Raw genomic sequence first — 72089 nt, 5'->3', positions numbered from 1 at the left:
GTTCTTGCAAGCAGTGACTTTTAAGCTCAAAATATTCATGTATAGTGGCTATAAAATCAGCAAGGCACTTCAAAGTTAGTCCTCGACAGAGGAGACTACTTGTTGTTAGGAATTATGTTTATTTGTTGGATTACTTGTTCTGTGGTAGTGCTGCAGCATTGGCTCAGCAGCCGTGCAAGCAGCTGGACATTGTTCTGAAAAGAAACAGGAGTTGCCTCTCCCAGAGCTACAGCCTTGTGTCCGTAAGGCAGCAGCATGTGCTTTGCAACCTATGTGCCTCAATGGTGTTGTGCAAATTGCATGCAAACTATGCTCAGTGAACCATTTGTCACCAGTGAGCAAGCTAAGGTCTTTTTTGCTGTTGCAAGCATTTCTGCACCAGCAACTGCAACCACCACCTCTGGTAGTGTTATGGTTTAACCCAAGCCAGCAATACAACCACAACAGCTGCTCACTCACCTCCTCCCCACCCTCCCCTTAGCCAGGGGTGAGAATCGATAGGGAAGGGGGAAACTTTTAATAAAATAACAAAATACTAATACACTACTAGTAAACATATATATAAATATATGTATCTGTAATAGAAATAGAATATAAATTAAAAGATACTCAATGCAATTCCTCATGAACTCTGTCCACACCGAGCACCCAGTCCCAAGAAGCAGCACCCTGGTCCCAAACAGCTGATCCCAAAGAGAGAAAAGAGGAAAAAAGGCAGAAAGGGCCAGAGGCTTCTGAAAAATGGCATAAGGCTGAACTAAATGTCTTGAACCGAACTCTCCCCAAAGAAGAATGCAAGAGAGAGAGCCCAAGAGCAGGAGAGAGCAGAAGATTCTGACTCCCCTTAAATATGAAGCATGGTGCTAATGGGATGGAATACTCTCATTGATCAGTCTGGATGTCAGTCAAGGTCTGCCCCATCTACGCCCCCCGTCCTCAATGCCTCACACCTGTGGGCAGAAGGCTCAGAATGTCCTTGATTCTCAGACCAGAGCAATTAAAAACATTAACTCTGTGCTGAGATGTTATCTCTTCTTCTCAAACAAAGTCCAAATAATGACTGTGCTAGCCATGAAAAATAAAGGTTTCTAACTGCATGGAGAAAATTAACTCATTTTCAGTCAAACCAGCACAGGTAGTCAGGGGGCTTGGGGGAGCTTTTTTTTTAACCACTATACTATAATGCTTTGCTTTCTGTGTCGCTTGTAGGAATAAAATCCTCTTGAAGGAATTAATTAACCCCAGCAGACTGTTGCACAGGGTACAACACCACCTGTCTTCAAGGTGATACAACAGGCTCCTGCCTTTAGTGCATAGCAAAGTGTCCCAGCACGTTAGGATTGGGTGGCTTGTGGCTGGAACTTGGAAGTGAAGGGATCTTCCTTGTCAGGCTTTAGCTCCAAAGAGGCTCTCTCCAGCCCAGAAACTCAAATTGGCTTTGTAGTCGCTAAATATGCCACTATATGGGATGGAAGAAAGAATTCAGGGGGGGATTTCAGGCTTTTTTCCCTGTGTGGCTCCCCATTGCACTCCCAAACATGGGAAAGAGAAATGCTATGGCAAGACCCTTTCTAAAAGCAAATCTGGTTCGTTTTGTTCTACTCTCACTTTTCCTGGGGTAAGGTAAAATACATTTGTTTGGCTCAGTTTGGTCTAAAATAGGCATCTAATACTATTAGAGGTGCCCTGGGGCATCACTCCTGGCTGTCTGGAAAAGCAAAGTTCTCCCATGGCCCCTTTGTTGCCTCTGTTGGCCCCACATGAGAGTCTTGCCTCCTCTACAGTGTCTTGAATAACACTGGGTGCCCAGGCAGTGGCACTGAATCTAACTCTGTGTCTCCCTCCAGCCTCAGCTGCTCAGAAGAATCCTGGCAGTGAATAAAAGCCTGTAGATAAAATTTCAGAGTGAATAACTCCTTCTCAGGGCCATTAGTGAGATTGAAAAATCAGACTTTTTAATACAAAGCAATCTTCTACCTGAACTGTGGGACAGTTACTTTAGCTCCATAATATGTTATTTAAAGCCTGTTTTACAATAGAAATTGGTGTTGCAGTATGTATAATTTATAATATATTAAAACTCATTTCATAATATATTTTGATCTCCAGTGATGACTAACTGGGACAGTTTTGCAGGTTCTGCAATATCACTATGGAAACATCCTTAAAAAAAAAAAAAAAAGACAATTGAGAGATACCAAGGACTGGTCAAGAGAAGAATAATAACACCTGTCAATTTACATTCTTTCCAATAGTTTATTTTCTTCTTGGAATTGGCACCTATTCTAATCTTTTTGCATGTGTTTTCAAGAAATTGCTTGTGACATCACTGCAATACCGTACCTCCTTTAACCTTTGAGGGCTCAGCTTTGAAAATATTTGTTTTCTGTTGCTGTGCTAAATGACTTAGTCCATCTATGAAGATGATTAGAACTCAGCAGCTATTGATGGACAGGAAATATAGCTTCCATCAGATTTCTAATGTTTCTCAGAAATCAAAATATTGCTTTATGAGTCCCACCTAACATGCTTATCTATAAAAATGGGGCTTGTCTGTTCTACTACATGGTTGACTGTTTTTAAAAATCAGGCTGCTTGTTTTGAAGACTACATTTTGACTAAGCCTCTAAATGGCAATTATTCTTTTCCTGAGTGGTGGTCAGCAGAGTATATTCATAATTCATTAACAAAGAAAGAAAGAAGAAATCTCCCTCCTTTCCAAGTGTTAATGTAGGGTCTTTAAAATGTCACTACAGTATGTTAAAGAATTATTATCAAAAAGCCTGAAGATCACCATTTGCATATCAGGGAATATAAAGCTCATGCATGGGAGACTGTGATTTTTGGCATATTCCCAAACACAGCCGATGTCCTGAAGAGCAGATTTTTGAAGGCCCCAGGTCTGAGGACCAAACACCAACAGTGCACCAGGTAGCCTGTTGAAATGTATTTCTCTTGCTGTGTGGTATTCCTGGTCTCATGCTTTCGGGTCTTGGAAGAATACTTTTTGAGAATAAAAGTTTATGGCCAAAATGGTTTGTTTTCTCATTTATATTGTCTAGCCACTGAGGGGCTCTTCTGTCAAATACCTAGGAACTCCAAGCATGAGTTCCTGGTTAATGAGGAAGACAGTGCTGGAAACTGACCAATGTAGGAACTCCTGCCCTCTATGCTTCCTGCTTGGTTTTCTTAAACACCTCGGGCCTCTGCTAGTCTGATTAATTAATACTTCTCCTTCCTTTGCACAACTTATGTTTTGTGATCCTCAGCACAACCAATTTCATTCAGCATCCAAATTCTTCCTTTCCAGCTGGGCCTACCCCTTGCCATCACAGGTTTAAAACTCATTGCGCTTCTCCACTTTTTACAGAGCAGACTCTCTGACATGAGCTGAAGTTTCTTCCCTGCTTCTTGGCACCCAGTCGTGCTTTGGTTGGTGACAGGTCACAGAAACCCAGAGCAGGTACTTGCTAGCCCTACTCATGGCAGCTGATAATGAGACTGAAGGTAAAGAATATACCTAAAGTATCTGGGGATCTCCAGGCATTCATTTTTTCACCTATTTGTCCCAAAGCAGAAAACAGATGTTGACCTTTACCTTACTAATCCATCTGCTTACTCAGGCTTTTGCTTGAGGCGTGATGGCATGTGAATTTATGCCTGTAGGGTAAGTTCCAGGATGTCTCCATTACCGTGCCATTGACATTTGCCACCTGATTCTTGCATTTTCAAAGCAGTTTTGTTCATGTGCCCAGGGAAATTAGCAATGAACAGTTACCAGTGTTTAAAAATAATTTCTGGAATAAAATTTATTTTAATTCTTCCTATTTAAGTCATTGCTTGCATAAAGCTACTGATTACAGAAAAGCAGGAATCCTCCCGAGAAACAGGAGTAGTGAGCCTGTTGAATTCCTATTGTGACTTTTAAAATGTTTTCCAGTTACAGAAAGGCTTGTGCTGTGGGCACCTCATCCATGACCTAGGATCACAGTCTACTAATAACATGAGGATTTAATTATTCCAGTTACACTGCTTTTAAATGGGGGGTTCAAATCTCATAACTAGAGAGGAAAACAGCAAGGAGACAGACTTTGTAATTTTCCAGTGAAGGAAAACTTCCACAGCAATGGCAGTGGTATTAAATACTCAGCTTTGGATTGGGTCTGGTGCTCATACTGTAGCTATAGCTGTTATCTGTAAGAAAAGACAACTTTATTGTGAAAGTGTATGGAAATGGATACATTTGGTCTCTTGGCAGGCAAGCTGATACAGGCAGGCATCTCTCCTCTTTGGATGGCAGTGCTGGGGCTGATGGGCTTCCTTAAATGGGTTTCCTCTCTTCTCACACATGCCTATTGAGAACCAAAACCAGCTGAGAGCAGCATCACGTAAGACTATTTTCTTATTCTTTATGTATGATGACTACTTTCTTATCCCAGGACCACGGGACCCATTCATAACTGCAACCTTTAAAGTTTATGAACTTTGATATTAGGCGACTAATAGGTGAATCATTAAGGGGAATGCCACAAAGGCTGTGTTCAAAGGCTTCCTTGTTCCTGTTTCTTGCATCTTTGTAGACAAACATATTTACTTCAGCACAGAGTAAGAAAAATAGCATTAAAAACTCTGTATATCACTGATATCCCAGCTACCTGCAGGGGAGTGGGATTTTCCCTGGGATATGTTGGATGCCTACTGTGTCTATCCATTTACATTCTCAATGTTTCATGCCTTGTGTCACACCAAGGCTCATCCACGGGCACATAGGAGTGTCTTAATTTTTTTTCTTTTTTTTAATGTGGGAGAAAGCTTTTGCAGCCTCTGTCTCTATCTGCTGGAGATCTTTTCCAGACTACATCCTGTGCAAAGGGGTCAAAGCAAGCAGGGAGCAAGGAACTGATTTGTTTCAGACCCTTCTGCCACAGGGTTATTCTGATAATAAAATCCTCCCAGCTGTTCTGAAAAGCTTAATCATTCCCTTTGAGGAGGAAAAGTCAAACACAGTCCCAGGAACAAGACCAAACTCACACGCATTGTCACGTCAAGATTTTACACCAGGTACATGACTCGGAAGCATTGAAGAGATCCTCATCTGTATGAGAACTCTTCTCCAACTTACAATTTCACCAGTTATTTATTGTTACATGTGGAACGGGAGCTATGACCAGGCTGCAAATCTTAGTTAATTAAAAGGAACATCTGCTTAATGTAATGCATAGTATAAATGGTATTTCCTGGTGTTTCCTTTGTATACCAGGCTGAATGAAATAATGTAGCATCTATTGACCTAAGTTCCTGTGTGCCTATCGAATAACCATCAAAGAGGAGACTTCTTGACATCATGCATGTCCCCTTGAGGCAACATAAAAAATAAATATAGAAGCAGGTGAGTCCAAACCAGCAGAATGGGATCTATAGATTTCCAAAGTACAAATTTTAAGTGGTAACAGATGAATCCAGGCAGTGATTATAAAGCCCAGAGCTGGTTCATAAACTGCAATCTGTAGAGTCTGAGTGCAATACTGTCTATAATAGGCTTGTTTTCCTGTCTTTACAACAATAATAACTTCTGCCTGTACTTATGGAGGATAGATCAACAGATACATTGTCATGCCTGATAAGAGTGAAATATTTTTATTTTTAACATACTCGAATGGTGAAACCATAAGTGAATCAGGTAAATTGTTACAGATTCATGCAGCCAGAGCATTCTCCTCAGACTATAATATGTTCTGTTAATCTTGTTTGCATAAGAAGTATTTTATTACTTGTTGGGTTTTGGTTTTGTGTTTTTTTTTCTTTACAAAGCCTAAATTTCATGTGGGACTTTACGGGGGGGAAGATTTGGATCCACAGTGGCTTATTAGCTGTTAACTGGCCTGCTCCTTGCTGGGAGTTACTGCTGGAGATGATGTATCATTGGATAGACCCCACTGGCAGGAGGGCTGTTGGATGCTTTCTTCTGTACTCCGATACCTTGCTGTGTAGCTCACAAGCTGAGAAAAGGTCAGTCTGCAATACTCTGGCACTTCGATACCTGACTCCTCTCAGTTAGGAATGGAAACAAGGGAAGATCCCACTGTGCTGATTCCTAATCCAGCCTCACCATGGCCCTTCCCTGTCTTTTCCCTGTGCTTTGGCTGCCAAAACAGAGCAGTGATAGGCCTAGGCATGGGTAGGGACAGGGCCTTGAGTAAGCCGTGCTGGCACAGTGAAAGCTTTTGGAGTGAATAAGAGAGGTCGGGACTACAGAGGAGTTGATTTGCAAGTCTATTTGTCTAAATAGTTCATATGATTATTTTCTGTGCTTATCCCACTTCACTCAATGAACATCTGAGAAGATGTGGAGCTATTCTAGATGACTGGCTGCCTCAAACATAGGAGTGCAGGGTGCTACCTGAGTATGCTATGCTGTATTTGCTCTTTTGATGCTGGAAGCTATCATCTTTGCTCTCAAAACAAAATATTTCCAACTGCCTGGTTATGGGTTCCACTTCAATCCCGTGTGCTAATGTGCTGGTTTACCATGTTAATACGGATTAGCTGAAAATAACTTGGCACATCAGGATTTTCCACTCTTCTGGATATTGTAATCTCTTTGCTTTGGATGATGTTTATTACATAACGAGATAATAATTTTAATGCTTTTATGAACCTCAGTAACATGTTCATTTTGTGCTGCCACTCAAAACTACCCTTGCTTTGCTAACCTTCCAGCCACTAATTAGCCAGCACAATTACCCTGGGGACACTTGGTAGCCATTTCAAGGACTCTTCGGTTGGACTCCTACTGCAAATCTGCTGCAAACAGAACAAGCATTTGAGCTTAGTAATTTTGGCTCATGAATTTCTTTCATTGCAGCTGCAAACAACTTGAGAGCCTACTTCAGCCCTTGCCCCTGGGCTCCCTCCCACCTACTTTGTTTAGGATGCAACATATGACACCTAGGGGCTCACTAGGCAGGTTGACAGAGACCCTTCTTGGCTATTAAAGCATTTAAGCCCAACTTAGAGAGCTGTTGAAGGGACTCTACCAGCACATGCTGTGTGGGGAGAATGCTCTGTATTTATTTTGGTTGCTAGCAGATTAGTTCTACTGCATCTGTATGTGTTGCTGCTAAGTTTTACATAGCTCAATCATCTCTAATCCTCTGGCCAGATGTCTGGTGGTATTTGGAGGCCAAGGACGGTAAACTTCAGAGGTCCACATGGAATCTGCTTATTTAAATGCTGCATGTTTGCAGATTCCCAGGGCCTTTCTTCTGGTCACCATGTATAGCCTTTCCAGCTCTTTGAGTCTGTTAATGCTGCTGTTTGCTTCAGTCATTGTTTTTCCTCTCTCCTTTCTTTATCTTCCCAAGGATATTACTCCCAGCCTTCCTTATCTCCTCCTTTTCTGTGTAGGGGATCTGATGTCATGCAGTCACAGCAACCACTTTGGTTATGTTTTGGCACAGCTTTGCCTGCCCTGTGTTTTGGGTGGCAGATGCTCATCAGGAGCCCTGCTAGACAGCTGGGGATGGTGAGCTGTGCTGCTGCGCTCTGTATTGTGCCTGGCTGTGGCTGAAGACCTGCCACGTGTGCTGGCCTAGCCAAGAGCAATTCCCTCATCTCTTCACAAAAGTGTTTTGGAGGGGAAAGCTTGACATGTGTCTTCAATACAGAGCAGGAGCGAAGAGGAGGCAGTCAGTCTTACTAAGAGCTATTAATTCTTCTGCTGACAGTGAGCCTATGTTCTCCTTGTTCTAACTTTCTCTCTTCTGAAGATGACTTTTACAAATGGATGGAGATTGTCAAAACCTGTAGCTCCAGATGCTATGACACCTTTAACATTGCAGTGAGAGGAGTTTCCACCATCTGTCATTGCTGGGAAAATGGCAGCATTACCATTGCCTCTGTCTTCATGGGATTAAAACATGACATCAGAGGCATTTTCTCTCTGTTTCTTTTGCATAGGGTTTTTGTTTTTCCCCTGCCTTTGCAGTTTGCTTCTGTTTGGGAGATAATGAAGGCTACTGTCTTCCATGTGCCTTTTATCAGGGAAGCGTGGTCTTCAGCAAACTCATTAAAAGAACTGATGACCTCAGCTGGGTAATTATGTCTAAAACTTTCTTGCTGTCCAGCAGCAGGAAAGCTTTCCCACATGAGACGTGGATAGAGGTCTAGTCTTACAATGACAGTCTTTCTACCGTGTACTTTAAGACATCAGATGGAAAAATGGTGTATTGATGCCACCAAACTCAGATAAACTATCTGCTTTGTTTAGGTGGGTGGCACAGTTCGTCTCTTGAGAGCAGATGGATTTTGGACTGGGAGGACAAGAGCAATTCACTGGGTGTGGAGGAGTCACCATGGACATTGGGTGGATGAGGGAAGAGAAAAGAAATCTCTCACAGAGGCAGGCATGATTGAGGGGAAAAGAACTTGGGCTCACTAAGCCCTTCAAGCTATGCTGTCAAAGAAATGCATGTTCTGATTAATCCATCACTTCTGATGACAGGTTGCATATGGTGAGCTGCTTGAAATGTGCCTCCTTTGTCCAGATTCTCATTCCTTAAAAACTGTCTTTGAAAACTGTATTAATAATAGGAGGGGCTTTTTCTGCTGTTGAAAAAAAAATGTATAAAGCACAAGTCAATGAAATACATGTGTCTAGCCTAATGGAGTTCAGCTTTCATTGTACAATCCAGGTCAGAATACAAGATAAATTTCGTGGTCCTGACAGAATTGGGCCATTTGGGAGCTCAGTTCTCATTTAAACACAGACCAGCTATTAGGAGCTGCTGCACCCTCAGCCCTTTGGACATCCCTGTGCTGGCAATAATGCTGAGCAGTGGCAGAAAATCAGCTATGTTGTTATCTTTCCAAATAAGTACTTGTTCAGTCATGAAGTATACAGTGGCTGGCACCCAGATATGTTATGTGAGATCCAGTTCGATTAAAATCTGGACTCGTTTTCAAATAGGCATTAGGAATAGAGAACCACAGCCAGATGATACAGTGGGATGTATGTGAACCAGGTGCTTTAGGAAATCATACGCAGGGACTTGAAGGTGTTTTGAAGGCCTTTTAGTTTACTTCAAATAGCACTGGAGGTGAGGTCCTCTGAACTTTTTTTTTTTAAGACAGGTGAGCCTGTGATATATGAGACAAAGTCCATTTTGCTATGGGAACTGAAGAGAAAATACCTATAGTTTACACCTCTTAGAGGTCAGTCCATTTTCCTGTGTGTATGCAGGTACCTCATACATTTGTACAGCTAAGCCAGAACCCTACCTATAATCTGTATGTTCTGCTCTAATGCAAATAACAGGTGCCTATTTATAGGCTTTATTATAAGGAACTGAAATTATTCACATAGGTGACAGTAGAGATCAAAGTTGTAAGCAAGTTTGTGTATGACCAGGGACTTAGTGTTTGATGGAGTGCTTATAAGCTGTAGGGAACATCTGCTCTTGCTGGGTAGCAATTTCTTTTTTTATACTGAATTGGGTTATCATACCGTGGAATGGGTTTCCTTTTTCCTTTCATCTCCATGGCATTTTTTCCTTCCTGTTCTGATTTCATACAGATTGAACAGTCATGATGAAAGACTAGTAGGCAAATGCATACAGAAACAATTTAGCTTTGTATGGTGTCAGACACCATTATAAGAAACAAAGTTTTGCAGGTTCCTACTTAAAATCGTAACTAAAGAGCTCTGACATGCCAAGTCTGGGCAGCTGCATAAAGTGCTCTGTCAGAAATGTCAATCAGCTGTCCTCCCAGACATACATGCTGAGGTGGCCGGCATGAAAAATTCAGATTTTTCAGAAATTAGCTTTTAAATTTTGTTTGTTCTCAAGAAGAATAAGTTCCTGGGCCTCATGGTTGCGAGGAGTGCCTTTCAGACATGAACCAAGAGTAAAGGATGTCTTTCAAAGCAAGTCCCCTCCTCTGCTCCTCGGAGGGCCCAAAGCTGATGATTATACTTTAAAATGAATTTTAAAAACTAGCAAGATTTCATTGCAGCCATAGTGTTTATTCTGTATTTGTTGGTTAAAGAACTTAGGAAAGTTACATATGCTGGGGGTTTGCAGCCATGAATGTGTGGTAGAGAGAGTTGATTGTACCCTTTTCTCCTCTTTGTCTTGCATTTCTATGTAGCTTCTTTGATTCAGTTGGTGTTATTCACCATGTGCCACCATGGGGTGGTGAGTGGGGTCTGACTCCACATTCAGCCATGCATTTGGTAACTGAAGGCAGCAATCCTTCTTGAGACTTCTTGGCCTCAAGCTGCATGAAACCTACCTCCAGGTCCCTAATGGCCAAGATGGCCCTGGGGCCATGCTTGTGCTGTCACCCCTGTGTAACAGCCCCAGGGAAGTCAGGCCCTCTCCTCCCCTCTCCCTCAGAACTCTGTGCACAGGGGATGCAACCTCTGCAGGCTCCAGGGCTGGGGAGGAGGACAATGCAGGATGGGGAAGAAGGGCTCAAACACTTGAAACTCCACAGTTCTTTTATTGACGGCTGGGAGACAAGTGCAGGCCTGCTGCACTAACACCACCATCATGTGCCCTGTCACCTTTGTTGGAGGGTCCATCTCCATTGGCTCCTCATCATCTTGCCTGTAACAACCACCACATCATTTAGCCCATTCTTCAGGCTTTGTGGTGTACCACCTGATACTTGAGTGCACCTGATGCACCACCCCTGCTTGATGCTACCCTGCACCAGGCCCGCCCCAGGTCTTCTTGGCTCTCCAGGAGCAAAAGACTTGGTGAGTTGCAGGCCAGACTACAAAAAACTTGCAAGGGAGTGAGGCAGAAAAGATTGCCATGCATCAGTAAATGACATGCTCCTGTGTTTTGTGCAGCTAATTATTTCAGTGTCAAGTAAATAAGAATGGAGTATAGGCAAAGCCTGACTCTGTTGCCCTCAAGCTCTCCCCAGCAAAAGTGACACAAGGCAGGAAGTGATCTAGGTAGTTGCCAAAAGGATTTGGTGGGAAATAGCCTACTGTTCTTCCAGAAGAGAGAGTACATGAGTGACTGAGTAAAGCAAGGAGAGCAAAGCACTTACCCTGACAACTGCTTTTAGTTCCCATCCTGCACGGTCCCGAGCACAAAGATAAGAAACTCCTGTTTTCCAAGACATTGCTGACAGCTCTTGCCAGGAAGGGCTGGATTGACTTTTTACTGGCACCTTAGCTTTTTTGATCAATAGCTTCACAAATGGGAAGGAGTTAATACTCTGCCATCTCAATTTTTTTTTCTTAAGTGGTTTATTTTGATCAATTATTTTTGTCTTATTAAAAAAAATAATAAATAGGAAAAATGCTTGAGGATTAAAGTAACTTTGTCAGCCCAACAATTTGGATTTATGTCACTTCAAAAGTGGTTTCCTTTGAGGAACATGAATACTGGATTAAAGCTTTATTCCAAACTGGTAATTAAAAGCCTAAATCCCATATACAGCATTACAGCTCTAAAGTGACTAGAAGAAGATTGCTCATTAGAGCCCATAAGCCTTGGGGACTGATAGCCACCCATCTCGGTGTGAATCCTATTACAGCAGACACTGAACCACACAGCATCATGTTACGGCTCTCCATTGATGTGATTTTGAGCAGCCACCACCTTGCACAGAGGAACTGCAGGTTTGCGTTTTATCCCTGGCAGACAAATGCTCATGTGGATGCACCTGCATAAGCCCAAAAGACATCCCCATCTGCTTCAGAGCCATTATTTCTGCCTGCAGATCAGGTTCATTACATGAATTTAGTGGAGGAAAACCACACCACAGTTCATTATGGTCCCCAGAGCAGGGTTGAATTACCTGACTCCTCATTTCCCATCACAAGCCACCAAGCAAAGATAACTAACACTGGGCCTTTGCTGGTGGCTAGTGTCCAGGAGGCAAGGAAAAGCCACTCCTTTTCCATTTGCTTGCTTAAAGATCTCAGGCATTCACCGGGTGTGATTTGTTAGGCTAGGTTTCTTGTGGTTTACAGAATATGGTGCCAGCATCCTATTCATCTTTAGTTTGTAATATTTAGATTAAAGCAACAGATATAAGTACATATTTTGCTTGCCTAGATATTGATAAGAATATACAAGCAACCACTCATATCATACAAGGTCCAGTTTTGGAGTACAAATTAATCTTGGGACCAGCTGGGATGTTTACTGCACCTTTACCTCACGTGAAGGCACCTCTGTATGAAAAACAAACAAACAAAAAGACCCACACACTAGAAAAAACCCAACCAAACAAACAAAAACCCAAACAAACCCAAGAGAAACAAAGCAAAAACCAACCAACCAAAAAAACCCAAAAAACCCCAGCAAAAAAGAAAAATCAGTCAACAAAAACATTGCAAGCCCCAGGTAAATGCCTTCTGCCACCACATCACCATCCTTTTTACCCGTTTCCTTCTAAGTGGATGCAGAGCCCAACCCTTCCTACTTTTTCCTACCACAATAATTACAGCTATTCCCTGTCTGCCTCCCTGGGCTAATTGTCAGTAAAGACCAGCTGAAATCCCCCACAAGGGCAACAGAGGCAGGCTTTGCCTAAGCTCGATTCCTATGCTTACTAGACACTGAAATAATTAGTTGCACAAAACAGAGGAGCATGTCATCTACTGATCCAAAGCAATTTTAAAAAATCAAGATGAGTGTTTTGACCTGTGATGTTGATGTCACACATCAGTGTAGTATGCAAGTATGGATGTTCTTAAAAGAATTTTTCTGTTTTAAGTCTGGTTTTGTTAGCTCCAGTGTTGAGTTTTATGGTTTTGGTGTGTCTGTAGGCAATACATTTTCAAGGCAGCTTGACTTCAGTGATTATAGTTGACCGTGTTTTTGAAGACTGTAAATAATCTTTTTACAGAAAGAACAATCACCTTGCTGGAAAAGTTTATTTGGATGCAATAAAAATGGCCATATGAGAAAATTTCACAAGTTTCCTTATTTTCCACATTGCTTAGAGCAATTAGGCACCCAGGCATTTGCTAAAAGAGCTTTAGACCCTCTCAGGCCAGGGTTTATCTACATGAGACCTGCTCTGCATCAACTTGAACTGATTCAGATCAGACTGCCTTGCCAAAGGAGTTATTCTGTTTGAATGTATCTGCACATTTGGGGTGACATGGGGATGCAACTGTTTGGGGCTATTACTGCCCTTTGCTTTCTGTGGTTTTAGGGTGTCTAGTCATTGAGCTTGTAATAAAAACTGAAACTGAGCACTCTCAAGCTCTGTTCTCAAATACAGAAATCCATCATATAACAAAAAGGCACAGCCCCCTATTTCTGTGTTATTTATTGTTCCTTGTGCCCTCAGTTCCCTGAAATACCAACCATATCTCATACACAAAATGACAGAACTCTGTGAACTTCCAGAAAAGGAAACGTGTTGCGTAGCAAGCAAGTACATTGATGTGGTAGGTGAAGTGAAAGCTTAAGGAATGGCATTTTGGGACACAATTGCATTAATGTACTGGGCTTTTTGCTATTTTGAGATTTTTTTTATGGTGTAAATTGCTGAAATGTCGTAAGTCATAATGTTATAAAGAGTGTGAAATGTTTGGAACTGTCAGAACTGCTTCTGTCCTGAACAATTGCAGCAGAAAGCTCTAGTTATTGTGTCTGGCATCTGTTGTGCAACACAGGTGTCATAGGCACCAGGTCTGTATTTTAGCACCCGTGTTACAAGGCAGAGAAACTGCCTTTGAAGCTACCCTGTGTTGCCCACTCTCAAGCAGTGTTTGTCAGGAGGAGCCCTGTGTTCTGCTTGGCTGTTGAACATGGAAAGTGACTTTTCAGTGCTGGTCATCTCAGATCTAAAAAAGTCCTTGGGAACTTGCTGTGGGAAATGACCGTAGGAAAAGGTCATATAAGGCTGACCAAGTGACTCTTTCTCTTTCTTTCATATTCCATGTCATTTGAAGCCATCTACTTCGTTGCCACTGCATTGACTCTTTGCTATTAAGGACCATTAATACTGTAAGACCCATACATGGTGTAGCCCAGATAAGTTTTAAAGACAAAACAGGTACCTCACAAGTCAAACACTTTTGGGGCAATAAGCTCAGAAGGCCTCTGTCAATGCTAAGGTCAAGCAGTGAAAGCTGCAATAGCACAGCACTTGCATTACTGTTGTGGGCACAATCTGCTAAATCACCCCCCAAAAGGGCTATTCATTCAAAAACGTAACTCCTGCACAGGCAGATTCTACTCTGATTTCCTTAAAACCTCTTTGTACTCTTCTGGAACTATAGATGGTCCTGAAAATGAGATCTGATTGCATTCTTATATTCTTTTTCCTGTTCCCTAAGAATGAGGAAATGCTTGGGCCTGTCGAGTCTGGTGGGACTCTTTGCATGCCAGCTACTGCATGTTCCTGCTGTATATATATCCTGAGCCCAAGGACATGCTTTGATGCTCTCAGAGATGAAGAAATTCTGCACTGTCCCAAAGATGGGTGACAGAAATCACCATCATCCATCTGGCTTTGAGGAGGCCAGCTCTGCCCTTCAGGCAGGAATTCAAGGACTGTGGAAAGTGTTGAATGTTTGGTCTATAATTAAAAGAAAGGTAGTTACGAGAACCTATTAATACCCTTTATGATCTCCCCCAGGATCATTTAACTGACTAATTTGGACAGCCCAGAAAGCAAATGAGCACTCGGTCTCCTCTCTTTCTATAACTCTGTAAACATAATCCTCGATTGATTGGCCTCTAATACATGAGACCTAAATGAAAAATTAATTAGATTGGCTACAACCCTGAAGTGAGCACTTTACCACTTTGTTGTTTTGCCCATTTGATCCTTTCTTCTTTGATTTATGGGCAAAGGAGGAAGGGGAGAGAAAAAAGAGGTTTGAACTGGATGTTACATGAAGTCCGACGTGTTTGTTGAAAGCTGAGCTCTGCTCAGCCAAAGAGCAAAATGAGCAACAGCAGCAGAGATGTCCCACCAGCACATGCCATAGAGGTGAAAAGGTTCCGAGGGAGCGAATACTCTCCCCAAAAACTCTACCCTAAGTAAAGCTCCCATTTTCATTCTGGCAAGCTGGTTTTCCAGCTTCACCCTGGTAATGTCAACAGCTCTGCTCTCCTGATTTGCACGCCTCTTCCCTTTGATTAATTTTTCTCCCTGAAAATATAGGGCTGCTGCTACTGGTAGGCCTTTGAAAAGGCTGATAAAAATATGTTTTTAGGAGGTCCAAAGTATCGCCATTGGTGATTTTCACAAGAAGTGCTGGAGGCTGTGAGAGCTGGCCAATATGATTTCAGTTTGTCTTGGAAAAATCTGAATTTGTTGAAGACTGCATCATACAAACACTAGCTAAATACGCAATAGCCATCATACTTAATCTCAAAGGGTGAAGTGTACCTCAAGGTAAAAAATAAACAAACTGCTTCTAGATTTGTAAAGTATTGCAGCATTCAGAGCAGAGTAAGATGATTTGCTAAATTTTAAAAAGAAAACCCCACAGCAAAGAGTATAAGCAAAAAATTTGAGCTTGACACATCCAAGGGTGGAGGGCAAGTGAGCAGCATATTGTTAATCACAGCCAAATTTTGCCAAAGCCCGAGGCCTAGAATGGCAGGTGAAAAGCAGCAGTATATTAAAATCAAACCAATCTTATGGCCAGGAGGAATTAATGTGACTCTAAAGTGAAGGCACAGTTGAAATGAGAAAAAACTTCTGCTCCCTAAAGAGTTATTAAAAGTGAAGGCAGCAATTAAACTGAATTCCAGAGAGCAGTTATATGAGCAGATATATATAAATGAATGCATTAGTGTGGCTTTACCTGAAAGAGAAAATGTTCAAGCCAGATTTGAAAAATACCTCTTTTTTTTTTTTTTTTTCTTTTAATAAATAGTGTAGGAGATCCAGAAGAAAATCCACATTTGGAAGAAATTACTTTGAAATAAACAATTATGGCCTCTTTCAGGAAAAGTTTTAAATGCAAAATTAAAGTTTTGCATACATATGATATTTCAAGTCTCTGCCATTTCCAGAAAGCACTTCATCAGCTGCCTGGACACAGGAGATCAATAGACAACGAACCCAGGCTGAGGTCCTCATTTCCTGCTCAGAAAATGCTTTCTTTATAAGCCATCCACCCCACTTTCTTCCCCTCTCTCTTTCCTTGCTTGATTTTACAGGATTCAGCCCCAAAGAACTATCCCGAAAACTGCTTCATATGGTTTTCAGAGAGAAACTATAGTGTCTGTGTGAGTGTGTGTCCATGGTTTGTTTGCAACGTTTTAAAATAGACTTTTTAAAAGACTTGGTTATTCTGAGTTCACCTGTTTTGGTGGAGCGAAGCAACACAACTCAGATTTTTTGCATTTCCGGATCAAAACCTCCAGGAGTAAGTCAGGCAGAGCACTTCTGCCAGGATTTCCACAATCCTTACACTGATTAATTAAGATGCTGCTACCAGCTTAGGGGGATCTATCTCACATCTTGTAATGAAAGCTTTCAAAAAGGCTCCTTTTTTCCTGCCACAAGAGCAAATTTCAAAACCGGTATTTTTTTACTAAATGAAAGTGGAGGTTTTTTCCATCTGGAGTGCAGTGCAAGCCAGCCTCACTCACAAGACAAGATGGAAAATACCCAACAAACGTGAAGCAGTGGTTACATGTCTGGGGCAGGTCTGTGCCTGCGGGAAGCGGGGAGCTGCTTTAATGTGCACAGGCTAAGCATGTATGTATCTAGCAGTTTACTTCAGAAGTTTTCCTCTGATTTCCCAGTTTGATGTTTGGGTTTGAATGGGAATGGCTCATGGTGTGGTTTGGAAGGTAAAGCCTGACATTTCCAGTCCTGAAAGGAAATTTCCTGACTTTGGTGCATCTGTGCAGTGCCATATTTCATGACTAATGTATAGCCTTACCTATATTTCAGCCAGTGTGGTTATCTTTAAGAAGGATTGTTTCTGTTCCTGTTGCCCTAGTGAGATTCTTCCTTCCACTTCTGGCGAAAATAATGTGGCACAGTCAGGCTCTTGGTCCCATTTATAGTGCAGCTTCTCACCTGGGAATTTTCTGCCTTAGGACACTGTGGTGAATTTTACTGGGACTGTTGCACATTTCCTGTAGGGTCCCCACTTTATTATCCTAATGGTGATCTTTGAGAGTTATAAATGAGACTGGAGTGGGAAAAAGAGGCGTGTTTTGCCAGCAGCCATTTTTATGTTTGACAAAGATGATACCTTACCTAAAATTATACAGTATGAACATAGTTCAGCTGATAACAAAACCATAAGGAGAATAGGCATGGGCGTTACCGTGTATTTTCTCATTACAGTTTTTAGATTCATATATCCTTGATTTTCTCAAAATACTGCTGTCTCCAGGGAAGCAGTATCTGAACACCTTCTGTGAATTAAGGGAGAGCAGCCCCTTCTTTGGCCAGGAAAGGCCTTCCTGTGGTAAGGATAACAAAGCTGTACTGCAGCTGGTGCAGGGAGGCCAAATCTAAACAGGAGATTTGGCACCAGGGATTCAGGTGCTGTGTGCACACCACTGTCTGGGATTTTCCAAGTAGCTTATGAGTCTTGTGTCTATGACAGCTGCCTCCTAAGTGTCATTAAATTATAACAAAGAGCACTTCATCCTCTCTATGGTGGCAGCAAAGCTGCTGAAATTTAGCTGTGTCACAAGCAAGCAGAGGCAGTAGCATTCCTTTCTGCTTGAGAGTGTACATAAACCATTATGGTTTCCTCCCTTTGCAGCTCATCAGCTTTCCTCCTAAAACCCTCATCAGTTACTTGCCCAGCCATTCAGACTTCATTTTATGTTTGATTCAGTATTTTTTAGTCCTTCTCCTGTCTCAGAGGCCTTGTCCCAAATTCAGGCTGGGTAGCTGGGCTCTTCTGCCTGCCTGGAGCCTGCCTGAATTCAATGCAGCTGCTGGAAAGTGGGGCTTTCAGCTCAAATTGTAAAAAAAAAGCAGAATTGCAGTTAATCATTTGCAATTGAAAACTGATGACAGTTATGACAACAGAGCAAATAATAAGTGCTGTAACTTATTAATAGCTCATTGCACGAGTTTCAGGTCACTTTGTGTGACGACACTAAGGTCTGGCTTTGGCAAACCATATTTCTGGTCAGTGACCTATGTACTGCTTAAAATGGATTATGGTTTTCTGTCCTGACTTTCCTCACCCTGTTAGCAGAGTGTGGCAGGTTTGGGCCTTATTGTTGAGGATAATTCCTTGAAATCTCAAGGAAAGGTAGAGTTGAATTAGCAGCCTGACCTGCCAGTCAGATACCCTCTTGCCTCTTGCAGGCTAGTCGTGCATATCCACCCTTAACTTTCTTTGCCTTTACTTGAAAATAAGAAGTTGGGGCTGCTCATTTTGTGAAATGAAGTAATTTTGCCTTCTAAAGAAACTAGTAATGAGGGGAGGGAAAGTCATCACTGAGAGTCTGCAAAGGTTTAATCTACAAGATCTTCTACTTCATTTTTATATCTTACCTGTTTTTAAAATGGTTAAATAATATCCCGATTCATTTTCAGACAGGACTTTTTAAGTTGTAAAGAAGTTAGTTGCCTTGACCTGCTATTGCTGTTGTTCCTTGCCTACAATTCTTACAGGAATCTCACCTGAATAATTTTTTAAACTGTTGCTGAGATGACAAAAAATGAATACATTGCTGAGTTACTTAATACCCTGATTGCTTGCCCTGTTCTGATAAATTATGTTCCTGATTCAGAGCAACTATCTTATGTTACATTTGAAGAAATTTGATTTTTATTTCTAGGCAGGAAGCAGTTTGGGGGCGTAAAAGCTGTCATCTAGGATTTGCATTGGGAGAGCGGTGGAAATGAGTAGCGCTTCTTTTGAGGGACGGCTAGCGAATGGTTTCTGTCCAGCCAGCTGTGCTGTGACCTGTATGCAGGAAAATGTGCCTTGACCCTGACAGTGATGTGATGCCATCGCTAATATCAGTCTCATCCTATCACCTGTTTTGACTACAATACATCACAGGCTGCTATCAGATAATGCTCAGTAACCCCCATTATTGATCCTGGTTTTTTGAGCTTGGACTGAAGCAGTGTAGCTGCTTTGTTTGATTTGGTCCCAGATCCTTGTCCCATATGACAGCCAGAGATGAGCTGATGTGTCTGGGAGTGGGGAGGAAAGCACTGGGCTTGCCCCATGACCTGTTTGCTGAGTGTGCTGGCATTGCAGCAAAGCTGCGGCTGCTTTTCTGTGGGTCTCTGCCAAAACCTGCTCTTTGCTGTGTTCAGCCCACATGTGGAAGAAGACAAGGGTGGGAGTGCACAGCACCTGCATGGCTGCCAGCCCGCTCAGGTTAAGGCAGGAGAAGTGCCAGCAGGTCAGGGTGCCCAAAATATGCGTGAGAGAAAAGCAGCCAGGGCAAGCTGGGTGCCAGCTTACTGACTTACCTAGAAGAACTAACAGATCAAAATAAATCCTAATCCTAAATCTAATCACTAACCTGATATGCCATACTTATTTAGTGAATGGGAAGAAGAAAATATGTAACTAGCAACAACTGTGATACAGTCATTGAGTACTTCAGCTTGAGAGGTTTTTTAGTGGTAATTAACATATTTAACTCATTTCTAAAGATTTACAAACATTAAATACCACTAAGCATTCCATGCCATGAATATCAAAGAAGCCAATAGAACCTTGGAAGCATATATTTCATCCATCATAACACTCTTGTCACTTACATGGCACTCAATCCACTTAAAATTGCAGCCATTATGGAAGGAACATCAAGTTTCATCAGCAGTGATTACACTGTGATTATCACATGCGCACTTTTCTGGGCTCCTTTCACTCTTCTGCAACTGCCAATTTGCAAATACATGTTGGGGAAGAGCATTTGGGGCTCAGTAGATAAACCTGGTGTTTCCTTCCCATCAGAGTTGGTCTTTTCAGCATGTTAATTTGTATTTTGGACAGAGAAATTTAACTCTTAAGAGTCATTGGGACCAGGAAGAAATTTAAAGTTTCAGTGAAGAAATTCTACTCCATCTGCAGAGGACCACACTGGCTTAACTAAGTGTAAGGAGATTTTGGTGACCTATTTTTGGGTCTTTTCCTGACTTTCCCTACTCAATCCACTGAGACCTGTTAGAGGTAGTGAATCACCTTTTCCAGGCAAAGGGATGGAGATCAACATAATCTTTTGGTAGAAAAGTAAGGGACAATCTGTTCATTCCCTTGTTTACATCCTCACTTGTGTGCATGGCTTAATTGAAAATATAAGGCTCTATATTTCCCCAGGAAGAGAGGGATGCAGAGGTGGATGAAAATGGAAAGCCCAAGCCAGACCCAAGTTGCTGTCAATGCAGAAATTCCTGCTGGTGCCATGTGTCTTTAGATGACAAGAGAAAGCGTAGGGATTGGTGGGGGGAAGAATGGTAGAAGAGTTCAAATTGGACTAATTGTGTTTCCCATGAAGTCAGTAATAAAACTAAAGCACAGGAGAAAATATGCTTCTTTTTTATATATATTACTGTGGCTTCAGGAGCCAAATTTCCAAAAGCTCCCTGCAGTTCCTCCTGAGAAGAGCAGCTGAGCTCTTTTGAAAGCATAAACTTCATACATCATCCATGTTGGACATACACTCCTTTCACATCTGTTCTTCATGTTTGTCTTCCATACTCGAACAAGCACTTTGAGCAGCAGGAGTTTTCTCTGAAAGGATGGGAAGTAAGCATGTGTGACAGCACATTTGCAAAAAGCAGAACATTGGCTTCTAGATCCTAACACTGAACATGGAGCCCAAGGGCTCAGGTGCACAATAATCTGGCTGCAGGAATGCTCGCTTACTAAAGCCTTCCCCATTTTTTCCCTTATTTTTAAAAAAGTCCTGTGATTTTGCAGCTTGGTCACACAAAGGGTTGTATTGGCAGCAGTGTAGGTGAAGGGCTTTCCGAGCAGGCTTTGCCACTCAGTCCAGCTTTACAAGAGACAGAAGTCGATGTTCGCTTTCAAATAAGAAAAGTTATGAGTTGGCAATCCATGCTCAATGAGCACTGACTGATCTGCTTTCGTTTCATTATTTTTGTTATTTGATATCTGCAGTTGCTTGCAAAACAATCTGTTCTCCTAAACTGAACTAACAAAGCTTTTCAAAGTTTAAACAGACATACATTTGCTTAAAAAACTTCAGAAAAGTATGCTAGAAAAAGGTATTTTCTTGGAAAACATTTATTTGAACTGACTCTTAATACTTTGGAGGAAGACAAAGATAGGTGTTTATTCTATAGAATACTAATTCTGCCTATCTTGAAAATTTCTACTGATTGTATTAATTGCTGTTTATGTTTACATGAAGATATAGATATTAATAGCTGTGGTTCAGATATGTTCACATCCAGGCTATATCCTCAAAAATCAGTGCATTTCCTTTCCTTCCTCAATGGAAAGAAGAAAAACTATGCTCAAAGTGCCAGATTTTCCAACACAAGCTTTGATCACTGCAGATGTATGCAATGAGGCAGGTGGTAAATTCCTTAATATTGATCCCAGGTTTAGCTGGTGGTTGACTGAGCAGATTTAACCTTGTGAAACAGCATACCCAGAAATGACGTGTCACAAAAAGTGGATTTATTCTAGCTGTCTCCAGTACTTAGTACCAGGAGGTACCTCTGTCCAGTATATCACAACATAGTACATGTATAGGGACCATGCTGGATCACAGTGCTTCAAATTAAGCCAGGACATGGGAACTCTGTTTTAACATCCACATCTACTACTGTGCTCTTTGACGTATCTAGTTTAAATGCCTATGAGTGAGTCTGCAGAAAGGGAAGGAGAAATGGAAGGACTGGAGTTCTTCCTCTGTCCAGACAACCTATTCCTGTTACCTCCTGCGTCCTTGCATTTTAGACTTCATCACCTTCTCCTCTTTTCTCTTCACTGTTATTGAAATGAACAGGAATTCCTATTTGTGTTTGTTTTGCTACTCACCTTTTTATGTGGCTTTTCAATACTTGGAAAATAGATAGCATAATAATTAAATTCTGTGCCTTCATAATTTTTAATGGTGGAAATTTTGGAGTGTTACAAGTTACTGATAATTAATTTTCCTCCTCTAATTCCTGTCAAAACCAGCTTGAAACACAATGTGAGAGAGGGAGGGGGTTAGTCTGTGCTTCTTATTCTCCATTTGGCCTTCTTTAATTCTGTCCAGATAAAATGTGTAGAAGGGGAAAAAAACAACCTTGAGTTTCTGTTGTTTGGGGTATTTTTTTTTTAAAGACAGAAAATTGCTATAATTTATTTAGAAGTATTTTTGTATTAATCAACAGAAAAATGTGACCATCCTGTCAAAAGTGACATGTATTCATTTATTTTTATTTATTCTGAAGCTTCATTTTTTTATGAGGACAACTTGTTGAGTCAGCACATTTTTACTAGCTCCTCTGAAGACTTGGTCATGAGGAAACCATCCAAAATTACCCAGGGAAATTTCATAAATAGCAGAAAATGAAGGAACTCCCCTGTGAAGAAGCAGGAAATGAGTGCTGGCATCCAAAGTGTCTGCTGTGCCTTACACATCCTCAGAGCATTATCACTGTGTTTTAGTCCTCTAAGTTGGAAGGCAACCCAAACCTTTCCCAAGTTCAAACCACTAGATTTAAGTTCTGTTGTTAGCGTCTCACTGTTTATGTGGACAGCATTAGAGGAGTTACTGTGCTCTGCAACGGGAAGAAGCAATTTTTGCTATGAAAGCCTACCTGAACTACTGGAAAATTGATTATTAGAACTTCAAAACTTCTTCACTGAGTAGCTGTGCATTTTTTTTGTGAAATTAGGAAATTCCAACCATCTTCTTCCTCTTTGTCTGGATGACTTTACAGCTTTTTCCAATTTACACACACTGAGAGGTCACCTTCCACAGCCTGAAAGATTTGTTGGCAATCCTGTCAGAGGATGCTGGCAACAGAAGTAACTTATTTTGTTGAACCAGCTAATATAGTTGAAAAATAGTAGTATGTTTCTGGGTGCCAAAGGCCTTTGCAAAGTTAGATATAAGCTAAAAGCATTTGCTGAAAGTTCATTTAGATGTGTACTGGTTAGAGTATCTTTGAAAGAAAATATTATACCATAGGCTGGTGCCTATGGCATAACGGGAGCATTGGCAAAGGGATAGATGGGTGATAAGCATCTTATTTCCTGGAGGAAAATGAGAGCTGGGTCCTTTACAGCATGGGAAACACAACAAGATTAGAGAGGGCAGAGATTATATTGTTCCATAAGATGGCTCCAATAACCATATGGAGTTTTCCAGTTCTTAGTACAGCTATCTGTCTTGTTCTTGTGCTTGCTGTATGCCAGCAATTTGTAGGGCTCCCAGGTGGCTCAGGACTGTTTTGTGGTTTAATGCAAGTTTTCCCCATTAGCAGTGTGTTCCTCATCTTTGAGTGGTTGTGTAAACAACTTCTGGTGCGGGTTGCCTCAGCCCTAATTGTATCAATATAGTAATTTTTATAGCAACTTTAGTGAGGGTCTTCATACTGATACTATTTTTTTTCCTTGACTTAAATATCCAAGTTTAATTACAGGAGAAAAGCTTTCTCACTCTTTAAGAACATGAGTTTAAAACAGGAAATAATTTCTGTGTTTAAAAAAGGAGAAAATCGTGTCACGGTTTCATTGTATTTCTGAAATCTGAGGCAGTGCTGCTGGTTCCACAGCCTAAGGAAAATGAGGTGCTGCAATGGGGAAAAGATGTAATGTTTGCTTTACCCATCTGCATCTATTCCTCCCTATTTATTCCTACTACAAGGGTGTCAACGTTTAAAGCAAAGCGACAATAAACTGTGGCAGATGCTCCCTATTACTTTCTTACCCTCCCCCTACGCTTTCCTCAGATTGGAAAGATGATAAGGCAGATAAGAAGGAAGGAAGAGAGACTTAGACTTCAAGTTGGAAGGGTTTTAAAGACTTTACTAATGCTAGTAATAAACAGAGAATATATACAAAATATAACAAACCAATCTTGAGTGCTCGATGTGGAGTTGGCGTTGCTCCAGCGGTGGCGGAGCTGGGTGTACGGAGCTGGCGTGGCTCCAGCAGCTGCAGGCCAGACACCAGAAATCCTAGGTGGGACTTCACAGCAAACCGGAAACTGGATTTCAGGGATGCAGGGCCTGAGGCCTATAGATCACAGGCATGCAGAGAGTGTCCTCTTTAGATGCCAGCCATGGTCAAAGAGGGGTGAGATCCTCGTGATCCCATCTTATATAGGGGGTATGACAATTATGGGGTGGAATTCTCAGTCAGTTTTAGTCACTTGTTCCATCAGCCCCTCCTTTCAAATATGTCCTGTTATCAGTTAACCTTGGTTACCATAGTAAATAAATCTAAACACGAGCTTCTTCAGCATTCCGTTGGTCCTCTTATCAGCGCCAAGTACAGTGTCTGAGAAAAATATGCAGTTACTTAGAAAGCACTTAGGTGAACTTAGCTGAAAGGAAAAATCACTAAAAGAGAACTGTTCTTGTTTTAACAAAACCAGGACAAAGTGACTGCTACCTTCCCTGTTAGAAACCATCACACTTTCAGGCTAAATTGATTTAAGGTGGAGATAGGTTTAGCCATGTTTACATTAACACTGGTTTAAATAGCTACCTTTGGATTTTTCTGAGATATATTTATGAGGAAAAGCTGTATGCCCCCTCAGCTTTTGTTTTACCATACAAAATAGGGCAAATTATTTTAGTTTCTTCTCCTAAACCGGGCTGGCCGCTAGCCTTGTTCACTTAGCCCCAGTCCAGACCTTCTTCTGTCTTGACCACAGGAGAATGTGGTGGCACTTGAGCTTCTTTGTGTTTTATGGGCTGTGCCCACTTCATGGGAGTCCTGTCTCTCATTAACTGTCAGCTCCCAAGGTTTGACTTCTCATAACACCTTCAGGCAGGTGGTTCATAACTATTTTATGATCAGCCTGTCCTCCTGAGTCTTCTCCCACCATCATTTCAAGCAGCAAGCTCACAGCAGGTTTTTTCATCAGCAATCCCAAATCACCACCCAGGACTCTGTTCAGCTCAATCCCCTGGGCCTCCCCTCAGCTATTTTTGACTGCAAAATATGCCAACTTTGCCATGGGGTGGCAGTGCACTCCAACATTGTATCATCAATAAATCACTTTGGTGCACTCCAGAAGTCATGCAGAGGCTATTAATATAGAAAATGATTCCCAAAACTGTTATTTTACCTTTCAGACTGGTTCATTCCTCCTGAGTGTAATCTGTTACCACTTGGTTGGTTTCGTAGCTGCTCTCAACCTCTCTGCTAATCCCCATTTTCTCCATTTTGAGAAAATTTCTCCACATTTCCGCTGTGACATTATAACTTATTATAACCATTATAACCAATGCTTTATTGAAGTTTGAATAGACTCCACTCTTGCATGTCCTTCATCTAGAAAATTAGTTTTCTTTTTAACAAAAGCTACCAACTAAGTCTCGTGTGATCTCTCTTTGGTAAGCTCATGCTACACTTTTTCTTCTTTTTCTGTTTGCCTACCTTACATTCTTTCCTTCAAAAGCTGTGCCTTTGCTGTCAAATTAGCATTTTGTAGTTGCCTCCCATTCTCCCTTCTTCCTTACTTCCATGCTCAGTAGATTGATATTTTCACTCTTATGACATTACTATAAGTTGCCAGATTTAATAAAACAACCCTTCTGTTAGCTCCTGAGGCAGAGGGCAAGCTCATAGTGGCAAAGGAAATGAAGCCAGAAGAGGTCAAGAAAATGGCTTTACCTTCCTTGAGCTTCGGAACAAATCGTTCCCCACCTGCACCTACCTTCTTGCTCTTTAGCATTTGGACATCCTTAGATGAGGGCCAGTTGATCCAGGCTGTCTTCCTTTTTGAGGCTGGAAGGACATAAATGCACTGAGAACAGATAGAAGGTGCCTACTTTGCGGGGAGAAAAAGCGGTATCGCCCTTGGCAAAAGCCAAGGTGTCTTTGCACCATGGTGAGCCCCATTCCACATGCAGGAAAGGCTGCCCTTGGGGGCTGGCAGCCACACTGCTCCCTGGTTGTCCCTACACTGCCAAATTCAGCCAAACACTGAGTTTTCGTACTGGGAGAAGTACCTGCTTGTGGCCAGGTCGACAAAGTTTAAAGGGATGCAGACTTCCAAATTGCAGACATTTCCTGACCTTAAGAAGTACTCTGTGCTGTAAATAATGCTTTTTACAAACAAGCCTGGGGTCTTTTCCTTTGAGCTTGTTGATGCTCTTGGAAGGAGCTGCAGGACACTGAGTTGGGTTTCTTGCTGTTGCTCATAGTTATGTTCTGCCATCACCTAGAGAAGGCAGGATGCTGTTGTGCTTGGTGCTGTACAAACATGCCAAGAAGATTCCTGCTCTGAGGGACTTCTAGTCTGAGCAGAGGCAGTGGGAGAAGGAATTTATGGATGTTGCTCGGAGATGACAAGCCAGAAGTATCTTGCCAAAGGTGGCCTTGCAACCTTGCATGGGGCACAAGTGAAAACAGAGCCCAGTAACAATGACTTTCAGTGAGATACCTTGATTTATCTATAGAGGAGCTTGTACTGTAATTCTGCATCCCTTTATCCCTTTTCTTTTTCACATTCATGATTCAAAATCTGCATAAATTAACATATGTCAGTAAAAATTAATGTGACTGGCTTTTGCAAATTGAGTTTGGCCCCAGTGAGCATCTTTAAATGATCATATACTGCCTCTCTGACTTGTGCTGTGAGGAACCAAAGTCCAGTGGTGCAAAGTCACATCCAAAAATAATAGGTTTCTAATGTGGCAAAGGGTTTTGAAAATTAGTGCTCAGGAAGCAGCAACATTCAAGTGTGTCTTGGTTCATGGCTTGCTACAGTGCAGGTGTGAAAGAGAAGACAGTGTCAGAAGGTGAATTTGAGATATAATATAAGAGATTCTCAAATCAAGCAGTATTTTGAGGGGATCCTAGTGCCTGATTGCCTTCTAATTTTTAGGAAATACCTGTATCACTATGCCATGCAAGCACAGAAAAATTGCAGTAGGGTTGGTTTTATTTGCTGTTAATAGGAAAAAAAATTTGCTTAAGATGTCGTGTGGCTGAGAGCCTAAGAGCACACAGCATATGGATGAAAGAAGAATGTGAAAAATTATGCTGCACAGAAGCGTCAGGCTTGCTGACAGACAGTCACTCATAGACTGAATGTGATTTTTTTTTTTTTTTTCCTGGAGGATTACTAGAATGTGATTTGGATTTTGTGGCTGGCATTTGCAGAACAGGGTGGGTACCACTGAGCTTCTGAGTCCACGTTTGGGCACATAGATATATGGCACCCTGCACAAACCTGAAGGCTTTGACAACAGTTGTAAACCCCACTGCCTACTTTTTAAAGCCTCTAAATCAGGCCACTGCAGACTGGAAATCACAGAGATGCTTAATTCTTCAGGCCTGATCAGTCATGCCCCTGAAACAACCCTAGAATCAGCTTTATTTTGGCAACAAATGATTTCAGGATTTTTTTAGCATTTTCTTGACCTGCTTTCAAAGAATATAATATTTTTGCCTTGGCGTATGTGGATTGCATGCTAATTTATGTGAAGGCATGCTTTTGCCAAGCTTGGATGGAAGAGAAAAAATGTAACATCAAGCTTTTATTTTTAATCGTTTTCAAGTCTTGAGTAGCTGGCTTCTGCTAACCATGCTTAGATAACAGCTGTTTGGGAAACTTTTCTGAATGGTGGTATTTTTCCACTACAAAGTAGTGATTTGTCAAAATAACTTTTTTTTTTTTTTTTTCTGAAATGTATTGGTTTGATATAATGTTCTATGCAAAGGTACCTCCAAATGACAGAGGTAATGAAAGCGTGTGACCCTCATTACCAGAACAGTCACTAGCCCCATATTTGGGGAACGCAGAGTTCAGAGTGCCTGGCTGCATGTGCTAAAACACAATCTTGCCTAGATTTATTCTGCCTCTTCTTCTCCTCTTTACATTGCCACTTTTTGATTTTCTCTGTTTTGTCCCTTCCCCAAACTATTTCTCCCACACCCCATAGCTCAGGGTGGACTAGGACATTGGCCTGGGCTCTTCATCCAAAAAATCCTTCCTCTTAGTTCCCCAGGGACCTGTTATCTATTAAGTGGAAACAAGACTCTGAGACATTTCTCCTGGTGGAAAAAAAAAAAGGTAGCTGGTATCTGGTCATTTTCACCAAAAAATCCTATTCTTCACAAAAGCCAGTAGAGCTCTTCAAGAATTGGCAAGGGGCTCCATGAGTGCTGGGGGATTGAAACCAATCAAGAGAAAACTAAAAGGCAACATGATACCGGGATGTATGTACTTCATACATCACTGAAGGAGAAGCTACCCAACACTTTTTTTTTCTTTTTTTCTTTTTTTTCTTTTTTTTTTTTTTTTAATTAACAGGAATTGTATTACAGGAGCTGGAAGCCAAAACTAGAAGAGTTCATCCTGGAAACAAGGTACCCTTTTTATTTATTTACATATGTTTTTAAAAGAGATATACATTGGTCATCAGAACAGTTTCCCAGAAGATGTGATGGATCTTTATGGACTTCAAATCTTCAAATCACAAGAGCTTGTTACTTTGAAAGTAATTGGTCTAGGTCTGTGCAAGGTTTTAAGCAAGAGGGGGGAACCGCTGGATGATGAAATGAGATGAAATGAGGAGTTTGTTCCTAAGTGCTGCTTTAGCACTAAACTTTGAGTCCTTCAATCTCCTGTTAGTCTTCAAGTACTATTATGGAAGTTTTATTGATGCCTTTTGTACTTGATTGAGTGCATGTTTATTCTGGGTGCTGAAAAGTCTAAGCTGGCCTTTCTTAGAGCCTCCCCACATCCATAAAAGAAATGAAAAATGCAGTCTGGTGAGTAAATGTGGTTTGCGTGGTCAGATTGCCTTAATTCGCTTGTTTGATTTTTTGTTTGTTTTTGTTTTGCTTGGATCTGTTTTAAATGCGAGTGTTAAGCCTGTTATTGAAACATTTTGTTCTCAGACAACTGTGTGTAATGCAGCCAGTCTTTGCTGCTCCCAGTACCTCCTTGGTCATGCAGCCATAGTGCTGCTTTCTTACACCATGCCATGCAACCCAAGACACCTGTAATGTGATACTGCCCTGCTTTGACTGGGGATGGAGCTCTTCCCCAAAAGTCAAAGGAAGCAGGTGCCCCTGTCCTTGGGAAACAAAGCCATTGAGGTTCGTTGTAGCAACGCTGCCCAGATGGATAATGCTGAGCTAGATGCGAGTAGGTGGGACGGGAGCCCTTGCCACTCAGCAAGAGGGTTTTTGAGTGGGCTTCCCTTGCTGGTTGCAGAGCTGTGACTTGGCACAGTGATGCCACCCGTCCACTGTCTGCACCCTCCTTGCTGCATGACATGTGACCTTTTTGAGAATGTAGGAATCAGATCCCAAGGTCCCTAAAAGGCTGTCTTTTTACTAACTTTAATGTCCCAGAGATCAACTTTCCAATGTGTCTACTGTTCCCTGTGAAGCTGCCTACCCCTGTTATCCACCTGAATCAGACAAGGAGGCTTTTTCTCACCATCCCCTGCCTGGTCTTCCACCCTGCACACCCATCCTGCATGTTTAATATTTCTCATCAAGGTTTTGCTCGCTTCATGATGCATTTGTGTTTGCATGCAGCACCCAGTCTCCCCTTGCTTCCCCAGATACCTGCATCACACGAACCATCATGCTAAGTCTTAGTTTGTCTAGATGGCAGGTGGGCTTTAAAGATGAAGCTGAGCAGAAATAAACCGTAGAATTACTGGAGATCTCTGCCTAGAGGGAATGAGTGCTTGCAAAAGGAGGAGTTGTATTTATCCTCCTTAAATAGCAGCTTTGTATTAATGCCAGAAGAAAATGACTTACAGATGTATTTTGTGTCCTTTTTGTATCTAGCAAGGAGACATCCCTGTCACAATTGAGGAGAAAAAGTGTCCTGGTTTTGTTAAAAACAAGACCAGTTTCCCTTTTAGTGAATTTTGCTTTCAGCTAAGTGCCTTCTAAGTAACTGTACTTTTCTGAACTTTTTGCCTGCATGTTTTTCTCGGACACTGTGCTTGGTGCTGATATCTCCAAGGTCAAGACCAACAGAATGCTGAAGAAGCTATGACAGCCAAGAATTTCACACATTCCATAATTGAGAGGGGTGTGTTTGAGGAGCGGCAGACAAACAGGTGACTAAAACGGAGCGAGTATTCTATCCCATAATCGTCATACCCCCTATATAAGAAGGTGACCACGAGGGTCTAGCTCTCTTTGACTGTGGCCAGCATTTGAAGAGGACCTTGTCACCCATGCCTGTGATGCTAGGGCCAAGGCCCTGCATCCCTGAAATCCAGTTTCTGGTTTGCTGTGAAGTCCCGCCCATGACTTCTGGGTGCCGGCCCTGCAACCGCTGGAGCAACACCAGCTCTGCCCACCCAGCTCTGCTACCTCTGGAGTGATGCCAGCTCCACATCAAGCACTCAAGATTGGTTTTGTATATTTTATATATATTCTCTATTTATTAGTAGCATTAGTAAAACCCTTTTAAACCCTTCCGACTTGAAATCCAAGTCTCTCTTCCTTCCTTCTTATCTTCCTTATCATCTTTCCGATCTAAAGGAGAGGGTGGATGGAAGGTGATGGGGTAACAGAGAGTGTCTGCCATGTTTTGTTGCTTTAAACTTTGACAAAAAGTAACTTCAGAATATTGAAATAAAAATATCATCTGTGAGGTGCATCTTAAGGGAAAGCAAATTTGTGTGTCATGTATTTGTATTTTCTGTCAAAAATGCAAAGTTAAGTTAGCATAGTGATGCAGTCAGCTTCATAGAGGACTTGGAAGTCCCCTCCTCTGCCTCATGAATCTTTATGAAAAAGACTTTTATTTCTATCTGTGCTTAATGAGCAAACTAGCACCAGGGAGATACAAAAACATCGTGGTGCTTTTCTCATAACTTATTTCATGGCACCAAGTAATGTGATATGAACCGTGGCATTCACCCACACCTGGTCTTTGTGCCTCATTCATTTGTGACACTTTGCTCCTTGGCTTATTCATGGCTTGTGGATTGTTAATCTCAGAAGGAGAGACGGCTTGACTAAACCACAGTGGTGTTACAAAAGCTAGCAGTGAATATCCTGCTCTTGTAGGATAATAAGCACCCTTGCTTCTTGGCACTCAACATGCTTCCTCTCTGTCTCCCACTTGCTCTCCTGGCCTTGACCTAAATGCAACAAATGCACATCCCGAACTGCTCTTTAAGCTGCCTCATGAGTGTCAGCTCCCATGACAGTCATCTGTTGGGATGGACTTGCAGGGAAACAACTTTGCCAGTGTATTTCGGATGTGTGGCTGGATCATGAGACAGGTTGCTTTCCCACCTGGCTGCCACACAAGAAAAGAGGGACACGACCAGGCTCAGCACAAGCCCAGAGCTAGCAGGAGCTGTAATGGGTGAGGAGACATGTTGATGTGCAGTTTGTAGCTGTCTTGGTGCTTTGGAGACCCTCACAGTCATAGGAAATAGCAGCTGCATGATGAGTAGTCTCTGCACAGCAGGTTCTCAGAAATCAGAAATTCTGAGTTTCCCGAAAAGTCACATATTCTTTGGAAGAAGGAGTTTTACGTAATTACTTCATGGTAATTAAAGCCACCAACCATATGAGTTCACTTCTGTGGATAGACAATACTAGGTATTATTTGTTTATATCCAAAATTAATTTGTGAGGCCTGAGTTTTTCAATGGAGTTATTCAAAACTGACTTAAACACCCCGCTGTAAGGACTGCTGCTAAATTCAGTGAGAGCAAGCTCATAATCTACACCTTTGAATGTTAAATCAAACCACTGGGACAAGAGAAATGGGGGATTTGGGGTGTAATGTGAGTAAACTGACTTTTAAAAATTTGTCCTGTCTGTGTGATGTATAGTTTGTTGTTTATTTTAATCAAGCAATTTATAAGCGTTTATTATATGGTGGCACAGCATGACTTAATACCACAATTCAGATTAAGTGTTCAGCTGAGATATGCTAAATATATAAGATATGGTAGAAACAAGATTTTCTGTAGTTCATTTTAATTAATAACGTCTGATGAAAGAATAAGTATGGGCAGTGCAGTTAAGACATAATGGGGGAAAGAAAAGCAATAACAGTATTATTTACACCAGCTATTGCAATGCAAAGCCAGGACAGTGAGGAACTGGTTGGATAGAAGTTCCATGGTTACACTGGAAGGAGCTCTTCTCCTTTGTGCTGTGGTAACATTCCTTTGGTTTCACTTATATGTCAAGACTTGGAAGTCTTTATTGGTTAAATATAAACAGAAGTTAAATTTTATCGTTTTTCTGTAGATTGAGCAAGTTATTTTGGTATTGGTTTTGATGCTATTGACAGTGTGCTTCTTTGAATAGGGTTTAAGACTCTTATTTCCATTTCATTTTGATCTAAAAGTACCCCACATTCTAAACATGAGCCAGCTCTGAGTGTTGCGAGGACTCCAGACTGCAAACTTCTCATTTATTCAATTTCTGTGCTTTGTGCTTTTGCTATGTATCCACACAGGTACTAGTCAGTACTAGTCTGTGCTCAGCTCTGCTGAAGCCAAGCTTTGCTTCAGCCTGTCTGTTCAGTATCCACTTTCTTGAATTTTGTCAGAAATTTCTTTCAGAAGAGAGTAAATGTTTGGATAAGAGACTGTTTGAGGACCACCACATAGCCAAAACCAGTAACTGGTTCAGGAGATGCCTTTGGCTAAAACTAGATAGAGGAACAGAGGGTGACTGAGGGAAAAGTTCTTACATACTCATCTTGTTCATAGTATTTTCTGAGTGTTTGCTTACAACCGCCGTTGTAGACAGGGTGCAGAGTCAGATGGATCCTTGGCCTCCTTTATGTTCCTACAGTAATGTTTAAGCTTGAGTGTGACAAAGTCCAAGTCTACACAGGGCTGCACAACGGGTATATTGGGCCTCCACCACTCATAGCCATCCATCGCAGAATAGTAACGTTTACCGGTCTGGAGGATGTTGCTTTCTGCTGCCAGTGGTGCCACCATGAAACGATTGCTCAGCTCAGCCCTGGCCTGTACACCAGCAATGAGAGAATCTTGTGCAGCACTGAGGCTGCGCGGTAAGGAGAGAAGCACATCCTGACCATTGGGCACATCATCCTCAGGGACCTCTGGGTTGCTTTGTGTCATGGGATGGAGCAGGGTGGGATTCAGTCCTAAAAGGAGAGTGGCCATCAGCTTGAACACTGGTGACTGGCAGGACTGGTTTCATTAGCATCTCTTGGTTTCTGCTTGAAACATTTTCATCTGAAGTTTTGTTTTCTGCAAGAGAGAAAACCAGGGATATTTGAATATTAAGATGGCTTGACTTGCTGTATAAGACAGTTGGTGAGTGTACATGCCAAACACCATTTGGATTTGATTTTCTTTTTGATTTTTAAATGTCTGTTAAGTCACCACTATTGTTCAAAAAAAAGATGACATTTTTTGCTGACTACAAACCCTTCCTGTATTGTCTGTGCTCAGAAAGGGAGAAACAGTTATTATTTTCTCCAGAAAATCTGGATTTAGAGTATGCATTTGTCACTTCTCCACTGCTACATGTTCCTAGACTATTGTGCTCTTTCCAATTATCCGAGCAGCCCTGAGGTCTTTTAAAATTAATAAGATTTCAGGATTTGCTGACTCCATCAGGAAAGTTTGGCCATTTTAGTTTTACGCTATCAAATATGCACCTTAATCTTAAATAGCATTTAAATCACCATTGTTGTTTCACAGTCAGCAGTACCATTAAAATCACCTTTCCAGTAAGAAAATAACTTAATTTTTCTCCTTTTGGTGTGGAGGGGTAGTCACACAAGGATGAGAAAATGTCCTCCTTTGAGAAAAGTTTTCACTGTGCAGTAGAATTAAAGATCTGGATTTGTATGGGAGCTCAGCCCTTACTAACCGCACTTAATCTCATTAAACACCTTGATGTAGCAAGAAAACACTGTCCCCATTTGATATGACAACTGTTTAGATGGCTGAAACCAGAAAGAAAGTATATACAATGTCACTATCTAGATGACAGCTCACGGTATTGCATTCTTCTAGCAGTTTTATGTTGCACATCTGATTTGTACACAGCTACCCGAGTAACTTCTGCACTGCACTAATCCTGGAATCATCCCAGTTAGAACTGTTTTCTTTCTTTCTTCTGAAATGTACTTGGTTTTTCTTTCTGTCTTTTCTTGTTAGGTAAAAACTCATATGTTGTGAGGAGGTTTTAAATTAAGACCAGACAATCCTATTTTTATCAGGAAACAGGAGAGAAATTAAATCAGAATGCCAGTTGTGAACAGGTCCTGAACAGAAATGACCTTGGTGCATGTTGGGGTAACACTGCTGTGGTGCTCTGTGCTGGCTCCAAAATCAGCTGCACTTTTTCTTGGTTATTCACAAGTGTTGAAGTTTATTGCATGGCAACAATAAACCATAGCAGATGCTCTCCGTTAAGCCCCCACCATCCCCGCTAAGAAAAGATGATAAGGAAAAGGGAGAAAGACTTGCCAGTTTGAAAAGTTTTAAATGCTTTACTAGTGCTATATAAATAGAGGAAATAATACAAAATATACAAAACCAATCTTGAATCTCCCGGGGTAGAGCAGCATTCCCCCCTCCTGCGGTGGATGGAGCTGGTGGCTGCAGAGCTGGCACCTGGAAGTCCTGGGCAGGACGTCACATTAAACAGGAACGGGATTCAGGGATGTAAGGTCTGGATCCAGGCCTCACATCACAGGGACGACAGGCAGGGTCCTCTCTATATGCCCGTCATGGTCAAAGAGAGTGAGACCCTAGTGATCTCCCACTTCTACAGGGTGCATGATGATAATGGGATGGAATACTCGGTTGGTCAATTTAGTCACTTGTTCTGTCTGCCCCTCCTTGCAAATGTGTCCCATTATCTGTTAACCTTGGTTACCATAGTAATAAATCTAAACATGAGCCTCTTCTGCATTCCATTGGTCACCCTTATCAGTTTCAAAGCGTAATGTCTCAAAACACATGCAGCTAAATTCAGAAAAGTGGAGTTACCTAGAAGGTACTTAGAAAAACTTAGCTGAAAGGAAAATTCACTAGAAGACAACTAATCTTGTTTTTAACAAAACTGGGACAACAAGACTTTTTTTTCTATGCCTTTATAATACCATGATCAGTTTCCTCACTCTAAATCTTAGCAGATACCTTTGTATTTTGAAAGAGAGCAATATTTTCACAAGGTACCCGATTTCCTCTGATTATGTGAGCCTAGTGTCATGCCATAAATTATCCTGCCTGATTTATCAATGGCAAACATTGATTCCAACTGTGAGGGCATGTGCTGCTTATACAAATGTTTGACACCAGATGCAAGCCACCTTTTTACTGTGTTAATTGAAGATGGATAGCGGGGACTTGAGATCAACAAATGGGGCTGTTTGTCATGTTGTTAAAACTCAATCTGTCTGACACTGAAAATGTTTTTTGGCTCCTCAAAATGAAAGGGAAACTGTCAGCTTGAAAATCACATGTCTAACACAGCTGCCTTCTTTTCTTTTTCACAGTCCTCCCCAAATAAGACCTCAAACACCGTAGCTAGGAAAAAAAAAAAAAAAAAAGGCTAGAAATTGCAATATTGTCTTTTACAGAGATGTAGAAAACATTGTCTGGGTTGGAGTTGCAGTGTGACAAATGCGTAAGCACCAGCCTGGTCTTGCTCCAGAGCATCCCCATGCAGGGTTAGGTAGATACTGAAGTCCTTGTGGCACTGCCAGCCATGGCAGCGCCTTCAGGAAAGGCAAAACCTGGATTCTGGGGATTCTTGGGATATGAGACATACAAATGTGGACAGAGCTGCTTTCCGCAGATGTGGGCATTATCCCTCCAGAAGTCTCAGAAAAACACTTCAACTTTCAGTAGTGCTGACGGCACAGCATCTTGTCATGTGGGTCTTCTGTTAGTGATGGTTCCAGGCAGGCACCGCTGCTTCTCAACCTGAAAGCTTTATTGTGTTAGATGAAATGGTAGCTCCTTTCCTCCACAGGGCGGATGTTGTATTCACTACTGAATTAAGACTTGGTTTCCAGGTTGTTGGGCTCTTGTTTGTCTGCTATGACAAGTAGCCTATTCGTGTGGCCATGAATGTTAGTAAGTTCTTGCTGGGTTGCTTCTCCTTGCAACGCTGCAGAGAAAACTTGAGTTTTCCCTTAATAAAGGCTTCTGAATGAGCTGGAAAATCTCTACAATGAGTAGCCCAAGGGACTGGAAACAAATTGTTCACTACTAGCTGCTGGTGAGCTAGGAAAAGTCAGCAATTATTTGGAAACTAATTTGCAGAACACTGACTTCTGTCCCCACCCCCCACCCTGCTCCCACCTCCATGGGTGCGCAAGGTGAAAAGTCCTTTTGCTACGAGTACCGAGGAACAGATTTGTGCACAGTGTCTCTCTGCTCTTGACTACTTTTCTTGGCCATGGCTTCCTTGAGAGCCCCTCACAGGCACAACTGTATATGCATCCTGTGCTTCCCGAGGCATGGGTTCATTTTGATCTAGATATGCAAAAATAGGATTATTTCTCTTAAGCTTATTTATCTCTCTCAAGCAGAGTGTTTCTTTAAATCAAATGAACACATTTAGGAATATCTTAAGCTGTGATATTTTAATTTACCTGCTCATTAATTTTAATTCCATTCAGTAAAAGTCAAAGATGTTTCCAGTTCACACCAGTGCTGCGTTATGCTGAGATAAGAAGAGATGCCAATGGATGTGTCTGAGCATGTATAAGTTGCTGTAGTTCTGGTGACATCAAGAAGGTACACATTTTTATGCCCTCTGCCTCTGCCCTCACTTCTCATTTACCTTACTGGGGTTTGCGGATCCAGTTTCCCAAGTGTACCGTAAGGAAAATTGGTCGTACAAAGATTAACACTAGTTCAATCGTAATATCCACTGGTTGTTACAATAGATCTGTTTATCAATATGCTCTAGACACATACAATATTGTTGCATTTCATAAAGAATTACTGTAAGTTGCTCTTCTGTTTTATTCCCTTATTACATTTTCACAGCGCATTATAGGAATTATGAAATTCCATGAGCCATAACTCCTAATGGCAGAGATGATCAATTTGACTTCTAATTTGGAAGTAAAAGCACATACACAGTATACACTTTGCCCTCGTGCAGAATAATAGTCCTGCTCATCTTTGTGGCAATGTTGAGATATTAGAGGTAATGATAAGCAGTAATGGCTTTTAACAATAGTTTATTTCTAGGTATGTAAATATATCTGACTCTTTGGTCTCAGAGCTGATGCCAGCAATATCGTAGAAGCATGTAAGAGTGTGCAACTTTCAATACATCTGTCATTCAAAGCATCCCTGACATCTTTTTAAGGCACAGAAAGTTAAGTGGTGCACAAAAAGGTGAACTTGCCCATGGCCTGGTCCACTGGTGCCAGGTGAACTGCAGCAGTCCATGCAATGGCCATTTGCAAATCTCCCACAGAAAAAAAAAATGTTCAAAGTTGAGCTTCACTTTTAGTGAGATTGCTTGCACTGCTCATAGCATTATCACAGTCCTGGGTTGATAGGAAGGCTTTTTTTCTTTTTCATCTTTCTTAAAATTTTCATTGAGAAAGCTGTTCGAAGGCTGACAGACCACTAGTGTGCTGGGATTTCTCTGGAGCAAAGGTAGGAGGGTTTGAAGGGTTTTCTTCTTGCCAACAAACCAAGGCAGACAGTATGCTGAAGCCTTCCAGTGACTCCTCGATAGCACTTAAATCTACCATTTGCAATCTATTGTCTATTTAAGTCTATTTGATTTACAATTAACAGACACTTCTTTCTCTCTCAACTTAATTAAATAGCTACTGAATCTAGAAGGATTGAAATGCAATAAAGAAGATAACCTAGTTAGGGTATAATTAAGGGAATTTACGTAAGTAATAAACATGGTATTGCTGTCTTCTAAAAGAAATAACCTCAACTTCTGTTAATTATAAACAATACCTTAAAATAACTGTTCAGCCATTTAATTAGCATAAAGCAAGATAGCTATGATGAATTAATTAGATATAATTTCCTTTAAGTAACAATTGAAAGCATGACACATCCGATGACCTTTGTATGATCTGTCAGCAACCCAGATTTTAACCCTGCATTTTGGATTAACCTCTTCTGGGCTGCTGCTGGTTTCAATTAAATCTTTCAGGTGCCTACATTATGTTGTCCAGAGGGGCAAGTCAAGTGGATTAAAAGTATAAAATAAAAATGGTGTCCTTGTTTAAACATTCATATTAAAAACAAAGCATTAATTTTCCAGGATTCTGTCTGGAGCATAAAATAAGGGAAAAAGCATCGTTGCTGCACATGGGTTGCAGGTGTTTATTTTGCACTGAATGTTAAAACTCCAGTTAAGCATAGCTGCATGGGTTTATAATAAAATAGAAAATATTCTTATTAAGTAATAGGATTTTGATGCCAGTCTTAGCAGGTGTACCTGCCATGTGTTTTACTGTGCAATCTAAAGTACACTTTGAAATCTGTTTGGTGAGAGGGAGGGAGAAGTCCAGGCATTGCCAGAGGAATACTTGGTGCAGAGGTGAGCCTGCAATGTCTCATGCAGCAGGAGAGTGTGGTGGCTCCTTACTGGCTTTTGGTCATGGCTTGTGCTGCACAATTCCTAAAGCACCACAGGTGGGTTTTTTGTAGCTCTGTGTCTTTTCATGCCAGTAGGTTTACAGCTGGCTGCTTGGTCAGTGGCGTATGAAAGGATGCTCCTGAAACTGCTTTACAACCACAAATGGTAATTCACTCCTCAGTCTCATGAGGCTGAGGAGAGACCTTCTCACTCTCTGCAATTTCCTGAAAGGATGCTGTACTGAGGAGGGGTTGATCTCTTTTTGCAAGTGACAAATGACCGCATGAGAGGAAATGGCCTCAAGTTGTGATAGGGGATGTTTAGATTGAATATTAGGAAATATTTCTTTCCAGAAAGGGTTGTCAGATATTGGAACAGGCTACACAGGGTAGTGGTGAAGTCACCATCCCTGAAGGGGTTTAAAAGATGTGGAGATGAGGTTCTTAGGGACATGTTTTAGTGCCAATGTTGGGTTAACAGTTGCACTCAATCTTGAGGGTCTCTTCCAACCAAAATGATTCTATGTTGTCTGAGCTTGAAATGTGTCCTTCTTGCATATACCCAAAAGACATACCTTGGAGAAGTTTTCCTCCCTCAAAGAAGAAATGAAATCACTGTTAATAGAAGTATTCTAAAGTTGTTTATATATAACATGAATATCTAAGTGTCTTTCAGATCTAAGTGCCGCCTTAGCAAACAAGTGTTTCTTTGGGCACATGTGCCTTGATATTATAGCCCAACCTGAGAGTCTCTGACTGAGTCTGTCAGGGCTTTCTCTTCAACTTTCCACTTTCAACAAGAAACTTGTCCTTTCATGTATTCTTTTTTTAAAGGACAAATTTCTACCCATCTAGCTTAAGCTGAAGACTTTGAAAGAGCAGCAACCACATCTAAAACTACTCCTGTGGTTTCCATGCTGTTCGATTGGAGATGAAGGTAGCAGAGCTACACATTTAAATGACATGACTGTGGCAGCTAGGGCCGTTAGCACTGGTGATAGAACAGCAGACACTGTCTGATTAATTGCCCCTGTCCCCCCATGCCCCACATCACATTAAGCCTTTCTTTGCATTTGAAAGGCAATATGTGCTTTTTCACCTGGCAAGACTGTCAGCTGGCCTGAGCTGTCTCTTTAACCAAGCCGATATCTGCAAATTCATGATCTGTGCCTCCACTTCCATGCAGAGCATCACAGCCCACAAGCCCTCTTCCTTTCTGCAAAAAGCTCCTGTCTCACTTGCTGGCCACACTGCATGCAGATTCGGCCTGCAGGGGAAATTAAGTCTTCCCCAGGAAGGTTCTTGTTCTGCACCTGCTGTTAGGGACTTCAGACATGCTCGGTTTTAATTTTTGAGTTATTTCTTTTTGTTTGTTTGTTTTTAGAAAGGACCTGTTTCAGCTACTTACATTTGAAATGTGTGTTGTGTTTCTATTTCTACTCTACAATCAGATGATAATTCATCTGTTTCCAAGCATCATCACCTAAACAACTGAAGAGCAAATGCTTCTTTGCTGTATTCAAACTAATAATGATGGCTGGCTGTCCCATTTTAATTTAAGGCTGAAGTACCTTTGAATTTAAATGGATATTTAGAGACCATCAGGACCAAAGCACCAAGGCTTCTGTTGGAATGGTGATGTTGTTTCATTAGATGTGGGACTTGGAATATATTTACATGCCTCCAAGCTATGTAACAAAAGATGACAGATTAATTAACTGTTGGATCTGGGCCAAGCAGAGGACATGGTGGCTCTGCAGGTGCCCCATTTCCTATGTGACAGGCCACATTTGTTCATCCACTCAAAAACTCATTAGGCTCAATCTGAGTTACTTGATATGAAGTGTTATTTGGGCAATTGCTGTTGCATTTTTTGGGTGAGCTTGTATGCAGAAGATGTCTGCAGGGGTGACATTGGAGTCTAGCAGGCCAAGGGGCTGAAAAAGTTGTTTGATTGAAGGGGGTTAATCCAACCAGGAGCACAATAGTGACAAAACCCAAGGCAAGGTATTGTTGGCATGTGTGTCTCTGCACAGCTGTATCTGTTTGGTACAGAGGTGCCTCTGGCCAGGAGACATGGGGACATGTTTTTTTCAGTGGTATAAAAGAGTGAGAGGTGCTGCTCAGATGCTCTTTCCCTTCTGCGCCATGCTCTTGAAGGATTTCTGTATTTCATACTCAGGCTCAGGTGCCAGGTCTGCTTTTCTACCATTGCTTGACCTGCTTTTCTACCTGCTCCGACTTTGCCATACAGACTGGCCGCTGCAATGGAGAGCATCACTGGGAGGAGATGTTTACTGAGAATATTTTTTTTTTTTTTTTTTTTAAAGAGAGAACATTGTTCCTTCAGTCAGATGTTTATTCAGTGGCTGCATATCAATTATCTGTTTGAACAGGTTTCATTACAGAAAGTGTAAAACCCCTGAGCATGCTTTAAAATATGCTAATCCTTACTTAGGCAGGAAATGGAAAAGGCTCATTTGCAGTTTAATTTCTAATCCATGTGGGTTGCCATGTTGCATAAATAGAAAAGCCGAAGTGGCGAGGGTGGCTCACTCACAAGAAACAGGTGCTGCTGCTTTGCTTTTTCTGCTTATCCACTCTGACCATATGCCAAAGCACGAGCTGCAAAATGTTGAGAACAAACTCTGTTGAAACCGCTTATTCTGTGCTTTTCCTTTTGAGGGAAAACATGCAGGTGATAGCTGGTAAATCAGCACTGATGAGGAGGGAACAAACAGGTTCATTATCTGATGTGGTGAGCACCTACACAAAGAGATGTTGCAGCCCTTCTCTTTGGTTGCAAGTACCACTGGAGGGAAGAGGAACAGCTCCTGGGCCCATGGTGGATCCCAGGATGGGGCTCGGTACTCCTGGGTCTTCTTTCGACACACAAGAACATTCTGGGACCTGTCTAAGGCACCAAAGAGCTCAGCTCTCATGGAAAGGCAGTGCATTGCCCTTGCCCAAGGGCCGTTTTAACCAAATGGGATCAGTTGGCAGCCCCCCAAAGCACCCCAAAAAAGAAAATAACATGTTCCCCACTCAGGTCCCTTCTTGCTGCAAATTCTATAGGACTAAAAAAGTTATTACTTTTCTCTTTTTCTTGATTTTCTTTCTCTTTTGCTAAAATACTTGAGGTGCACAAATGAGCTCCGCCTCCAACTTTTCCCCTTTAGTAGTTTGTAACATTAATAGGACCAACTAATGCTTGTGATTAAATATTTGTTTGAACAAGGCTACCAATTCTGCTGTCAGGCCTCCTGTATTGGTGTTTAATCAGTTGCCTGATCCTGTTCCTTTCTGGATGAAACAAATAATATCCCCTACTGTTTCAGACCTGGGCTGCAGGCTCTTCCCGTTTGAGATTGCTAGAAAGAAGGTGGAGTTGAATAACTTGCAATTGCAAATCCTTCTTGAAATACCTGGCCCTGCATGTATTTGAAAATCAGGAGGGAAAGATGTGTTGGGTGCCTGGGAGGGGAAATCCAGCTGCGGTACTACATACAGGGCTACGGCTTGATATATCCTCACTAGATAAAGAGAAGCAGCAGCCCTGGCACCAAGGCCTGCCAAAAAAGGAGCTCAGTTTTGTTGGACTGTTGCCAACATGTCCCTAGTTGAGCAGTGACGGATATTCAAAGGGATGAGACGGTATATTTGATATAGAGTTGCAGAGTTTAATTATGGGCAAGAATCAAATTGATATTCATAGGGTGATAAATAAATAATGTGTACGGACTTGCAGGGTAGAAAAGAACATTTTTCTGAAGTGAAAGAAATAAAATCAGCAAAACAGAAATTAAAAATGGATTTATTTAGTAGAGCTCCTGGTTACATGATGAATGCATCAGTTCGTGGGCTCAGTCCTTCTGTTTCTCAAGGAGTCATTCATGCCTTGGCTAAAAGGCTGTGAAAAGGGCCAGGGTCACATTTGCCATCCTCTGATCTCTGTTCTGAGATTTCCAACTAACATTTTTCTCCTCAGCGGGTGAACTGAGCCTTGGGAGGCTCAGCAGCAGCCAGGATCTAAAAGGACAAGAGGTAAACCTGAGGAGTTGATTGGATGGTGTTGAAGACAGAAAGGAAAGTGGGACAGGATTTTCCCTGGTTGACTTAGCTGGGGAGGACAAGCCAGCACACAGCTATTCAGTGGGAGGCTGTTTGTCATGAATTAGCTTTTAGTTTGACTTTCCCAAAAAAGGTTGGGCAGTTCACATAGGAGGATCAATGCATCAGTACAGTAGCTGCTTTTTTATTTTCTGCATTTCAGCAAATTTCTTCTAAATGGTTGATGCTTCTGACGAAGCTGCACTCCAAAAAGTGCATGTTTCTTCAAGATAATTTTCAGCTTTCGTATATAACCTGATGTTTCTTGTAGATGTGGACAGGAGCTTGAAAATGGGAAAGAAATTATCTCAAATGAGAAAATGAATGAGAAAACCAGCATGTTATACTTCCAGTGCAATGCTTTAGGTTTTACTTCTGGATTTGGAGGCTTGCTTCATAGTGTTTTAAATACATGGTGCTTTCAGTCTTCCATTAGAAAACTGAAACAACAGGCAAAGGCTGACAGAAAAAATGGCACCTTGGATGCATCGGTGACTTGGGTGACTTCTGTTTGTCCAATGAGCACATTGGCATGTCTCAAAACTGCTCATTCTTAGCTATATTTGAGACAGTGCTTTGCTACAGACTGAGCAGCACCTAGAGATAAGACAGGAGGGAGACCTCCTCAAAATGTGTGTGTATATATATACATATATATATATATTTTTTTTAAATAATATATTTATATCAAAGGGGAGCCCTAGGACAGCAGTGGGTCATGCTTGATGTAGCCATAGCTCAACAGAACAAGGCCTTGGTTTTCTTCCACTTCCCTTTGTCTCTGTGCTCAGCAGCCACTGCCCCAGCATCTGCACAGAGGCCTGAAAAGTGCTGCTTTGGCAGAGGGGAGTTTGAAGAGCATGGAAAAAATGATTTTTAATTAATTTTTTTCTTGGTTAAAGGAAACACAGAGAAAGTAGCCTGGAAGAACAAGATCTGAAACAAATTCCTAACTGTAGTAATAATAATTTTTGTCTTAGTTATATTTTTATAATCTTGGCTGCTGTGTCTACATGAATCTCCTTGAATAAGAATTAAAAGAACAGGCAAAAGTATGATAAAGGCATTGGTTTATTTTCAAGTGATCTCAGAGATTTCTAAGTTTTCCAGGAGGTGTCAGCAGAACGTTAAAATCTTCATTTTCTGTGATGGAGATTTATGCAGAAGTTATTCTTCTCAAATAAATAAAAAGGAAAATCCCATGCTAAGGAGACAGCAAATGTCATTGTCCATTCCGAGGCCCTAGGAGATGGGTTCTAACTGCCAGCTCCGGCTGAGTTTGCAAGCCTTTGGGCACTGCGTATTTTGGCCAGGTTTTTTGCCACTGGGCTCTCAGCTAGCAGGCTGCGGTGGCCTTGTTTCCCTTCCTGTGTTGTTGGTAAGGGTTAACCCTGTGGCCAACTCTGGAGATCCGCTAGTAAGTTATGGGACTTAGCAATTTCCAAGTCCTGCAGAACCCTGGCTTTCATGACCATAAAGCAAATTTTTGCCCAGGTCCTCAGAAAATGTCTTGATAAAAATGACCCAGTGAAAATAGGTCAAAAGGCAATGCAAATAATTTGAAATACACTTTTTTTTTTTTTTTTTTTCCTAATGAAAAACCTCATGGTGGTGTGCTTTCAGGATTAGAAATACTGTTTTACGGCCAAGGGGAGAAACAGCTCTATTTATACTTCTCTTTCATCACCCATGGTAGGCTTTCATAGGATCTATCAGGATAATCTGGTGCAGGTCCTTGGCTGGCATAAGCTGGCAGAGCTCGGCAGGGCTTAAGAGATGCTGTGCCAATTTGTGCTGCTGCAGAAGCCAGGGGAATAACCATAACCACAGAGAGAGCATTTTCCACCTGAGGATCAGAAAGCAAACAGGGAAGCCTACTGAATTGTCATTTCATCTGTCTGCCAGGGACAGCATTACTGGAGGTGGCCGTTAGATCAGTATCACGCATCTTTTTGTAATAATAATAATTTTTAAAAAGGTGGGAAAATGTGTAGCCCTACTATGGCACAACTGGGAACATAAAATGCTGTCCCTTAAATCCTGCTGTTAGTGAAAGCAGCAATGTTGGTGAAAGATACAGGTGACAATATAGGTGATGCTTCCAGTCTAAGTATTTTCAGTCTGGCTTTACATGGCTAATTAGTAAAGAAAAAGTACAATCAGTGGAATAAAAGCTTGAAAACAGGTCTGGTGTTTGTTTGGGTTTTTTGGTGTGTTTTTCTGGTGTTGTTTTTGTTTGTTTGTTTGTTTGGGTTTTTTTGTTTTTGTTTTTTTTTTTTCAGCTTACTGTGCGGAGGTCTTAAAAGCAAGCCTAGGCATGGAAAGGAGACAGGGCTTTTCTCTTTTGAAATCCAGCAGAGTCCAATAAAATCAGCGAGACTGACAGGCACAAAGCATTACTGTTGATTTACTTCTGAAAATGAGTACCATTGGGTTGATTGTCGGTGGATTCACTCACTAGGGTCTGCTTTGGGGCTATCTGACACAACTCTTCTATGTGATCATAGATATCATCTTAAAATATTGAATCTACTGTTGCATGATTTTTCACATTGCAATAATTAAATGCTGGGACACTTGGTGAGTGCTAGGGAGGGCTTGGGCTGGTACACAGTGAGTCCTGAGCTAAGAAAGCCACACTGTTGTAACGTATGCTTTTTTAACCTCTTGTATTTGGTTCTGGCAGGGTATTTTAATAAATGATCTTTTAAAATGGGTCAGTTGGGTAAATATAATCAAGAAGCCCACTTATGACTTAGATGTGCCTTAAAGAAAAGCACTGCACTGCTCAAATAAATAATGGCTAGGCGAGGGAGGCAGTTGCAGATAAAAACAAAGACAACTCTCCTGTATAGGGTTGTGTGGGATGAAAGGACTTCTGCAGACTCTTTGCCTGAGTCTTAACTCACGCTAGCACATTATCCACCTACGACAAGTCTGCTCTTACTCTTTTTTCCCCATCTTTATTTTAACCACTACAACACAGATGTTAAAGTGATTGTGTCTCCTTAGACAGGAAACTCCTCTGGGGTGTGACTTGATCTTCTTGCTTGCCTGTGTAATGTTGGGCATCATCATTTGCTAGGCCAAGCTGTACCACTAAACTGGCAAACCTAGTGTTGGAGAGCAAGCTGGGTGCTTAAAAATGGTCACAGGTGTATGAATCTGGGGTGGAACTAGAAAAATAGGCACGAGGTTTGGAGAAACAAGTTGTGTCAGTGCAGAACTAGCAAAGCCCAGCCAAGTCCAGCTCTCTCCCCTGTGGGTTGTGTTGTGTCTAATAAGAGGTGAGCACTTTCAAAAACTTTCCCTCAGTAGAGACACTGATAAGGTCTCTCTTTCCTCTCAATACCAGTTTGCAGGAAACTTGTAGGAATCAGGTAACGGAAAGGACAAACTGGTTGAAATCAGGCACTGAAGGCTTCATCACCACACACACATAAGCTTTGTTTCCCAAAGATTTGTTTCCTAAGATTTCAACCTCTCAGCTGAGAAGGTATTGAAAATGAGAGAAAGGAGAAGACAGTGAAGATGGATAAAACCCAGTGTTAAGTACCTATGTGAGATTAGGGGTGCAAGGGAGGCTTGGGGGACATTGCAGGGCCTGATGCCCATCCCTGATCCCCAGCCAAGCTTGAATCCTCCTTGGCAATTGCACACTCTGCCCCTCACTGAGGGATTAGAGAAGAAGAGAGGACCTTCCCTTCCCTTCCCTTCCCTTCCCTTCCCTTCCCTTCCCTTCCCTTCCCTTCCCTTCCCTTCCCTTCCCTTCCCTTCCCTTCCCTTCCCTTCCCTTCCCTTCCCTTCCCTTCCCTTCCCTTCCCTTCCCTTCCCTTCCCTTCCCTTCCCTTCCCTTCCCTTCCCTTCCCTTCCCTTCCCTTCCCTTCCCTTCCCTTCCCTTCCCTTCCCAATTTTATTTCTTTTCTTTTTCTTTCTTTTTTTTTTTTTTTCCAGTGTTGGATATCTTTCTTGGAGCATCTTCCCCGTCCCTGCCTCAGCCCTGCTTAGCTCCAGTGCGCCTGCGTGCTGCAGTGCCCTGAGCCATGCTTAATGCATCCCCGGGAAACCTGCCCCCCACCCACTGGGACCAAATTTCAAGGCATATCCCTATTAGCTTATTTTGATGTTTTTATCTTTCTTTGATCGGGAACCATTCTCTGCAACCAAAACAGACACTTTCCCGACAATGTTGAGTGAATTTTTAGCTCTCCTCTGAGGAACACACTTCAATAAAAGATGAGGCCGCTTGCTACGCTGACTGGCTTAAGCACTGTAACATCTCCGGCGGCTCCTGCCTTTCAATGTAAGTTTACACTCGTGTGAACATCATCTTGGCCACCCCATGTTGCTGTAAGTGAAGGTTTGCACGCAAACATGGCCTCCATAAAAGCCACCTCAGGCAAAAGCACTTCCCGTGCTGGCAAAATGCAGCATTACACGGAGTCTCTGATGGGTAACTCTGCCAGCCATTTGGCAGTGGCTCATGTTTTAGTCATGAGGGACAGGGGTCTCTTCCCTCCCTCTGGGCCAGGGAGCACGACAACTTTGTTCAAAGGCACTGGGCCAAGATTTTTGGTGAGGGGCACATCGCCACAGCAAAGTTTTGCTCATCTGTGGGAGCACTTATCAAAGGTTTGATACACACAAACCTTGCTCTCTGCAGAAATAGCACAGAGGACTTGTACCTCTCTTCAATCCCGAGTTCCCACCTTCACTTGCTACAGCTATGAAGAAATAAAACTGCCAATTTTCTTCTGTAGCCTGGAAGGTGCAGAAGGTCTGTGAGTCATTCAACCCCCACTTCCCCTTCTGAAGCTGATATGACTGAAAATCTGTAACAAATACCAAAAAACGGTGGGGTGAGGGGGGGAGGAAATCAGGTTAGTTTTTGCTGAAATCTCCAGGGTTTCTTTTATTTGTGGGTCCAATGCTTTCATCTCGCTGCCCTTAATTGCGAGTTGGGAAACTCCTCAATAACTTTGAGGCCATCCCTGCTCTGCTGTAGTGCACAGATTAAGTGCTGGAAATGTCCCTGGGTGCTGCTGCTCCTGCCAGTCTGGGGGTTTTTGCCTGGCATGTGTAATTTCTAGGTGAAATGATGGGGATCCTGCATACAGAAAAAAAATACCTTCCAGCTTCACTCAAGTTGTGTGCTTTATGGGAAATGTTTGCGGTGGTGAGAAGGACAGCATGGTTCCTCAGCAGGTTAGGGACAGAGATGCATGTGAAAGGGGCATAATGGAGAGAAAACCCCTGTCACAGCAAAGTTCCAGGAAGCTGGTGGAACTACACTCTGAGGTATTTCAGCACTGATGTGCCAAAAATGGGGAGTAATTATATCTGTGCTGAGATTATATCACAAGCCCGGGTGAGGAGCTTAGCTGGACAATCATTGCCAGGGCCTGTCTCTTTTGTTTTCCTGTGCTGGGCAGGCATCTGCAGGTGCAGGCATCTGCAGGTGCAGGCCTGAGGTAGGCAAATCCAGGAGACACCTCTGTTTGAAGCTGATGCTGGAGCAAGTCACCAAAGGATGAATGCAGGAAATTTACAGGAGCTGAGACATTGGGTGTTTTAGGAGGCTGCAGGGCCAGGGAATGACAGGAGGGGGGAGGGACATTTGCAGCAAAGAGGCTGCAATTATTTAACTATCAGGGGAGGTGATCCGTTCTGTGATGTATTTGCAGGAGGACTGACTTTTACAGCATCTGTTTCACCAAATATTTCATTTTTCTTTAGCAGCTTATCCTCCTGCAGCTGCCTGCACTGCAGCGAAGCACAGAGGAAAATGCTACTGCTGAAAATGGGAGCTGATAGAGTGGAAATTTTTGAAAGTGGGAAGCTCCTTGGGGTCCTGGGACCCACTGAGTTTCAAAAAAGTTTATTCAGTCACTCAGGAGCTTTTGAAAAATCTTTGAATGTCTCTCCCCGCTCATTATCATGGACTTCCCAGCAGCTAGTTCAGGCTTCTTGTAATCCTTAAATCAAATATGACAGCTTCTCTTCTCTATTGGTTTTTGTTTTCATAATGACTTCAGGGTGGATTTTTTTTTTTTCCTCCTTGTTACCAGGGATCGGTGATAGTAATTTTAAAAGAAACAGCAAGTATAACATGTTTTTTTTTATTTGGGCAGGTCAGCTAATGCCAATCACTGAGGCTTCTGTAGATTAGAACAGTAGTGCTTTGAAGGGGAAAGCGACAGTAGCACTAAATGCAGTGGTATTATTTATGATTGTGCTTGCTTTCTGTTTTCCAAAGTCTCCTCTGTAATGTCAACATTTGGCATTAAAAGCCATCTTAAGATATCAGACAGAAGTGTGTAAGAAAAAGTCAATAACTTCCAGCAGCACATTTTCATTAACCTGGTACTAAAAAAGTGCACTGCAAAATAGTGGAATGTTTCCTTGAAGCCTTTTTTTTTTCACCTTTCCATACACATTTTCTCAAGCAGTTTAATCATGCAAAAGCTTACTTTATCATTTTACTTTTTAAAATTTCTACCATTGTTCCTGTCGTTTTGGGAGATTGCTCATTTAAAGTATTGCAAAGAAAGTGCTGTCAGTTATTTGTCAGGTTTTATGTCGTGATTTGGGAAAACTGACCTTGATTTACTTGTGCCATTAGAGACTTCATCAAAGGAATGAACAAGCATTTTTCTACAGCCACTATTAAGTAAAAATGGGAAAGCCTCTCAGGCACTTTTTCCAGTTAACATACTTGAAAAAGTAGTCAAAAATATTAATTGGATTGTTAATTATATTGATAGATCCAGAGTGATTTTAAATGCCCTGCCACACTTTATTAAGATTTGCTCCTTAACACAGGTATGTAAGGAGAGCTCTGTTGTGTTGCACCCCTCCTTTCCCATATACCAATGTCCAAACGGCATAACCAGCAACAAGAACTGAGAGATGCTTGCAGCCTGGTGCTGTGAGAAGAGGTGTGGCAGGGGAAGGAAATGAAAAGGCAATTTTAAAATTTTCAAACCTTTATTTAAATAAACTATCCCGATGGGAAGCTCTGCAGGACACAGTGAGAATCACCATTTGGGCTCTGAGAGGGCAAGTGCTGCTGCCAAATATTTCCTTGCCCCGTTAATCCCTTTAGGAATTTTCATGTGCTTAAGATGAGGTGCTTGCTTGAGTACCTTCCTCAGTCAGGGCCATGGTCAAGGAATAATAATGGTGTTGATAGCAAATGCAGCAGAAAATGAGCTGAAGATCAGAAGGTTCAACACCCCATGGCTACCCACATTACGGGACATTTGCACATAAGTTTTAAGACTTCCTTCCGCTCCCCACATCCCGCCTCTACATGAAAGCTTTGGGCAGAATCCTCATTTTCTTTCCCCTAAATAATAATTCCAGCCTATGGGGTGATTTGGAAAGGTAGGAAAAAAACCCAAACTTGTAGCATCCACTCGTCCATTGTGCTCACTGATTAGGAACAGGAGAGGCTCAAGAGGGGTCACAAAGGACTGATTACAGGGTCAGGGAAAGGGAGAGATTCTCCAAGCAGGGCTTCTGGTCTGCTGCTGTTTGTGCCACCATGCTTTTCCTGCAACTCTGGACCGTTCCCATAATGGCTTTGCACTTTATTTTTTCTGAAGAACACATTGAACTGGCATCCTATTCTGGGAAGCTCATTTGAAATGTTAGAGGTATTTTTTAAGAACCATTCCCTATGTGTTTAACATGAGCAAATGTTTCAGAGCTCCACTTTGACAATTGTCGGTAAATAAAACTCTGGCGTCACTGCACAGAAAGAAACTGGATTTTTCACCAGTCGAATAAAATGATTGGGTTTTTTTCTTGACATTACAACCACTATCCTCTGTAAGCAAAACCTGTTGTGTTTTGTATTTTAAAAAGAATTTACAAAAACAGATTGCATCTTATATTGTGTGCAGACTGAGGTAAAATGTGTGCTGAATGTATTTTGTGGGCATGTTAAATATAACTTTTTACGAGGCTTTCAACTGTAGATGTTAAGCAAAGCAGAAGGATAACAGTAAAAACTTCGAACTCGTGTACTTTCAACTTTCCTCTGTGTTCTCACTTGAGAATGAAAAAGCAGTAAGGACAGATGACTGTGTTTTGTGATAGCAAAAATAATGTGGAATGTTGTTGTTCAGGCACAAAGAGGTTAAAAAGTACCAGATTGTGATCTAATTACCAAATTATGACATCTAATTTGTAGGTTTAACTTGCTAATTATGTGTGACACATGGGTGGCAATGTTGAATACCAAGCACTAGAAGCCTTCCTTTTGTCTTTGGAAATTTGTTTTGATGGGGGAAGGAAGAGGAAAAAATCTGGCTTCACCACATGTGACTGTGCCTTGTCTCTTGAGCCAGACGAAATAAAGAACAAGACAGACTAGCAGGCAACATGTTCGTTTAAATAGAGAGTATGATAGGCATTTTGCAGGGTTGAGCTGCCTTTAATGTATGCATGTACACTTTTGGAAAAAAGTATTCCTAGAGTGCAGGCCAGCTACCTGAAGTTTTTATTGCCAGAGCGTGTTTCCAAGGGCTATCAGGAGTGTTGGTGCTGATATTTAAGATGAGTTTATGTGTAAGTTACAGCCCTGTCTGCACAGACAGTCACTCCGCTTTTTTTTTTCTCTCCTCTGTAAAAAACTGTCAGTATTTGCTAGTGAATACTAACCAGGACTGTTTACCTTGTCAAAAATGGATGCTTTTAAATTAATTCTGAAGTAGGGAATATACCGTTCTCCCTCGTGCTTGATAGGCAGGGTTAATAATCTTGCAGCTGAAGATCTGGGGACTGGAGCAAAATGCAAATGGCCACAGAGGAGACAGCTTGAGAAAGCGTTTGCATGTGAGCTGTCATAGTAAGAGAAGTAAGAAGGAACGAAACGACCTATATTTCACTAGAGCAAACCTGGTCATTAATGAAAGAGAATAGCCTAGAATAATTTGTACCTTTTGGTGTGTACATTCGTGATGTACGTGCTCACAGTAAACCTGAAATCTGTCTTGAAATCATTCTGAGGTATTAAATAGCTTCTAGAAAAGCTGCTTCACCCATACAGCACGTGCATTTGAACTGAATTGTCTAGGAGTCCAGCAGCAGACTTGAAAAACTCAGATACTATTGGCAAAAAATGAAACACTGTTTTTTCTGCTTATGCACACATAAACATTTTAGTTTTTAAAGGAGGTGCTTCTCTGCAGCTCCTAGCTGTTTTAATTGAAAACAAGCCAATCCAAAACAAAACAAACCAACCCAACCAAACCAAACCTGGAAACTATTTTCATTTGAGTTTCATTTTTAAGAACTTTAACTCATTGCGGGGGAAGGGTGAGGAGGGCTGAATGCAGCATGTGCTGATTAATCATTTCCCATAGCACAATGCACTCAGATGAAACCCTCTTCAAATCAATAACAATTCTGATGCAAGACAGATTGAAAGAGCTGCGCATTTCACGTGAGAATTGTATTTTACCTTGGAGATAAGGTAAACTGCTACACTAAGCTTAGCTGCATTAATAATAATAATTACAGATCAAATTAAGTACATTCCACCCCACATAAGACACGTTGCAGCAGCAAAACCTTCATTAAGAAGAGATGCAGAGATGTGCTGTGTAGAAGAATTAAAGCTGAATGGGGGTTACAGAGTCCCTATTTCATTTGTAGGTTGGCCTGATTCTGCTGTTATTTTTCTTCCCGTAAATCTAAACTCTTAAAAAAACAATTATGACGCTATTTATTGTTCCTGCAAATTAGAGTTACAGGCCATATTGTTGTACCTTGGAAATTAAACCAGCTCATAGTTTAGAGCACATGTGAGAGGACTGACATGGGAATTAAGGGACCTTTCAGTCATTCAGAGCAATCTTCATTTTAGGGAATTGTATCTGTCCACAAAAGCCTAAGAAAAAAAAATGTGTATAGTTTCAGAGAATAGGTGGCACATGTGTGTTCTGAAACTGAGGAAAGGCTAAAATTAACATGTCATAACCAGACAGGCAAATGCAGGGTTTCCGGTGTGCTCTTGTGACAGCAGATCCACTTTTTCAGTTCTGCTTATTTTCTCTTTCTACTGTTGTCTGGAGTTAGAAATACCTCAGGGCAATTTCATCCCTACCATCATAAGACCCCTACAGCTGTAACTACACTTTGCAAGGTGTGTCCTTTCACAATGGGGAGATATTGAACAAATATTTAGGGAAAAGAGGGAACAGGGAACCCAGGAAAAATCTGCTACAGGCAAATAATCTGCTGTGATCAAAGGGAACAAGCGAGGCATCATGGCCAATTCCTGCCTTTCCTGTTTCATGTGTAGGCAGTTGACTTCAGTGGTGTGAATTACCCTGGCTAAACACTTTCCTTTATTCACAGAATGGCAGAATGTCATTGGATTGGAAGGCACCGCCAAAGATCATCTAGTCCAATCCCCCTGCGGGAGCAGGAACACCTAGATGAGGTTACACAGGAATGTGTCCAGGCGGGTTTTGAATGTCTCCAGAGAAGGAGACTCCACAACTTCCCTGAGCAGCCTGTTCTAGTGCTATGTCACCATCACTGTGAAGAAGTTTCTTCTCGTATTTAAGTGGAACTTCCTGTTTTCCAGTTTGTACCCATTGCCCCTTGTCCTATCAAGGGGCAGAAGACCCTGGCTCCATCCTTCTGACACTCACCCTTTATATATTCATAAATATTAATGAGGTCACCCCTCAGTCTTCTCCAAGCTAAAGAGACCCAGTTCCCTCAGCCTTTCCTCATAAGGGAGATGCTCCACTCCCTTAATCATCTTCGTGGCTCTGCGCTGGACTCTCTCCAGCAGTTCCTTGTCCTTCTTGAACTGAGGGGCCCAGAACTGGACACAATATTCCAGATGCGGTCTCACCAGGGCGGAGTAGAGGGGGTGGAAAACATCTCTTGACCTACTAACCACCCCCCTTCTAATACACCCCAGGATGCCATTGGCCTTCCTGGCCACAAGGGCACAGTGTTGACCCATGGTCATCCTGCTGTCCACCAGGACACCCAGGTCCCTTCCCCTACACTGCTCTCTAATAGGTCCTTCCCCAGCTTATACTGGAACCTGGGGTTGTTCTTGCCCAGATGCAAGATTCTACACTTGCCCTTGTTATATTTCATTAAATTTTTCCCCACCCAGCTCTCCAGCCTGTCCAGGTCTCGCTGGATGGCAGCACAGCCTTCTGGCGTGTCAGCCACTCCTCCCAGCTTGGTGTCATCAGCCAGCTTGCTGACAGGGCACTCTGTTCCCTCATCCAAGTTGTTGATGAATATATTGAATAATCCTCGCCCCAGTACTGACCCTTGAGGGACTCCACTAGATACAGGCCTCCAACTAGACTCCGCACCATTGACCACGACTCTCTGGCTTCTTTCCTTCAGCCGGTTCACAGTCCACCTCACTACCTGATCATCCAGACCACACTTCCTCAGTTTAGCTGTGAGGATGCTGTGGGAGACTGTGTCAAATGCTTTACTGAAGTCAAGGTAGACCACATCCACCGTTTTTCCATCATCTATCCACGTTGTTATGTCCTCATAAAAGGCTATGAGGTCGGTCAAGCACGACTTCCCCTTGGTGAAGCCATGTTGACTGCCCCTAATGAGCCTCTTATCCTTGATATGCCTTGAAATGGCACCATGGATAAGTTGTTCCGTCAGTTTCCCAGAGATGGAGGTGAGGCTAACCGGTCTATAATTACTTCTTCTTGCCCTTTTTGAAGACTGGAGTGATATTTGCTTTCCTCCAATCCTCAGGCACCTCTCCCATTTCCCACGACTTAGCAAAGATTATGGAGAGTGGCCTAGCAATAACTTCAGCCAGCTCCCTCAGCACCCGCAGGTGTATCCCATCTGGACCCATGGGTTTATGGATGTCCAGATTGCTTAATTGCTCCATAACCCAGTCCTCATCAACCAAGGCAGACTCCTCCATTGTCCTGACTTCCTCTGGGGCCTCAGCAGTACCGGGCTCTTCAGAACAGCATCCGGTAGTGTAGACAGAGACAAAGAAGGCATTCGGTAACTCTGCCTTCTCTGTATCTTCTGTCACCATCTCATTAATCTGTGGGCCTACATTGCCTCTGGTGTTAGATTTATCTGACGTGTATTTGAAGAGGCTCTTCCTGTTGTCCTTGACCCCTCTCACCAGGTTTAATTCTAAGGAGGCCTTAGCTTTCCTAGTTGCCTCCCTATGTCCTCTGACAGCAGCCTTATATTCTTCCCAAGTGGCCAGCCCCTCCTTCCATGATCTGTAAACTCTCCTCTTGCACTTGAGTTTGCCCAGCAGTTCCCTGTTTAAGCACACAGGTCTCTTGGCTCCCTTCCTTGACTTCCTATGTGTCAGGATGCTCTGATCTTGAGCTTGGAAGAAGCAGTCCCTGAATCTAACCAACTATCTTGGGCCTCTTTACCTTCAAGTGCTCTGTCCCATGGGATTTCCCCTAGCAGTTGTTTGAAAAGGCCAAAGTTGGCCCTACTAAAGTCCAGGCTTTTGATTCTGCTTGGTATTCTGTTCCTGCCACATGAGATCCTGAACTCCACCATCTCATGGCTGCTGCAACCAAGGTAGCCCTCACACACACTATTGTAGGGACAGTGGATAGTAAATGTTGTTGTTAATAATAAGAATAAATAGTTATAATAATGATAATAAACTGCAATGACAGGTCCCAGCCCTCCAGGCAGCAGCTGTAAGGGTGATGGGCCGTTGTGGAGCTGCTGCCCTCAGACACTTCAGCATTTGGGCCATTTGTTAGCCAGATATTGAAAAGTCAGGGTTTAGTGAGATTATTTTTCTTCCCTTATCTGCACACACACACATATGCCCAAAAGCTTCCAGCCCACTCTGCCAAATGCATGCTCACATGTACAGTATTTCATCAAGGATTTCATGCAGGGCTTGAACCTGTTGAAGATATTTTCTGGGGCTTCTGTTTTCCCTCAGGTTTCACTGAAACCTGTCACACAGGTCCAGGAACAGAACCAGAGCGAGACTTTCCAGTGTGCGAGTTGCATGTGCAGATACCCTCAGCTCTCCCATTTTCCCAGATTAATATCGATTTCCCTGTGCAAGCTGTGTTTGCACAAGGAGAGTCTACCTTTTGTGTCCTACACAGAGAGGGAAAAACATTTCCTGGACACAGTTGCTTAACTGAGGGGAAAAAGCTACACTTCCAACATATGTGATAGTTTACCAAGTTTTCTCCCCAAGTTTACCTTGGATGGCTCAGCATGAGCGGAACATGTTTGATTCAGTCCTATTTATATATATATATATATATATATATATATATTTTAAATCTCAGATGTTGAGGTATTCTACATTAAGTAAACTTCAGTTGGCTTTAAAGTTGGCATGTATTGCGAGGGCTCCACACAATTCAATATGAATTCAAGCAAAGCCATTTATTACAGAAACAAGCCTCCTTATATATGTAGTTATTTCCTGATCACGCGTCCACGCTCCAAGCATGCATTAGCTGATTGGCTATTGTCCATGTTCACAAACTGTCCACACGCCCGAGTCTCACTGCTAATAGGTCTGTTGATTGAAGTCATGTTGAGGCCCTGTTATTGTAGAACTGCCTCACTCCCACAGCAGGTCCTGTTTTCAGCTTTCGAGCTGACCTTGAAATTCCTTTGAGCCTGGCTAGTTCAGAAATAAATCTCCATCTAATAGAAACTGATCCACACAACAACCTCAAGAAAATCCCTCAAATCTCCCACAATTCCCCCTTTTTGTTTTTGAACCAGCCAGGCCTTGTTTACAATGTGCTGAATCATCTTTGAAATACACTGCAGCATACAACATATGATTAACAACAATTATTACAGTTACATATAATGTAGCTAAGCCTTACATAATAAGATCAAACAACTACCCACCTATTTCCAAGCTTTTAAACCATTTCTCTAACCTTAATTCTACTATGGCAATCTTATTAACGTGCTGTTTTAGTTTGTCTAAAGTACTATGAATAGATTCAGAAGGATCAGACAAGTTAATACAACACATTTTCTCAAATTCTTCACATTCATGACCTAGTGTTAAAAGATCTACAACTATGTGATTTTGTAGAGTAGTATGCCTAATACCATCAACATCTGCTAGTAATTGACTTAGTATCTCAGAAGTTAGATTAGCCTGTTTAAAAGACCAATAGCTTGACTTTGGTATGTCTCCTAAAGCTTTACCAGCTGCTAGACTAGGGAGAAAGAGTGCAGTAGGCACTATGGTAGGAATGTCTCATAATCTTACCTCATTTTTGCATTGACTGTCTAAGTGTAATATCGCCCTTTTGGCTCTCCTGCTGCTTATTCAAATTGCCATTCTCCACAGAAGTTACACCACCTGCTTGCTAATAGGCTTCTAGACCACCAGGTCTGTGAGCATCTATAACACTGATCCATGGTTTGCATCTGAAACAATCCTCAAAACTTATCTCCCTCCTGTCCGTCTGCATCTTTTGAATCTTTGTTGAATCCACTTCAATCCTCAGCCTGTAGTGACACAAGCATAACCTTTTCCCCAGGTTATCAATTGATGTGGCTTTTCCATTGACCATTAACTAGTGATTTGACCATAACTAATGCAGGTTCTTTCTGATTTAGCATGTTTTTGGGTCATACTTGCAAAGTGTTTCATCACAGGGCAAATTTGGGCTGCACCACTTAGATATAAGTGATTAATCACATACAGTGCTTTTGACTATTGATTTTGTGGCATTTTCCCTACTTCTCCCACCTTTTTGTTTTTAAAAAAAAAAACAAAACCAAAACCAAACCCAAAACCAAACAGTTCAGAATCAGATACGTGCGTTGGACCTTGACTACGTACTCAGAATCACAAATCAAATTTAGAGGTTCCTCCTTAAAAAGCTCTAAGTAATGTAAAGCTGCGTCAAGTTCTGCTAATTGGGTTGAACCTTCAGTAATTTTTACAGAATGATGCCAATTGTTATCTTCACACCAAACCACTACAGCTTTATGAGACTTCCCAGAACCATCAACAAAAACTGTACAAGTATGTAGGATCAGACCAGATACAAGTATGGTCTGTGACCTGATGTTAAAGACTTGCAGGTTCTGCAGAAATTTACATTTAGGCATGCCAAAAGCTGTGCTGTTAAGAAAATCAGCTAGTGCAATTTACAAGGAAAAAGATTGCAAAAATAAAAAAAATCAGAATTAAATTTCACAAATGGTACATATATGACAAAAGGATCATGGCCTGTTAAGACCTAAATTCATTCCCTGCTTTTCTTGATCAGAGTAAGAATCGGTATATCAGTCTGTTAGCAATCTCATCATACTGTCCCACAATAGCCACAGGTTGTTTCTATGTTGTAACTATAAACAGACAAATCTGCAAGTCCAATTGAATGCAGTCAGCCTGTAAGGTTGTCATAAATTTATTCCTCAAAGTTTCTAACTTCATTTTGGCTGTCATATTTTTTGGATATTGTTTTCCCTTACCAGATCGAAGTCCTGTTTCAGTTCTATCAGTGTAGTGTTTGCTTTATTGAAACATTGGCTGTTAATACTACTGGAAATACAGCATTCAAAATTTCCTTGGAGATTTCTCACTTGCAGCAAGCAGATCTGCACCATCCAAGCAGCTTCTTGTAGGACATGCAGCTAAACAGAATTCTCAGAAAACGTTATTTGAGCTTACAATTTGCTTAACAAATCTTGACCCAAGAGAGGTAAAGGGCTTTCTGGCAAATACAAGAATGCATGTATTAAAACTTTGTTCCAAATTTGGCATTCCATTGGTCTCAAAAAACAGCCTTTCTTTCATTCTCTCCCATGACCTCAAAACCTAGCACAGTGAATTTACTGAGAAGTCTCTTACAACCAGTTACCACAGAATAAGTCTATTAAAAAAAAATAAAAAAAGGTTTAATTTCCCAGCTTCATTAGAACTATGGATCCACTGGCAATGCCTTTAAATTTCACCCTCAGACTCCTTCATGCAGTATTACAGTTCTCTAGCAGCAACATCGCTGGGGAGGGGGGAATAAAACCTCCCTCTCGCCCCCATCTGAGATGGCAGGATCTCCAGCCCAGCATGAAAACAAATCAGTTCAAACTCCACATCAAACCAACCTGGCTCCACTCCACACCCAAATTAGTACCACTCTGACCCAGAGAAGCACTGAGCACTCTGACCCCCCAAAGCTGACCAGTGTGAAAAGACTGACTTCAGCACGGAGGTAAAATGATGAGCTCTCTCCCCAGATGTGCCAAAACCTAGGAGACAAGAAAAAAGCAAAAAGAAACAGCACCAACAACCTGTGATTCAAAGCCGAGAAGCAACACAGTGCCACAACAAGGATGGATGACAACACTTCAGGAAAGAAAAAAAAAAAACTACAGAGCAGGGCAAGTAAAACCCCTCTTTCTCAGCTTAGCAGCGAGAAAACAGGTGTTCCTTTTCTTTTTTTTCTTTCTTTCTCTTCTTTCTGCAGTTCAGATGTAGCCAAGGCCATGCAGCTGGCGTAATCGCTGGCACGAAGTGGGAGGCTCTGGCAAACTCCCCAGTTAAAACGAGCCGAGTTCATCCCGCAGCCCGACACAGGCCCAAAATCTACGTTCAAGCACAGGCCTGGGATATTTTGCTTTTTTGTTTTCCCATTCATTTCAACCATAATCAACTTTATATGCAATTTCAATTAGCTCAACAGTTGTTATATTTCTTAGCTCCATTTACCTTGTACAATTTACAGATGTCAAAAAACAGTATATTAAACATCAATCCATTATTCCATTTTCCTAGATCCAAATCAGTTCATATTCTAGCAACTTTTAAATACAACTTCATACAATACCAAGTTCACATCCATCATAGCGTTTAGGTGGGGGTTGTTTGTGTGTGTGGGTTTTTTTTCTTCTTCATTTTTTTTCTTTTTTTCTTTTTTTTTTTTTTCTCAATGCAAAGCAGAGTTTAACAATTTAAATTCTTTTCTGGTCTCAAAATTACTAGATAACAATGTAAGCAATTACTCTAATGCGTAAGGATGCATCCTAATAAGGAGCAAGGTGGAATTTTAGCAGTGGAACCGGTTCCCTTTTTGTAATTATCTCCCCTAACAAAATTCTTTTGGTACCAAATATAAATATGCAAATTAAAATACTGAGCTCAGATATTAAAACCTAACACCAAGTTCAAATATGCAGATAGATCAGAGTTACACTTATTCAAGACAATATCTCAATTTTTGCATTGCACCTTTGGGCTGCTTACTGCTCAGCCAGGTAGAGGTGCCGCTGGGTCTCCCTGACAAAACAGGTCAGTGCACGCTGGAGCCCAGTCGGCACCTGCCCCCCCCCCGCCACAGCAAGCTGGACTGGGCAAGGCTTTTATTAGTGTCTCATCTGGTGTGCTACTACTGTTATTCCAAAACCGGGATTCTTTACTTGGTGTGCATACAAAAAAGCCAAATCCAGCACATTGAGATGAGACACAGCCTATCACAGAGTTGCACAAGTCTGGATGTTGGAATAAATCTAGCATTCTAGAAAGAAAAGTAACAGCTATTACACACAAAATCTTATCATCACGTTCACGCAGTAAGGAACTAAATTACTCATGATCTTCTGTATTATCACAAAATGCACATTTTGAGTCCATGGATTCTCATTATTTAACAGTCTATGAACTTACTGTACCATATAACAGACATAGATCTATTAAACTGTAATATTCTTAAAGAGATACCTACAAAGAAAACAGGCTAATGAGGAAAGCATCTTGCAGACTTCAGCAAGTTTTCAATGACCTGTGTGTTATCAGTTAATTCTCAGCTCATTGAAGTTTTAACCTTTCCGCCTGTAAAACGGACTGAAATGATTTAATGATCTCTTGTAGAGATTTATTTTGTCCTGCTCTTCTTGCCTTAAAAACAACATTAATTGCAACAAAGTGTTATACTTCAAGATTCTATTCTCTGGACACTTTTCCCAATCATTTAACTTATACCGCAGCCACCATTAATGACAATATTTTACAAGATCTTCCTTCCTCATATTTCCAAGTGCTTTCCTATGTTTTAAAACACCTCCCAATACCGATTTCTTATGAACACGACTGAAAACAGTCATTCCTGACCCCATCTCGTAAGTAAAAACCATGAGAAGAGGGAGGGAGGGGGGGAAGCACAGGGCTGCTCACAGTGCGAGTGGGAAAAGTGGGGAGAAAGTTTTACGATGTACTTGTACCACAAAGAAACAACTCTAACAACAACCAGTAAAACAATTAACTCACATTCCTGACAAGCTGCTTGATTTTCAGAGAGGCAATACACAGAAGCACATAATATGTACTGTAAAACTCACAAATAACACGTTGATAGCAAACATTAGCATTCTCTACTGCTAATTTCAACACCAGTACTTCCTTAACTTCTAAGTTTTCAACCTGCTTATTGATGGGCTCCTGAAGATGGTCAATAAATTGCATGTAATTCTCATTGGGACCTTGACAGTAGTTATAAACAATTTGGCTGCTTTGTTGGTTTCAGGCACCTTTAGCATAGCTTAATATGCAAGGTCTGTTGACTGACTCAGGATTTCAGAAACTAACAGTGCCTGTAATTGTGGTGTGTCAATTAGTGTCTCTTCCAAGAGTTATGGGATACCTGCCCCTTTCAACGATTCCCCATCGTTCCGTCCTAAATGATCTATAGCTGTTTCATTGCATAGGTCTAATTTTGCTTGAGTCTTTCATGGTTTTTATCTGATCTCGGGGCAACACATACACATACTCTTTTTCCCTTTAACTTTCCAAGAAAATGCTGCAAACCCCCATCCTCACCTGAGTCATCAGATAACATGGAGTTGAACGGTGCTGGAGAATCATTACTAACAGGGGGGTTCGGAACAGTGGACATTCTCGCCAATACTTTCTAGCATCATAATTATTCGTATAACCTGAGTCCCCAGGAGCACCCCCTTTCCTGTCACGATCAGCATGACCATATTGCCAACTGCTGGATTCACTCACTAGTAGTTCTTTTGTCCAGCTTTTATCCAGTGACTCCTTCTGCTCTCGTGGAAGTTGGAGGGTTAAAAGGTGGTAAAGGCAAATACAAATTGGTAAAAGGACAGATAGTACACTTGTTTATGACCTCAGCATTCTCAGCTTTCACAGGTTCTTTGGGCAAATCGTCCGACTCCAATCCTCTGGACTTGCTGTTCTCACCAGGGTTGGGCAATGGTACAGAAGGCCACCCGCTCGACATTTTTTCTCCCCCCGCCCCGGACTGCTGAAACATCGGGGGTGCCAAAGGCACAGCAGGGGATGGAATAGGGAGGGTATCAAAGACACAAACCAGGTAAACTTCACAGCGACTTTGAGGATACTTATCAGGCTGCAATGCTGCAAAAATCCCGGCAGCAGCAGACTGTTCAGCCTTAAGATCTTTTAAGGTGGTAATTATAAGCTTCCATGTAGTTGCTAATGATTTAGCTTCTTTATCTCCATTGCTGATTTTATCCCATAATTTCTGCCCTATATTGTCCCAAAGTTCAAGTTTAAGTTTTGAGTCACTAATGCTCATAACAGTCTTTTCAGGTTTTAATTGCTTCAGTGTAGTAATTATCAGTTTCCTGGCGGTTACAAGGCTGAGAATATCTTTTTTCACTGTGACTGATTGCCTTCCACAACACAGTTCCCACTTTTTCCCAAGTTTCTATTTGAAAAACTCCTAACAGGTCAGCAGGAAACCCATTGCCTCTGCACCAAATTAATAGTCTTTTGAGGTTACTCTCCTCATACTTCAGCCCTGTCTTCGAGAAAATATGCGACAGGAGCTGCAGAATTTTTTATTTTTCTTTAAAAATATTCTGCCCCATCTCCTCTCGCCCCCAGCTGCTCACCTCTTTGGGTGTCCGTTGCAACGATATTGGATCCTTTATCCCTCCTCTGTCGCTTCTGTAGCGATCAATCAGGAGTCACACAGCCCGCAGACTGCATCCCGGTCACAGTCCAGCGAGATGTTCCAGCTGGGGCTCGCTCCCCACAGCAATTGTCCACCTTCCATAAATTCTCCTTATGGATCACATTGGGGTCACCACTTACGAGGGCGAAAACTCATGGACTCCACACAATTCAATATGAATTCAAGCGAAGCCATTTATTTCAGAAACAAGCCTCCCTATATATGCAGTTATTTCCTGATCACGTGTCCACGCTCCAAGCATGCATTAGCTGCTTGGATATTGTCCATGTTCACGAGCTGTCCACACGCCCGAGTCTCGCTGCTAATAGGTCTGTTGACTGAAGTCATGTTGAGGCCCTGTTATTGTAGAACTGCCTCACTCCCACAGCAGGTCCTGTTTTCAGCTTTCGAGCTGACCTTGAAATTCCTTTGAGCCTGGCTAGTTCAGAAATAAATCTCCATCTAATAGAAACCCATCCACAAAACAATCTCAAGAAAATCCCTCAACTCTCCCACAATGTATCAATTTTAGCAGCGTCTATAGAGAACAAGATAGATTATTTAAATCACACACCATATGGGGCAATGCTAGGGACATTTGCTATTGTGTTAATTGTGTAAGCTACATTTTCAGTCCCTCTTCTGAGGTAAAGATGTTTGCTCTCATGCTTACAGAGTCAGGCAAAGGGATTCCTGCTCAAATGGACTGTGTACAGATTTCTCCCCCTCCTACTGTCTTTTGCTCTGCTGCAAGGATCAGATTGTCAGAGGGGCTCTGCTGCCCTTGTCACTGGCGTCACCGCTGCCTTTGGTGGGATGCAGAGGCAAAGGCATGAGAGGTTCCCAGCAGGCATACCAGGATCCCCACCAAGTCCTCTGGAGGATTAAACCTGGGGAAGGCAAGAGCATGCTGTCTATGAAAACAAGCGGCTGCCTTCATTGCCAAGGTAGAGAGAGGCACGTTTTGTTGGGTCCCAAAATGAGTCGGAATTTTCCAAACCCCAGCCCTGAGAACTCTCACTGTCATCACAGTTGTGTCCTGAGTTTGTTGGCACAACAGGGACCAGTGCCATGAGTGGTCCCCAGCCTGCTTCAGCCACGGGTGAATTAACATTGCAAGCTGTGAATACTAATTTGCAGGTTGCATATTGGCAAAGTGGTGACAGACATGGGGCTGGAGCAGAAATCAGCATGCTGCTACAGATGGATTTGTACAAACAGGGGAGTTGGGTGCCACAGCTGACCTTGGAGAAGAGGACTTTCCATTGTGAGCTACATGACAGAGTAACAGCATCTTTTTCCCAAGTCTCGTTTGCAAGTGACATTTATGAGTGAGGCTACTGATTCTGAGTGCTTTGATTTGGGGGGAAGTAAATTTTAAATGTCTTAACAGCTCAAATATCATGGACTGGTGAGTAGCACCCTCTTGAGAAATTCGGGACGAGAGATCCTCTTCCTGGTGAAATATCTCAGTTTTCCTTGTCTCTTTAAAAAGGTCCATGTCCTTCTCAAAATAGGAGACAGAGAAGGGCTCAGATGGTTAGAAAGCAAATATTCAGTATCTTCAGCAAAGCTTTCCTCCTTGAAGATCTCTCCAGGTGAGCACTCAAAACCTTAAAAGCCTGAAACCAGAGGTCTTAGTCCCATTCTGAATCCTTGCCAGACAGAAATCATTGCAAAAAACCCTCCCAATATCAGCACAAATCCATTTGCCTTGCCAGACTGTAAAGCGCTTGAAAATTTCCCCACAGCTGTGGGAAACTTCAGCAGTTTCAGCTAAAGGGCTTTGGGCAGATTATACAGAAGTATGTTTTTTATGAGTGTAAGAAATGATAGACCAGCCCAGTGAGAATGGTATCTCGGGTCGGAAAACTGCTCCCATATGTATGAGGTGTGAATATTGGGCCTGGGCATGTGAATGAGTGGGTTAGAACGATGCCCACAAGATTTGTATGGGAACGTGACTGAAAACAATCACAACATGAGTGTGGTGTGTTTAGAATAACATTTTTTGAAAAAACTGGCTAACCTCTTGGTCCAGCCCTGTATCTGTAAACATATACATTGAGAACTGTTAATAAAAGAGAGCTCAGCTCTGCCTGGTGCTGCTCTCGCTGCTAACAAGAACCCTGTGCCTGTGCGTCTCTGTCTGCATCCTGGTGTGCATCGTTTCTAATCACCACACAGCTGGCTTCAAAGAAGTGGGGAAATAAAACCCAGAAAGATGTTATGTACAGCTGTGTCTACCTGTTTGCAGTACATTTTTGCTTCTGCCTGGTACTTCCTTCTTGGCAATATTGTACTGGGATTCTCCCATATTAATATTTTAAATTAATAAATAAATATCTGATGAGATACTGTGCATCTCTTCAGTCTTTTCATAAATTCTGTGGAAGGTAGAAAGAGAACTAAAGACAAGATTAAAACAACCTGGGTGATATGTTGCTCTGACATGTGGTAAAGTCTCTAGGTATTTTTACTGTGGCATCTATGTTTCAAGTTACATCTATATTAAAAAACATATGCGTGTCTGTATCTGTTTGTCCATAAAGGCCATGCAGGCTATCTGTCATCAAGGAGGGTCCTGATTTCTGCTAGAACTGTTGTAATAATAATGATGATAGGCTATGGCAGCATACTGTTTTTAAAGTGTCCATGTTTCGTATGAGTAAGTTCTCACTTCATTTTGGAAAGAAGACAGCTGTATGAGAATTAGAGGTCTTTTTTTTCCTTACATTTTTGAGAAACGTAATGCTTTTTTTTACCTCTGGCTCTGCATTGCAGAGTCCAGTTCTGGCTGAGCCATTATACACAGTTACTGAGAAGCACTGGGCAAGAAAAGATGATGCAAAGAAACTGCTTCATCTCCATTAATAGAAGTAGAATCCCCAAGAGCCTGTTAGAAATGCTACCATACTCCAGGACAAATATTAATATTATTCCCTGCATTATAACGACATCATTCTGCTGTTAACATAGGTTGTGCCTGTTGCACTGAGTTTATTCATAGAAAAAAGTCCCTGGTTTCTGCATTGTTGTGACTCCTCCCACATCAGGAATAAAACTTGCACAGACCTCGCACTTGGGCAGCCCCATCCTCTCCTGTTTGAGTGTGCTAGAAATGGAGGGTTTGGGGCTAAATTCTGCTCTGTCCCAGTTTCAAATGTCTCTGGAGGTCCACAGCCATATTCTCTGTTCACTTCGGCATCAGCATGAGGAGAATCAGGCCTTTTGTGGACAACCCCTGCTTCCCTGCTTCTGGAGTGTTTACCCAAATGAAGTCAGGCATGAACTAAAGAAACCTTTTTTCCTTAGGAAATATTTTTTCTTCTTTCTTCATGGGAGAAAATATATCCTTCTTTCCTTCTTGTAGAGAAGGATGGGTAATCCCCCAAACTTATGTATTTTTATAGCTGTCGTATCAACTGTGCAGACAACACGACTGAGGTTTCTCTGAGTAAATTCTATATTTATGTGCATTATTTGTTACGTGTATCTAGCATGGAGCTTTGCTCAGTATTTCTAAAAGGTAAACATTTTTCTTTATGGGAAACATACAATTGACAAACTGCTGTTGGGAAAAGCAGCATTATTTTCACCAGGAAAACTCTTTAATAGGGAATAAGGTGTGACATTTACTCATTTTTCAAAGTGTTTCTCTCTGAAACTTTAATAACTTCCTGCTACATCTCTAAAGTCATTCCTCAGCACAAGCTGTGAAGCTTCCTACCAGGCAGTTACATTTTGTGGGTAGGGGGAAAAGTCTCACCATGTTTTGGCCAAGTTCTGCCTTTGACCTTCAGCTGTCTGTGAAGAGAAATCTCCCAGCTAAGTCCTGGAGCCCCATGGTCCCTAGAGCCAGCAGCTCCTCTGCAACCAGAGCAAGGAGATAATTGCCATTTCTGAAATATTTTTCTTCTATCTGTTTCCATGTTTGTGCACTGCATTTCTGGCTACCTGCATTCACCGGTTTCACGCTTGGAGCAGGCTATTGGCTGCACGCTAATAACATCCTGTTCTTTAATGTTCTCTTTCTAGTTAATTAATCTATTTAGGATAATAGTATGCCTCATTTTTTGCTTTCACTCTAGAGGGTGTGTTTGTATTAGCCTTCTCTATATAATTGACTGGCCCTATTATCATTTATCATTAAAGCCAGCGACAATGCTCTGGCCTGGCCTGCCAATAGTTTTTCAATTAGTTGCTTAGTGGTTGCTTTCTCCTTGCTTTCAGATCTTTAAGCTTTCTGACTGACTTTCTCTTAGAAGCTGTGCTTTTTTGATGCTGAGGGATGTGAAGGAAGCGGAGCCAGCGAGGATCAATGTGGTGTGGCGGAGCCGTGTTGAAGCACCCAGTCAGAGTCTGGCAGGTGGCACACTCAGGCATAGGGGCTGGGATAAACCATAATCATTCCAGGATGGCTATAGCCTTGAATGTCACCATGGAGCATCTGAGAACAGGGCTGATGAAAGCAAGTTTCTGGGCTTTCTTTATAGGAGATACCCCTGTGAAAGAGAATGGCAGCAAGAAGTTTGCATCCCCAGAGCTTTGTGTTGGCTTGACCATGGGTCCCCCTTGTCATGGGGCAGCCATTTGCATGTTGGGTTCCCATTGATGCTGGAGCCACAGAGGCTGTTCTGAGTGTCCACATCTACCTTGAATCATTGCAGTGTGCTAACAAGGAAACACTCTTGGTAATGGCACCATGTGGCTCCCAATTTCCACTCCACCGCTGCAAAGGACTGCTGCAAAGCTGCCACCCAATGCGTCTGTGCCTTGGCTAGTCCGGCTGCTAAATCAAAGCATGCATTTGTCCACACCTCAGCCCTCTGGAGCTGTGTGCCTTGTTAAAAAAGATGACAACACATTAATTTTAAAAGAAGAATAGCAGCAAATCACTAAGTATGTATATTGAGGGAGTTCTTGTGAAACAAGCAGGACTGATCATTAATACAAATGTTTGGATTTTCTTTGTTATCAAGCACTTCCTTACAAGCTTGACCTGCTTACCTTAAATTTTTTTTGTTTCCAGCAACAGAGCTACTTGTTTCCTTCCACATTCTCCTGAGTGTTTTATTTTTAAGCAGATGGTACTCTGGACAGTGTTCATGCCAAGTTTTGTCTTATGTTCTTTATCAGTACAACAATATGAAATATTTAACAAGAAGTTGTCACTGTGGCCAATATAAAAGATTAAACATGTCTCTTGGCCTTAGTTCCTGAGGAGGAAACTTGGTATTCAGAAAGAGTCAGAAGAAATGGCATGGCATATACAGATGTAGAGTTGGATCAAAACACAGGAAGCTCTGCTTCATGCTCAGCAGCTTCTCCCTTCCTCACACTAAAGGCAGGGGAGGAGGAGCAGAGCTGTTTTGGAATCTAAATTTATTGTGTTTGAAACTAAATCAGTTTTCCCCTGCAGAAGAGGGGGCAGGATAGTGAGCCATTGGGCACAGGAGCCCTGCAAATGGATTGTCACCTAGTTGGCACCTCTGTGCTGTTATCCTGGCACCTGGATACCTTGGCTTTTATTTCTGCCTGTGAAATCAGCTGGCTTCTACCCCACACTCCCCTGGGACCCTGCACATTTAAGTGTAATTTTTTTTTTTTTTTCTGTTATGCAAGGAGTTACTAAAACTGTCAGTGAAAGCAGCACGTGTGTGTACAGCAGCTTCCCAGCATGTCTGGCGCAGGCTTCTCAGGGGATGGATGGGCAGGAGATGGCTTGTGCAGCTTCATGCAGGCAAAATGATGGTACATCTAGACAGGAGAAATGCTGAAACTATGTTCATGGCAGCAGTGGTGATGCCAAATAGTGGAGCGTCCCCATGCCCACTGGGTATCAAAGCCCCTTTTTGCAAGGCATCTGCCTTTACCAATGGTTTGTTTTGGCCAGGAAGGGTTTTCTGTGCTGGCTGCCCCCTGATGGAAATCTCTGTATTCCCAACTTAGCAAATGCTGATGCAGATGGTGTGTGTCAGCAACAGAGGTAATTTCCAGTGTGGGAAATAGTCAGGGTAGGAAAGGGATGTCTCTTAGCTACAAAGTAGTTATCAGTAATATGTGGCTATAATAATGTTTTAATTCTTGTAAAATAGAGTACGTGACAGTTAGAGGTGGCCTCAGAGGGGACTAATAATCCCTGCAGTGCAGTAAGTCGTGTATTTTTTTCCCCTCATTTTGCTATCCATGATTCACAGAAAGACCAGAAAAAACAATTTCATTTCTCACACAATTCAGTGTACAATTTTTACCATTAGGACACTTTGATAATTGACTTAAGTCTTACTTACTTGTTAGCATCTTTGATGTTTTCCTTCATGTACTAATGAAAGCTGAAGTTTACTAATTACACCATTATGTTTTTAAAAGCATTAAACAAGTAAACAACACTATAAAGCTATGATGATTAAAAATTGCTGTCATGCTAATTGGTCTTGTACATGCATTAAATTAGTTTTATGTGCATTTATTTTATTTAGATCAGGTGTGTCACTGTTGAAGTGCATCTCTGTCAGATTGCTGAGGGATCTCTCAGTAGACAGCATGTATAGAGTATATATAGAGTATGACATGTATGTAGATATCCTAACTGGTAAATGTTAGACACGCAGATTTAACTCATCTTCTGTAAACCATAGAATCTTATAACAGTTTGGGTTGGAAGGGACCTTCAAAGCTTGTCTAGTCCAACCCCCGCTATGAGCAGGAACATCTTCAGCCAGATCAGATTGCTCAGAGCACTGGCCAGCCTGGCCTGGGATGTCTTCAGGGATGGGGCATCTACCACCTCTCTGAGCAACCTGGGATAGTGTTTCACCACCCTCACTGGCCAGGCCAGTCAGTATTTGGAAAAATGTAGCCATGCTGTTGGCACTGAAAGCTGTCTTTTTTTTGTGGTCTGCAGCAGGAGCAGCAGATTCCACAGCTAGTTAGGTGAGCAGAAGAGCACCCTGCTGGTGAGCTCTGCAAGCAATTAAACATCTTTACAGTAAGAAGTAGCTGGTACCAATGGTGTGAAGGGGATGTTAGCCAAGGAAAGCCAAGGCAGGGGAGTTGTATCCCAAACAGACTGGTAATTTGTGGTCTAGAAATGCGTTAGACAAGTAGCCTTCTGCTTTTGGCAGTGGATAAGAGCAGATTACTAAAGACAGAGGCAGCACAGAGGCACGACACCGATACTTCCCTCCCCTGTACTGTTCCACAGGGAGGCACACAGCCTCCTGTTTTTGACGGGAAGTTTATGCCTCAAAAGCAATTCCAGGTGTCAGTGGTCAGTGCTGTGGTTGTTAGTTAGAAATACAAGCAAGGGAGCAGTGATGCCACATTCAAGACAGCTGCCAGGGCTTGATGAGAAGCAAAATTGTCTGTAAATGGGGAGAATGAACATTGCTATGTACTCTTTCTGGTTTTACCTCCTTCTATTGTTGTGTGTAGTGTCATCTGTCTTTCTATCACCCCATGTGCCTGTAGAGGTAGAACAGGAGAAAATGAAAGTTGCAGATTAGCTAGTCAGAGGCTTGAAAGCAAAGGATAGGGAGGAGGAAGTATTGATGCCAGGCCCAAACGTTTGTGTGTGATGATGCTGGCGAAGCACTCAGGGCAGGGAACATTAAATGGCACAGGAGGGTGCCACTCAACTCAATACATTGTAGTTGCTCTGTCATGTAAAGAGCAACTCCACCACCTGGCCTGGCTGGCTTGTCTTTCCTGAAAAGGACATAGCCATCCATGACCACATTCCAGTCCTGTGAGCTGTCCCACCATGTCTTTGTAACTGCCACCAGATCATAACCTCCTGAACAAACACAGGTTTCTAACTCCTCCTGCTTATTCCCCATGCTGTGTGCACTGGTGACCAGGCATTTCAGGGAGTGAGCTGAGTACACTGGGGGATGGGAGGATGGGGGATGGGAGACCTCCTGGTCTTCATCAATACTAGAGTGCTGCCCCACTGGCGCAAGCCCAGCTTACAACCCTATCCCCCTTCGAATCTAGTTTAAAGCTCTCCTCAACTTTTCTTCTTTAGGAAATCATGTGATCGGGCTATGGTTTCTGTTTATAGAGGTTCCTTTCCTCTTAGTGCTCTGAAAAGACTTTTCTCTGCAGGGCTGTGTTATTACAAACCTCAGTGCCAGCAGTCCGAGGTAGCTCAGGGTGCATGGACGGGTATTTAACCAACAGGGAGGCACTGGCAGCTGGCTGGTCCTTCCTACTTTTAAGGATGGCAGCCAGTTTGAGTCCACAACTCCTTAGTGAAAATGGTTGATCAGCACCTGTGATTGCATGGTCTCCATTTAACTCAGAGACGGTGTTGTAGCAATGCAAGGTGTGCACCAAACCTATCTCTGCTGTGAGCCAGGTCCTCATGTTGGTTAGGCATGGGGTGACTCTTCTCATTTGTTTATCTGCATGATTTTGTGCTTCTCATTGTGGCAAGCACTTTACTGCAGAACAGCTTTCCAAACTGGCAAGCCTTCTCACTAGGCATGTTCCAGCTTGTAGGTTAAGGGACACCTCTTTGCTTCTTTTGGCCCCATCCTCCTGTGCTCAGGAGAGGTCTTCTACTCCACGGTCTGTGAGTAAAGGCTATGGATGATATGTTTTTGCTGTCTTTGCCAGTATCATTGCAGTAGCAGACAGTAGTCCCATGGCCCCACCACGGTAAGAGTCACCATTTTAGTATTCATTATTCTTCCCTCTCAGATTTCTCCTATACTCACACACAGTTCCTTGAAAGAACATGACTGGAGTCAGCAGCTCCAGCACTCGGTTCAGCTGCATTTTTAAGCCATCATCTTATAGAGCAGGGGTGTCAAACTCATTTTCACCGGGGACCACATCACTCTTGTGGTCGCCTTCAAAGGGCCAAATGTAATTTTAGGACTGTATAAATGTAACTGCTCCTATATTTATGTGGCTGATGTGGCCCCCAGTGAAAATGAGTTTGATACCCCTGTTTTAGAGGATCAGTCTGTACAACAGACCAGGGAGCCCTACCAAGGTCATCAAGGTCCTTGGGTTTGGAGCCTTTTCCCAGCAGCTGGTGGAGGTTTGAGAAATCACTTTTTAATCCCTTTTATTCCTGAAGTATGAACTCTTTGGCAGTGTATTTACTTGCTTCATGATTTGGACAGCCCTCTCTCATTCCTTGTGTTTCATATTAGGTTTTGGGTTGGTGGGGGTTTTGTTTGTTTGTTTGATTTTGGTCTATGTGTTGTTGGTTTGGGTATTTTTGTTGTTTTGGTTTGTCTTTTTTCCTTCAGCTAAAGATACTATTAGTTCCCTTAACTTACAGTCCTTTCCTATTTCAGCTGGGCTTCCTGGGCCTTTATCTGCTTCTTAATTTTGTGATTAGCCTCT

The sequence above is a fragment of the Streptopelia decaocto genome (genome assembly GCF_964273445.1).
Source record: "Streptopelia decaocto genome assembly, chromosome: 4".
Classification (NCBI taxonomy): domain Eukaryota; kingdom Metazoa; phylum Chordata; class Aves; order Columbiformes; family Columbidae; genus Streptopelia; species Streptopelia decaocto.
The sequence above is the reverse complement of the archived record's forward strand: the minus strand, read 5'-3'. Positions refer to the sequence as shown.